Source organism: Ipomoea nil, unplaced genomic scaffold, assembly GCF_001879475.1.
Source record: "Ipomoea nil cultivar Tokyo-kokei standard unplaced genomic scaffold, Asagao_1.1 scaffold0804, whole genome shotgun sequence".
Classification (NCBI taxonomy): domain Eukaryota; kingdom Viridiplantae; phylum Streptophyta; class Magnoliopsida; order Solanales; family Convolvulaceae; genus Ipomoea; species Ipomoea nil.
This window is the reverse complement of record NW_017617232.1, coordinates 723,140-795,228: the sequence shown is the minus strand read 5'-3', so window position 1 is coordinate 795,228 and position 72,089 is coordinate 723,140. Positions and strand designations below refer to the sequence as shown.

The 72,089-nt window shown below is 34.1% G+C and overlaps 5 protein-coding genes and 1 long non-coding RNA gene across 9 annotated transcripts; 2 read left to right on the top strand and 4 right to left on the bottom strand.

The window, feature by feature from the left end:
- Positions 1-27,872: 27,872 nt before the first annotated feature.
- On the top strand, positions 27,873-36,370 carry LOC109177215 (probable magnesium transporter NIPA6). Of its 3 annotated transcripts, XM_019326529.1 has the most exons (11): positions 27,873-28,333; positions 30,339-30,395; positions 30,482-30,572; positions 30,669-30,829; positions 30,925-31,052; positions 32,523-32,660; positions 32,998-33,090; positions 33,180-33,297; positions 34,906-35,029; positions 35,789-35,852; positions 36,037-36,370. In XM_019326529.1, exons 1-10 carry the CDS (start codon positions 28,213-28,215, stop codon positions 35,802-35,804), a joined length of 1,047 nt encoding a protein of 348 aa, XP_019182074.1. In that variant the 5' UTR covers positions 27,873-28,212; the 3' UTR covers positions 35,805-35,852; positions 36,037-36,370. The 3 variants fall into 3 exon arrangements, with proteins under 3 accessions (XP_019182074.1, XP_019182073.1, XP_019182075.1); XM_019326528.1 differs by lacking the exons at positions 35,789-35,852; positions 36,037-36,370 and adding an exon at positions 35,136-35,448 and having other exon boundaries at positions 27,874-28,333; XM_019326530.1 differs by lacking the exons at positions 35,789-35,852; positions 36,037-36,370 and having other exon boundaries at positions 27,874-28,333; positions 34,906-35,448.
- A 7,659-nt stretch (positions 36,371-44,029) lies between these two features.
- On the top strand, positions 44,030-48,356 carry LOC109177308 (FAD-dependent urate hydroxylase-like). The gene is made up of 6 exons (XM_019326621.1): positions 44,030-44,139; positions 44,653-44,799; positions 45,098-45,148; positions 45,641-45,809; positions 46,409-46,640; positions 47,775-48,356. Exons 1-6 carry the CDS (start codon positions 44,057-44,059, stop codon positions 48,314-48,316), a joined length of 1,224 nt encoding a protein of 407 aa, XP_019182166.1. The 5' UTR covers positions 44,030-44,056; the 3' UTR covers positions 48,317-48,356.
- A 2,345-nt stretch (positions 48,357-50,701) lies between these two features.
- On the bottom strand, positions 50,702-51,615 carry LOC109177253. The gene is made up of 2 exons (XM_019326568.1): positions 51,538-51,615; positions 50,702-51,445 (listed from the first exon to the last, which is right to left on the bottom strand). The coding sequence occupies exons 1-2, from the start codon at positions 51,613-51,615 to the stop codon at positions 50,702-50,704; spliced, it is 822 nt and encodes a 273-aa protein (XP_019182113.1).
- A 1,455-nt stretch (positions 51,616-53,070) lies between these two features.
- LOC109177310 (3-hydroxybenzoate 6-hydroxylase-like) lies at positions 53,071-56,282 on the bottom strand. Of its 2 annotated transcripts, XM_019326623.1 has the most exons (6): positions 56,123-56,276; positions 55,293-55,439; positions 54,837-54,887; positions 54,105-54,273; positions 53,723-53,954; positions 53,071-53,608 (listed from the first exon to the last, which is right to left on the bottom strand). In XM_019326623.1, the coding sequence occupies exons 1-6, from the start codon at positions 56,212-56,214 to the stop codon at positions 53,085-53,087; spliced, it is 1,215 nt and encodes a 404-aa protein (XP_019182168.1). In that variant the 5' UTR covers positions 56,215-56,276; the 3' UTR covers positions 53,071-53,084. The 2 variants fall into 2 exon arrangements, with proteins under 2 accessions (XP_019182168.1, XP_019182169.1); XM_019326624.1 differs by lacking the exon at positions 55,293-55,439 and having other exon boundaries at positions 56,123-56,282.
- A 3,125-nt stretch (positions 56,283-59,407) lies between these two features.
- Positions 59,408-60,504, bottom strand: LOC109177318. Its single transcript, XR_002053565.1, has 2 exons — positions 60,473-60,504; positions 59,408-59,693 (listed from the first exon to the last, which is right to left on the bottom strand). It is a non-coding gene; the product is annotated as an uncharacterized LOC109177318 (long non-coding RNA).
- Positions 60,505-66,294: 5,790 nt separating this feature from the next.
- On the bottom strand, positions 66,295-68,735 carry LOC109177252 (zeaxanthin epoxidase, chloroplastic-like). The gene is made up of 4 exons (XM_019326567.1): positions 68,607-68,735; positions 67,728-67,875; positions 67,393-67,471; positions 66,295-67,109 (listed from the first exon to the last, which is right to left on the bottom strand). The coding sequence occupies exons 1-4, from the start codon at positions 68,696-68,698 to the stop codon at positions 66,586-66,588; spliced, it is 843 nt and encodes a 280-aa protein (XP_019182112.1). The 5' UTR covers positions 68,699-68,735; the 3' UTR covers positions 66,295-66,585.
- Between the last annotated feature and the right edge of the window lie 3,354 nt (positions 68,736-72,089).

The window sequence follows — 72,089 nt, the reverse complement described above, 5'->3', positions numbered from 1 at the left end:
CGATCTAGAGATGCCTAGCGCCTAGGCGGATGCCTAGACCGATTTTTACAACCCTGTTATTATTATTATTATTATTATTATTATTATTATTATTATTATTATTATTATTATTATTATTATTATTATCATTATTATTATTATTTAAGGATTAGTTAACAAGGGCAATGTTGGAATAAATCAAGGTAATCTAAGATTACCTAAGAAAATGAGGGTAATTACATTACATTGAAACATTACCGCCACATCAGCTTTCAAGTAATATAACATTACCTGGTAATCTCATAACTTGAATCAAACAAGGTAATATAACATTACCAGACTCAGATTACCTAGGTAATCTCATATCACCTTAACCAAACGCCTCTAAGAATAATAATGGGTGCAAGTATGACTCTACAATTCCACCTTTCAACTCAAGACTTACCCTACACGTTTCATATATTAAGAGATTGTTAAGACACCACCTATGAAGAAAATTTCATTCAGGCAAAGCAGTTGTCATCATCAGAATCATTTTTTTTTTTTTTCAATTCATGTATGGAGTACTAATATATAGTGTTGAAAAAATCGCTAGGCGTCTATTTTTTATTTTTTTTTTCAAAGACTTAATAATTATAAAATATTTTATACTTTAGTTAATATTAAAATATTAAATACTAACCGGCCTAAAAAACATTTATAATTGTAAATTGTATAAAAATTTAAAGAATGGTAAAATTAACTTTTTAATAAGCTGATAAATGTAAAAAGACTAAAAAGGACATCTTCATAAAATTTAAATTAGTTTGTTTACCTATTAAAATTTAACATTTTGTCTTTTAAAAAATTAACATTTTGAAATAAAACTATTAGCATAATCATGATCTAAGCATCTCAGAATGAAGTAGCAATATTGTTGCGAATCTCATAATAATAATAATAATAATAATAATAATAATAATAATAATAATAATAATAATAATAATCTACTATATATATATATATACTAATAAGAGCCCAAGAGAGTTAGGCCTATAATGGGTAGAAAAAATGGCGGTCACAGATTTTAATCAAATGAATGGCTCAGATTGATTAAAAGTTTGATCAGATTTAAATTTTACACTAAAATTTCCTAAAATACCCACACACCGTTACTAATTCCGTTAAAATTTTAAGAATAGCCGTTAGTTCACCGTTAACTTACTCATTGATTTCAATAAAAAAAAGTCTTAGGTTCGAACCTCATCCCAATCAAAGTTGGCATAATTAGTACTCTATTTTACTCTTATTAAATTATTATATAAATAATAATTTAGTAGTTACAACAAAAAATAATACATATGCATTTCTTTAATTTAGAATTATGTGTCCTCAATGCCTTTATTCAAAAAAAAAAATTATTCATTATCAATAAATTAAATAAGAGAAATAATTTTATTAGTTATATTGTCTTTATTTTTTCTTCAATATAAAAATTCTTTATATTCAAATTTATTAATTGATTATATTCGCTACATTGTCCTTACAATGTCTTTATTCAGTGAAAAAAAAATTATTAATTATCAATAAATTAATTAAAAGAAATATTTTCATTAGTTATATTGTCTTTATTTTTCTCAAATGTACAAATTTTTACATTCAAATTCATCAATTGATTATATTCACTACATTATCTATTATCTTTTTTGTGCACTACTTTTCTAATTAAATATCAAAGTTATAATACAAAATAATGCTATATATTTATTTACCAAGTATTTTATTAATACCATGAAAAAATTAAAAAAATATAATTAATAAAGCCAACCATATTAACTACTTGAGAGATTTTGTGACAAAGAGAGTATTCAAATTAAATCACACAACAAATTGAAGTGAGAACTACCTCGCAATGTCCTTTTTTACAATCAGCAGTTAGCGGTTAGCGTTAGCGGATTATACTAGCGGATTTGACCAGCGAATTTATTTAATTATTAACATTTGGTAGAAAAAATGACCGCCAAATTATTAAATCAAATGAACGGTTCATATTGTTCAGGTTTTAGTTTTTTTCTTTTAAGATTTTCTAATTTATCCTTAATTATATGATTATCCATTTAACTTTTCCGTTAATTCACCGTTAGTCTAATTCTAATATTAAAGTCTAATATAGAATTATAACTACACCATTAATCTAATTCTAATATTAAAGTCTTAATAGAACTTAACCACAAATCCTAATGTCGGAATCTCCTCAAACAATATTAGTATATATTTAATATTTTATGCCCTAATTTTTATTTGTTCTCCCTTATGTCCCGTATTTGGTTTCAACTATACCTATACAATTATTTTATTGACAATTATAATCAATCTTGACTATATTATCTTGCATTTGTAAACTTAGAATTACCTATTTAACTCGCACGGGCTTAGCTCAATGATTTAGTGGGTAGTATTTGGGAGAAGAGACCAAGGTTTGAACCTTGGCGGCGGCAGTGCGGGAATTATGTCCAAAATGGGCAGATTCCTTGTGCGTATCAGCATTTGGCCCTGTCTGCTGAACCATTGAGTCACCGTGATTTACAACTTCCCACAATGCTCTGTCGGGTCGGAGTGTGGGGGGCCCTTGGGGTTGGGGACTCAACCTTTGGGAGAAGAATTACCTATTTAAATACGCAAATTCAACCTTCAATTATCTATGAATGAACAATTTCAATATAATCCTGCCTTAATATACTTTAAAGTACTTATTTAACAAAAAAGCATTGGACATTATCCCAATCGCGCAATGCGCGTAAAAAACTAGTAATAATAATAATTGTGGTGAAAGTTGCGGATAAAGGAGAAGAGAAAATGGTTTTAATTGGGAAATATAAATTATATCCTTTCTTTAAAATAATAAGGATAAAAATGGAAAAAAAAAAAGTTAGGAGGCTAAGAACTTATTTTAGGAACATTATAAAACAGAGCTTATAGCTTATTAATAATTTAAAATAAACTATAAGCTTCTAAATAAGCTCTGCAAAACAAAGCCTAAATCACTACATGATTCAAAAAAGTGACATGCAATCCTAACGACGGGAAAACATCAATCCTCAAGTGAAAGCATTCAATAGAACCTATAAAACATTAATGCAACATTTGGAGGTTTAATTTAGAAGAGATTTTGATTTATCTTCTCCCAAGGAGTGGATTAGTTGTTAATACTATTCAGAAATATTAACATAAATTAAAAAATCTCGTAATTTTAGGAATATGACATTGCTTTGGACATTTATTTGTTGTGGTCAATGAGGTAGGGGATTCATTGGTTTTAACAAGTTGGTTTCAGCAAACATTCTTCTTGTTTCTCATATTTAAGTTTACTAGCTAGTACTGTCTAAAAAAAGATTGTAATCTTATCTCTGTTGATATTCAAACTTTGCCCGTTGATCCTAACATGAATAAATTAGATGATGGATTTCTATTTGGTAAATATAGTTTGTTACAAGAGTTTGCCAATAGTTGTTACCAATTAAAGTTCTTGTCCTTAATCATTTCCAAGCTAGGATTATTATTTAATTGTCAACTTTTTCTTTAAGTGTGTCAGACTTGTCTATGGGTCATGTCTTTGTAAGTTTGGACATCATCTACCAAATTTTATTACAAGTTTTTCATTAGACAATGTTTACCAATCCAACTATCTCTGTTGATCAAGAACTCTGTTGATTCTTATTGCTTCTACAATTAGTCGGCATAATTGTTATTTAGCATCTCTACTATTGATCTATTATTTGTAAGTTTGGCGATTAATTGAGTATGCTATTTGTTTTTCTTCTTGACTTAACAAAAATCTTGAGTCCTTGACCTTTACAAATTGTTCTAAGAGAAGAAAGGTATTAAAATGGCTATACAATTTACATAGCATGATCAAAATTTATTAAATTAAAAATGATTCTTAACAAATACTATACTGTCATGCATGTTGATTTGTGAAGTCAAATGATTTTAAATACGAATTTACATTCCACCATATTCTCTGTCATATATATATATATATATATATATATATATATATATATATAGGGTCAGGTTCCTGTGAGAACAGGTCTTCCCGTGCGGTCAATGCGACATACACCATTAGGTATGTATAAATGCAGCACACAGTGTACAAAAATACACCATTATGTGTTGTGTATATTTTTTTTTTGTGGTGCATTTTTTGACATTTCATTCTGATGTATTCTTGAACACTGATGCATTTATGCATACCTAATGGTGTATGCCGCATGGGAAGACTTGTTCTCACAGGAACCCAATATATATATATATATATACACACACACACGGATAACTTGTCCTAATTGAAATTATTTATGATTATTTTTTAATAATGTTTAGTGTAAAAATTTCATTTTTAGTTATCGAATATTATAGCATTGACATATTTAGTCATATTCTTTAATTTTACACTATTACATTGTTAACTTTGATTTGTTTGCTACATTTAGGGTGTGTTTGGTTCGTACATGGGAATCAGAATCGGAATGGATATCAAATACTTGGTAATGGTAATGAGTTTTAGTGAAAGTATTTTGCATGTTTGGTAGTAGGGTGGAATGAGAATGATTATCAATAATATTGTTTGGTTATGTATAATTCTATAATGGGAATAAAGATTTTAAAAATACAAGAAAATAAAATCAATACAATTGATTCTAATATAAAGACATCTAAAACACCAATATGAACAAACAAATAAAAACAAAAATCTAAAAGCACTAATCAAAGGAGATGAGAATGAATAAGGGAATGAAAGGGGATGAAACCTTTATTTTATTTGAGTATGGATTTTTCAATTAAGAAAGTATTTGAAACCCATAGTAGCTAGTGTTCTGAAAACCTATCAACCGAACAATATCAATAATCACTTTAGTACCCATACCTTAAAGCTAGACCTGTAAACCAAAAGCACCCTTAGTTATACATTTAAATTGTTGTCATTTCACAGTTTAATAAAGAAAGTAATTTTATTATTCAAGTATCTTGCACCAACACATAATTTCTCTCATCCCTTGCAAACTCTTTTAATTGAATAGTAATGATATTGAAAAGGAAAAACAACATTTTTGGCCCTTAAATTGTTTCAATTTTAAAATTTTGGTAATTGTTAATTAATTTAAATAAATGTAATCTTTTAATAATTGTCAATTATGTTACATTTTCAGTCATAATTATCAAACTTTTTTAGCAAACTATTTTATAAGGTTATTTTTTCATTTAGAATCGATATGATATCCATGATTAAAAGTTTCATTCTCACAATACTAACGTCATTTTAACAATGAATATTGATTCTAAATGATAAAAATAACCCCATACGTTAATAGAATTTGAATAATTATATAACATTAGGGACTGTCAACAACCATGTAGTATATGATGACATCTTGATTATCATTCCAAATAGATGGTCATATGTTCGAACTCTATTGATGAAGACTTTTATTATTTGAGATGAAAATATTTAAGAAAATATGAAACAAATACTAATTTAGGGACTAAATTAAAATAATTTCCAAAAGCACAAAGGTCAAACGTGTGTTTCCCAATTAAAAAAAAATTTGTATTATGTAATCTGTGTTATTATTCGTTCCTAAGTCCTAAACAACATTATAATTTATGAAGTAAAGATGGTTAAAGATTAAAATAGTCTCTTAATACTAATAATTCTATTATTAGAATTATTACACGTAGACTGAACTCTTAGCCTACTCAAATTGGGATAAGTAGTAGTTCTAAACCTGACCTATATATATAGATAGAAATGGCTAGCTTCGTTCTTAATTCCCTCATCTATCAAAGCCAAGTTACTTACCTGCTTTGATCACTTTCTACTTATACAATATAATATATAATATAATAATGTGGTGGAAAAAAGATCGCGTTCTTGGCATGGGATCCTACGGCACCGTCTCCCTGGCCGTTCCCGGTAGCTATTCTTCCGCATGGTTCCCGTCGCCGGAATGCGTCGCCGTCAAGAGCGCCGAAATAGAGCATTCCGATTCGCTCCGATACGAGGAACGGTTTTTATACTCCCTGCGAGGACACCCCAACTTCGTTCACTGCTACGGCACCGACATCAGCCTGGAAGACGACGACGAAGTGGTGTACAATCTCTTGCTGGAATACGCCGCCGGCGGCTCCCTGCAAAGCTTGATCGACTCGCGCCAAGAGGAGACGACGACGATGATGTCCGAAGGCGAGGTGGCGTTCTACGCCTACCAGCTCCTCGTGGGCCTCTCGGATTTGCACGCCATGGGGATCGTCCACTGCGACTTGAAACCCCTCAACGTTCTTGTTTTCCCCATGGAACAAAACGGGCTTAATCGTCTCAAGATTGCGGATTTCGGGCTGGCAATTCAGGATGGTAAGATAGAGGATAATGATAATGATGATGGGTTTAGCAAGAAATTCCGTGGCACTTTGCAGTACGGCTCGCCGGAATCTTTAACCGGAGTTCACCAGGCCCCTAGGGATGTTTGGGCGTTGGGGTGCATTACGGTGGAGATGATCACCGGAGAATCGGTTTGGGGAGAGTGGTGCAACAGAGCAGATTTGAGGGCCAAGATTGAGACCCAAGAGCCCAAGATTCCGGAAAATGTGTCTGTGTTTTGTAAAGATTTTCTCAACAAGTGTTTGAACAAAAACTCTAAGGAGAGATGGAGTGCTAAGAGGTTAATGACACACCCATTCTTCTTGAGGAACTTGGCTCCTGTCATATATAGGACCAAAGTGGAGTGTGATTATCAATTGCCGGAAAACCCTTTTGGATACGACGATCAATGGGTAAACAACAGGGATCTATTTTCAACTTTCAACAGAGATTCCTATTATGATTGCATGGATGATGAGAGGAATATGCTGAGGCAGTTCAGATCATATGATCATCAACTCCAAATAGATACAGCTTCTCAATTCAAAGTCGGTTCATTATAAAGTCAGTAAGCATTAAGCAAGATAGAAATTTGTATAATTATGTAAACATATATTGAGTGTATGTATAACTTCTTGGAAGCTAAGAACAGTGGATGAATGGAGTAAGACTATAGTTTAGTAGTGAAAATCAAATCTCTCGGGCGTGTATTCAATCATGACTTTTGTAGAGTTTTAAAATTTTAAAATGATAGATTTTAATAAACTTTGATTGATTTTCATAGAGTTGTTCAAAACTTTTTAAAACTTTATAAGACTCTATAAAGTCTATATAAAAAACATTAGATTTTTATACTTTTTATTATAAAAAGTCTACAAAAGTCATATTGAAATTCTAAATTGAATACATCCCTACAAACTTTCAATGATTTTAATTCTTATCATTTATAATTTTCTTACAAAACATTTATAATATATCATAAAATTTTCTTATTAGGTAGTTCTTCACCCACATCAACATTCTCAACATTATTATTTTTATCCATAGTATGTTGAGACTTATATGCTAATTACTTATATATATTATTAATAAACATAAAAAAAACTATTTCATTAGAAATTCATAACAATATTGAATAATAAAATTTATAATAAAAGAATTGATCAAATAAAATATTTAAAAATATAATTACAAGTTGCATAAAATAAAAAAAATAATAAAATCTAATATATATATATATATATATATATATATATATATATATATATATATATATAAATATATAAAATTATACTTGATATATTGCTAGGCATCACACAAAGAACTATTATTTGCAATAGCAATTTGAGACTGCGAACAACAACAAGGTGTTATTGTTTGCAACCCCAAATTGTTGTTGCGAACAGTAGTTCACTATTCGTAGTAACTTGTTGTTAAAAAAAGGAAAAATATATATTACGAATATAAACATAAAAAGAATAAAAATCAAATATATAAGTATTTATATGAATATTATGAAACATATACTAAAATTTGATGATGAAAAATTTGCTTTGTTCATGTATTTAGGGAGAATTAGAGAAAGTTAAGGATAAAAAATTAATAGAAAAATAAAAAATAATATAAACAAGCAATAATGAAGTAAAAAATAATATTATTTCAAATTTTTAGAGGAGGATTGTAAAGTTTAGGAGAGAGAGAAAAATTGGTAGAGTTTATGTATGAGGAAAATATAGAATAATGAAGAAAAAAATAATTTATATACGATAGTTCTATTCATTAAGCTTCCATGTTCCTACCCCATAGGCCCATATTCACATATTATGTATCAAGAATGGTTACTTCAAGAAGGATACCGAAAAGCCATGCAATCGTTATGCCATGGAACCGTGTTCACCATCCATGGTGAACACGGTCCCAACGGTAACGGAGCACCGTTATCTTTTTTTTTTTTCTTAATTAATCGCGTGACTTTTATTTTTTATTTTCACATTTCGCGGTTTCACTTTCTCTTCGCGCAAGTTTCTTCAACATTCATAAATTATGAATATGCAGGCATGGATTTATGAATGTGCAGTTATGAAATTATGAATTTTCTTTTATGAGATTATGAATTTTCTGTTATGAAATTATGAAATTTTTTGTTATGAGATTATGAATTTTCTGGTATGCGATTATAAATTTTCTGTTATGAAATCATAAATTTTCTGTTATGAAATTATGAATTTTTTGTTATGAGATTATGAATTTATAGAAAATTCATAATTACATAACTGTAAATTCATAATCTCATTGACAGGATAATAGGGTTGGCACCCGACCCGGATCATAAGTGGGCATCTGACCCGACGCCATATTTGACCCGGCACCACATGAAAATCCAACGGACAGAACTCCAACGAACAGAATTCCAACAGGTGTCACCTTTATTACCATTGAAGCCACCATTGATGAGATAGAATTAAAGGCTTAGCTCCCCATTTATGTCCCATGTACCGTTAACACCCTTGTATAAGTAGATGTTCCCCTCAGCTTGGGAGGACACGTTCAATATACTGTACTGAAACACAAAGCAAATACTATTGTCACTTATTAGTCTCATAACAATATTCCCGGTAACATATTTACCGTCATTGGTGCTTTCATTGAGAGCCTGAGTCCCACACTCAAGCAGGCGACGACACACACAACTCATTCCTCTTTCAACAGCAAGCTTGAAAGAATGGTGTCCCGCAGCTCCCACGGTGCCCGCAACGTGAACAATGGCAATGCCTCAGGTGACCTCCGGGACCAACTCACCAACAATCGCGGAGGGGACCTCCGAGAACAGCTCAACAACGGGAGGCTCGGTGACCTTCGAGACCAACTCAACAATGGAGGGGACCTTCGAGACCAACTCAACAATGGAGGGGCGAACCAAGCCGCGAACCTCAAGGCGACCATTCAGCAAGCAGTGACGGCGACGCTAAATCAGGTGGCGGTGGGACTGCAAGGCCAAGTGCCCCCGCTGCGGCCCCAGGAAATAGGGATAGAGACCCAAAGAAGTGGACCGGCCTGACGACAACCATGCCCTTCCCAAACTGCACCAGAACGATTGGGACAGAGGGCGCCCGTGCGGCAAAGATTAGGATCACGGGCCGAGGGGTCCTCTACCAGAGGCCCTCGCCAACACGAAAACAGAGAAGCCGAGAGATCACCCACAAAGGAGGTGGGCGAGTCTCAGGGGCCGACCCCACGCCTACGCGTTGATGAGTCGGCCCTACGTCGACACTTGGAGGAGCGACGCGCTGATGAGCGGGTTCCACACCGACACTTGGATGGACGGAACTCGAGGAACCAGCTCCGCGTCGACACTCAAATGGACGGCACGTCGATGAACTAGCTCCACGCCGACACATGGAGGAGCGGCAGCCGGCCCCGCGCCGGCACCCTGACGAGTCGGCCCTGGTCGAGAGGCTGCAGAGAAGAATCGAGGAGTTAGCAAGAAGGGTGGAGGCACGGGAGCAGTCGCCGGAACCTGAGGTACGGATGGCAGTACCATTCTCCCCAAGCATCATGGACGTACCTTTGCCGAGGGACTTTAGGTTGCCCGCCATCAAGGAGTACACGGGGGCCACTGACCCACGTGTCCACATGACGAGGTAGAAGGCTGCTATGGTAATGATCGGGGTAGGGGACGCCATCAACTTAAACAACAGTTATAATCCTTAATGGCCAAAATAACAATTAAATCCTTAAATCCTTAATGTCTTAAAAATAGGGCAAGACAATAATTATAGCACTTAATCACTCAAATTAGGTTCATAAACCTTAATGGCCTAAGTGAATTATAACATGAACGATAAATGGTTTAGTACTGAAATAGACCCAAAACTTAATCGTTCAATCGCTGTGCTTCACCGTGGGAGATTCCCGAAACTAGTTCGATGTGGCCGGTGAGTCGCGTTCGAAACCAATGCGTTGACCTCGTTTTTTTCCGGCCAAAACAAATCGGCGTCAGTCATTCCAATAAAATCATGATATACATTTAATTTCAAAACCAAAGGAAATTAAAAATAATCATGCTTAATGCTCATAATTAAACTTGCATCCAAATCAATTACAAATAATTAACGAATGTAATTGTAAAATAAGGCATATACGAACACTTAATGTATATGAAAAACAAATTAATGTTGATTGTAGACAACATAATCAACCAGGCAAGGATTATAAAGGCTCTGATACCAACTGTTAGACATAAATAATCTAACTATACTGAATAATAATACGAGATACCTGACCTCGTATAAGCGGAAGTGATAGTCGTGTTGATCTCCATCCACAATTGATGTTCTTGATGTGTTGCCTCTTGAACGGTAGACCGTTAGCCATATTTGTCTCATACTTGACTCAGAACCCTAGATGGCGTATTGGTGTCTACTAAGCAGTATGAGTACCGTAACTGAATGTGCTATATAATGAATATCCTGAAGCCCATCGATCCAGGTTTATATTAGACACAGAGTCTGGTTGAATAACAACTTCTAGTTATTCAATCCAACCAGACCACTAAATAAGCCTAGTCAACTTGCACCACTTAATTAAGGTCCTAATATATAATATATAATATATAATATTAGGGAAAATCTTATAGCCCAAACATAAGAGTTATAGATTTAGAAAACAAGCCTTAACGAAAAACTTAAGTTTATATTAGAAGCCTTTGTAAACTAATCGATAATGATAATCGGAAAACTTAATCTAGTAGAAAAGTAAAGTTAATAGATGAGATGATTTAACAAAAGAATTGATTGTGTAGAAGACTTATCTTGACACCGTTTCAAATTAAAAAAAAAAAAAAAAAAAAAAAAACGACTTATCTTGACATAATAGTTAATTCCACCAAAAGACTTTTCAAAACAAAAGTGATATGTCGACAAAAGAGATGATTTGACAAATGAGAAGTTCCACTACAAGAGTTAAACCATCATAAGAAGCTAGATGTGAGAATCAAAGGAAGGTTCAACGAACACTAAAGGAACCTTCAGAAAAAACAAATATGGAGATTTAGCTACACTAACTTCTATCAAACATCCTCCATGAAACTCAAGGAAAAAGTACAAGGAACACTAGTACAAAATAGAACATAGGAGACTGACATTTAGCTACTGTTGTTAAAAGAACAGTAGTGTATTCTTAATTAAAAAATTCACGGTGGCAATTTTGTAATAATTGATAGATAATCTGCTACTGTCTTTAGGATTAACGGATGCGGATTTTAAAATTAAAATAAGACTTTTAGATTCCGCCACTGTTTCTAGTTGAAACAGTAGCAGAATATAAAAATAAAATGCCACCGTCTATCCCTGAAACAGTGGCAGAAAGTATTTTGTTTTAAAAATAAATAGAATTCTTTTTTAATTTCGCCACAATTTCCCTTAAAAACGGTGACTAAATGTCCATCTAATAACTGCGCTTCAACCCTAAATCTTCAATTCGTTCAGCCCCAAATCTTCAGACGCACACATCGTCGATCGTCGCTTCAGCCCCAAATCTCACCGTCGATCGTCGCACATCGCACCGTCGATCACACACCTTCTCACCGTCGATCGCACACCGCACGACGTCTCCACCGCCATAACCGCCGACGCCACAGCTTTGTCTTCCCTTCCGATCTGCAGGTTCGTTCTTCTTCTTCTTCTTCTTCTTTTAATTTTTTTATTTTTTATTTTTTATTTTTTTTGTTTCAGGTCTCTTTGTCTCTTTTCCCTTCGTTCTATTGCTTTCTTCCATCACAGCCACCACCGCACCGCCGATCACCAACGCCGTCTCCACCGTCACAGCCGTCGAACGATGTCTCCACCGCCACTGCTTTGTCTCCCCTGCGACCCAACAGCTATGAGCCACCGTCACTGCCCTTGCGACCCAACAGCTACCGCCCAGCGACTACTGCAGGTTCGTTCCCTTGCTTTATTTTATTTTATTTTATTTTATTTTTATTTTTATTTCAGCTTCGTTTCTCTTGTTTTCTTCTGTAACAAGAACAGGAAAAACATTCTTTGTTAATAAAGGTTATTGTTAAAGGCGTTTTCATTATATGCTTTTTAACTTTGAAGCTTAGTAATTAGAATGGAATTTGAATATCACAAGTTTTGATTCAAGGCCAATTTCAATAGAGTTTTGGAAGGGATACTGTTGTTAACATGTTCTTGGTGTTAGACCAAATAAGTTCAGGCTATTTGAGGTGAAAATTATTAGAAATGATGGAGAGTTGATGATTTTGGTAGTGATGAGTAGCTATAGCTATTTGGATGATCTATTCTGATCTTATCCGATATATTTTTTTACATATGTGCGGAAAACGAAAACTAAATTTGAGATATTTTTCATCGCTTAGAGTTATTATAGACTTATTGTGAGTAATATTAGTATAATTATTGTGTTTATGTTTATAGTCTATAGTCGTTTATATGTGGTTAGAATAAGTCTTCTGTTTATAACCTGTTAGATAGGAACAGTTAGAGATAGACTCAGATATACTCTCCTGTAATCCTATCTTTCCTGATTGAATTGAATTTTGAATTCTCATCTGGTATCAGCCTAAACACGATCCTCCACCGCAAAACACCCAACCCCCTCCTTACCCCACCATGTCGTCGCACTCCTCCGAGAGAACCCCATCCGTTGCCGCCAGCGGTTCATCTCCGGCGACTGGAAATCCGTTGTCCGGGGCCCACCATTTTATTTCAATGAAATTAAACTCAAGAAATTTTCTGTTTTGGAGAACCCAGCTTCTCTCGTTTCTTAGAGGTCAGGACCTCATCGGTTTTGTGGACGGCACCACACCATGTCCGCCGGCGTTCCTATCTACGACTGCCTCCGGCGAGTCGGGCTTCGGCGAGACCACCGCTCCATCAACCCCCAACCCGGCGCACAAAGCCTGGGTGCTCCAGGACCAATCCATCTTGAGTCTTCTAATTTCCTCGATGTCAGATGAAGTTCTGCATCTCGTGGTTGGCCGGAATACCGCCGCCGACGTATGGAGATCCATTTGCACCGCCCTCGGTTCCAACACGCAGGCAAGGTGCTTAAGCTTACTTGGTCAGTTCCAGGAGCTCCGGCAAGGGGCGTCTACGCCCGGTGATTACCTCGGAAAGGCGGAGCTGTTGGTGGAAGCGCTTGCACAGGCCGGGCAGCCACTTTCCATGGCAAAGCAAAATTTGTACGTGATACGGGGCTTGCGTCCGGAGTACAGAGCGTACGCGGCTTCGCTGACGGCGCATGCACCGGTGTCTCTTCCGCACCTCGCGGATCATCTGCAAGCAGCAGATTTTATACTTGCTGATGATTTTGCAGATGGCGCCGGAACTGGTTCGCACTCGGCCTTCTACGTTGGCCGAGGCAGTGGCAGCAGAGGACGCCACGCTGGCGGTCACGGCAACACAGACGGAGGCCGGCAGAACAACTGGCGAGGTGGCCGTGGTGGCCGGAATCAGCGGGGTGGCGGCCGGAATCAACGTGGTCCCCGTTGCCAAATCTGTAGGGCGCAGGGTCATACCGCGGTTTATTGCTACAAACGGTATACAACGCAACCACCCGTGCAGGCACATGTCGCCGTTTCGGGCGAGACTCCGGTCACTACCGCACCATCCGCCGAGGCGTGGTACCCTGATACTGGGGCCACGGCTCACGCGACTCCGGAAGCTGGAATGTTAACATCCTCGGAGGAATATACCGGTCCGAACACGTTGAGAGTGGGAAATGGTACAAGCTTAGTAATTTCGCGGGTTGGCCATGCATCGATCCCCTCTGTGTCAAAACACCTGTTTCTATCTAATGTGTTACATGTCCCAAAATTAACTGTTCCCCTTTTATCTGTTCAAAAATTTGCTAAAGAAAATTCTGTGTTTTTTGAATTTCATGACAGTTGTTTCGTTGTGAAGGATTCCAAAACTAAGGCGGTGCTTCTTAAAGGCCCGACTTCTGGAGGTTTATACAAGTTGCCAATTTCCCGAAGTCATTTCGCGTTCGTCAGTTCCCGTGCAGCACCCACGATTTGGCACCGCAGGCTCGGTCACCCTCACAATCTGGTCCAGAATAAAATTCTGCAACATTGTTCAGTTACACAAAATAGTGTTAGTTTCGGGTCATGTACGGCTTTCCACCTCGGCAAGTCTTCACGTTTTCCATTAGATAGAATAAATGCTTCTAGCAATAACGTAGTTGATTTATCGTACACCACTTATCTCGTCTAGTGGCTTCCGATATTTTCTCCTCTTTGTAGATGACTTTTCACGTTATTGATGGTTTTATCCATTAAGGGTAAAATCAGACATCTATAAAACTTTCGATGTGTTTCGTGTTCTGGTAGAGCGACAATTCTCGCGCTCTATCAAGTCCATCCAATCGGATTTAGGGGGTGAATACCGCAAACTACACACCACGTTTCAGTCCCTTAGGATTAATCACCGTCAATCGTGCGCGTACACGCATGAGCAAAACGGAAGAGTTGAGCGCCGTAACAAACATATTGTCGAAACGGGCTTAGCTCTTCTAGCTCAAGGGTCAGTCCCACAACAATACTGGGATTACGCTTTCAAGACAGCAACATGTCTCATCAATTATCTCCCCACTTCCGTCCTAAAATTTGAAAGTCCTTATTTCGGTCTACATCAGAAAATACCACCCTATCAGTTCCTACGTGTCTTCGGGTGCTTGTGTTACCCCTATCTTAGGCCTTATAATCGGCATAAGATAGAGTTCCGTTCCACTCTTTGTGTCTTCCTGGGGTACCCTCTATCTTTTCGAGGTTACAGATGCATGGATCTAACCAGTGGAAAAACTTATATCTGCCGCCATGTGCGGTTTGATGAAACCATTTTTCCTTTTGTTACAGGTATAACTCCTCGTGTTGCTGAGGTCCAGCCTGTTCCGTGGGCATCTGGACCCATTGTGCCCGCTCATGTTCAGTCTATGGTGCATCCCAACAACCCAGTACCACAAGACTCTGACACCCGTCCTATAGCTCAAGAAGAGCCACCTTTGGCAATTGAACCCGCTGTCCCGACTACTCGGGGGCGGGGTCGGGGACAAGGCCGGGGGCGGGGTCAGGCCCAACCACAGGAACGGGCTCATGTCATGCGTCTCCGCTGTCAGACTCATGGTACTAGTGAAGATTTTCAGGCCCTCACAGCCATTGCAGCTGATCCAACTTGCTATTCCCAAGCTGTTGGCCATCCACAGTGGCGGGATGCTATGGATCAAGAATTTAATGCCCTGTTACATAACAACACCTGGAGTCTGGTCCCACCTAGTCCCACGATGAATATTATCGGGTGTAAATGGGTATTCCGTACCAAACGGACAGCTGGTGGGTCGGTTGAACGGTATAAGGCACGACTTGTGGCTAAGGGCTACAATCAGGTAGCCGGAGAAGATTTTTTCGACACTTTCAGTCCAGTTGTCAAGCCGACAACTGTTTGTCTTTTGCTTTCTTTGGCTATCACCAACAAATGGACGCTTTGACAGTTAGATGTGCATAATACCTTTCTGAATGGGCATCTAGCTGAGACTGTCTATATGAAACAGCCTCCAGGGTACGAAGACCCGGCTCATCCGGATCATGTCTACCACTTACAGAGGTCTCTCTATGGGCTTAAGCAAGCGACGCGAGCGTGGTTTAAGCGACTCCATGACTTTCTCCTTACTACTGGCTTTAGCGCTTCGAAGACTGATGTATCCCTTTTCTACTACAGTTTGGATGGGTGTCAAGTGTTTCTACTTGTATACGTGGATGATATTATTATGCTAGGGAGCAGTGCTACACTTATTAACACCCTATTAGGCCGCCTTGCGACTGCTTTCAAAATCCGGGATCTCGGGAAACCCAGTTTCTTCTTGGGGATCGAAACGGTTGACACTCCAGCGGGTGTCATTTTGTCTCAGCGTCGTTACATGAATGATATTCTGAACAGGGCTGGTATGGTAAACTGCAAACCCCTATCCACTCCTGCCTCAACAACTCAGCCGGTTACTCCGTTAGACCAGCCGTTTAATAATCCCACGCAGTATCGTCGGATTGTTGGGGCCTTACAGTATCTTACGATCACTCGGCCGGATTTATCATATGCCGTCAACCGGTTATGTCAGTTTATGCACACTCCGACTGTGGATCACTGGGGCATGGTCAAGCGTGTCTTACGGTATGTCAAAGGCACGATGGATTATGGATTGAGACTGACTCCCTCGCCGACTACTTCTATTTACGCATATTCTGACTCCGACTAGGCCGGCTGTCCCATAGATCAGAAGAGCACCAGTGGGTATGCAGTGTTTCTTGGTACAAATCTTGTATCGTGGCTTTCACGGAAACAGCGGACAGTTGCGCACTCCTCGACCGAAGCAGAGTATAAAGCCTTAGCTGATGTGGCAGCTGAGGTCACTTGGGTTGTTTCCCTTCTTCGAGAGTTAGGGTTTCACTCTGGGCAGTCCTCTACTTTATGGTGTGACAACTTGGGCGCGACATATCTTTGTGCTAATCCAGTCTTTCATGCCAGGACGAAGCATGTTGAGATTGACTACCATTTTGTTCGAGATAAGGTAGCCAGTGGTGACTTTGTGGTTAATTTTGTATCGACGAAGGACCAGCTTGCAGATATCTTCACCAAGCCACTTGCAGGGCCCAGATTTATTACTCTTCGAGACAAGCTTAACGTTGTGTCCTTAACACCGTCCGCTTGAGGGGGTGTGTGAGTAATATTAGTATTATTATTGTATTTATGTTTATAGTCTATAGTTGTTTATATGTGGTTAGAATAAGTCTTCTGTTTATAACCTGTTAGATAGGAACAGTTAGAAATAGACTCAGATATACTCTCCTGTAATCCTATCTTTCCTGATTGAATTGAATTTTGAATTCTCATCCTTATATCGTTAGTTTATAAAACTTGTTTAGCAATCTAGTCACCGAAGTGGGTGCTTAGTTGTAATGGAGAGTTTGTTTCATTATGTATAGAAGTAAAATTAAGCTAGATATGGTTGTTGTATTTTGCTTTAATTTATGCATAAAAATATTATGCAGGTGTATCTCTTGAGATATTATGGTTGTATGTAGACCTGTTATGGTCATGATTGAGAGGCTGATTTTTGTATTTTAATGTAACTAAAGTTTGTGCTCTTCATATGCTAATATGTCATCCCCCCTTCTTTAGTCACTTTCATCTAAAGCTTGCCCCCCGCCACGTTGCACACAACCACCATCTATTTTCTAAAGCATCTAGGCTTTGCTCTTATTGACACGAGATAATGAATGAAATACAATGAATATTTTGTAGTGATTATTGCAGGCATGTCTACTGGAGTAAAACATTTCCTTTATGTGGTCGTGACTATGATTCAGTCTTGGAAGCGGTTGAAAACATGGAGAAGAACATCCCTGGATTTTTCTATGCAGGTAAGATTTCTTTTTCTTTTTATTTAATTCTCTTATCCCTAATAGATGCTGCTTCTTTCAACTAGAAGGCATTAAAAACTAGCTCTCACTTGCAACCAGAACTGCTAAAATGACAAGGGTTCTCCTCATACAGAATAAATGTCTGTCTAGCCATATTAATCTAGCAAGTAGAAAACACCAAAGCTTTTCCATCAATGTTGATTTATTGGCTTAGAGCAATCAGCAATGCCCATTTTCAGGCATTGGCATTTGGCCTGGGATCGATATGTGCAGATCTCTCTCTTTACCTCTTTCAAAGCAAGAAACACTGTCAAGGCAGTCCCTTTTATAGGCCCAAATGGTCACCAATGGCATGCACCTAGTGCTGAGATAAAGTTAACTATATTTTTTCATTACATCTGGTTCTAATGCTTATCAACATCTGCATATTGTAAGTTCTAATTACCTGGCATTTGTTTGTGCTTAAGGAAGTTATAGTTTTGGTTTATTATTAAAGGTTGCTAGTTATACTTTTTTATGGATGTTGCCTTTCATTCGGTATTCTCTAATAACAGCCAGTAAGGATGATGGATGATTTCTTGAGGTTAACACAAGCTATATGAGATTGAGAGAAACTGCATAAGTGAACAAAGAAGAAAAGGGAGGAATATAGGGAGATATAGCTACAAGTAAGAGAGGAGTGAAGTAGCATATTGTCTTTACTTGGATATGGCATATTAAATTTTGTGTGTCTACTATTATGGCATATTAAATTTTGTCATTACTTTAGTTTACTGCATGTTGATTCACTTTTCATAATTTTACTAACAGTCAATACTTATCTCTTCTCCAATCTTGTCATCAGGTAGTTTTAGACAAAAACAAGGCAAGGATACAAACAGTTGTTAATAAAATTGATGCCATACATAGTGACTACAGGACAATGCAGCTTGAAATTTTGGCTGGAAACCACTCCCTTGTCACAAGAGTGATTGAAAACGGAGTTCATTTTCATGTTGATTTAGCAGCAGTGTGAGTCTAGCATTGAAGTACCAAGAATAAAATATGAAAGAAATCATCACGTACCATATCATATGATTCTTATTCTCTTTTTCTGCAGATATTGAAATTCTAGGTTGGCAACTGAAAGGCAGAGGCTTCTTAGTTCCATTACACATGATGATGTTGTTTGTAAGTTATTTTTTACCTTCTCTTTCCTAAGCCACATTGATTTCCATTCCTACATTCCTGCCCAGCCACATTTGCCTTATTGGTTATCTGTTTTAGCTTTTACATCTCAGTTAATGTAGTAATTTGTCAAAGTTGTGTGCAACTCCTATGTTGTCCTCATGTATGAATCCCCTCCAATATAAAGAGAAATAGAGAAGAAATTATGTGATTGATTCTATTAAACATAGAGACTCACACACAAAGAAGGAGCAAGTCTGCAATTGTGTTCTGCACTCTTACTATTTGTCAACCTTACAACTATGTTTCTATGGCTTATTAACTTCTTATATTGATTTCAAGGTATATAACATGGATGGAAGGAGGTTCATTGGCACTATTTTTTCTAGTCAAAAAACTCGGACCATCACACAAGTAGTAATGAATTTGCCAAATGATGCTGTGGATTTTCTAGGTATGTGTAGTTTAGTGAGCAAACATTCAAGGTGCTCACAACTTTACATAGTTGGTGCATCACAATAAAGCCATAAAGGCTTTAGCGTTTTGTTACCAGCAATATTTTTTTATCTGTTTCTACCCGTGTTGGCTGATGTATTTAGGGGACTATTCAGGGAGAACCATAAGTATAAGGATTCTACCTTACCAAGGATCCATGTGTATGGGTTTTCAAAAGTTCAAGATCCACTTTCACGAGGTATTTAGTAATCATGTATACTGGTACTAATTTTTCATATTGGTGATTTTTTGCTACTAAATACAGAATACAGAAATCCCATTCATGTCTATTATTTGCTTCAGCGAATTAGAATTGCATTGTCAGAAGTATCCTATGTATAGTTAAGTTATATTTTATTAATTAACATAAATTTGATTACTTAAATTTATTTGTAGGTCTTTAAAAGCGATAGTCCGTACTCCATCAATGACATAAATGAGATTCGAGAGCAATATAATGGGCAAAATACTTCTTTTCAGAGTTCGTGTAACTTTTGTTTTATTGATAAATAGTTTTGTTTTGATGATAGGATTGTGTTGTGCATGTTTTGATGATATTATTATATTAAAGTGTGAGGATATAAAGTAGTATTGTGTTTTGATGATAGTATTGTGTAAGTGCATTTTGTTAAAGTATTGATGATTGTTTTGTGTTAAAAGTATTGCATGTGTTCTATGATATTAATGTGTGGTGATATAAAGTATTAGTGTTGATAGATAAATTGTGTTGTGTAGTACTATTGATATAGACTTTAACTGTATCAGGGTACAAGAATTATAAAAAAAAAAAAGAATTTAAAAATAATTTAAATAATTAAAAAAATAATCCGCGACTGTTCTTCAACTAGAACAGTCGCGGGATATATATTTTAAAAAAACATCCGAGACTGTTTGTGTCTTAAAACAGTCGCGGATGACCACAGAATAAAGAAAATAAAAAAATGTAAAAATACATCTGCGACTGTTTGACATCAAGAATAGTCGTGAATTAATACCCAATCCGCAACTGTTCCACAACAGTCGCGGAATGTTCAAGGCTTTTTGTGACTATAGTATTCGCGACTGTGTACAACAGTAGCTAAATGTCAATTACGACAGTAGCAAATGATCAGATCTGTACTAGTGGAAGAAGATAATGTTAACTAAAAGGTGAAGAAAAATAACTCATATCTTTTGAAAATGTGTTGTTTGGCTTGAATAATGAATATAATAAGGTATATCTTGACATATGGAAAGAAAGTCAAAATGGGTGGTTGTAGTGTTTAGAAAGTCTCAAAATGTGATATTAAAAAAAAAAACTAGAGATAAGCAACACAGTTTGGAAATAGCTTTTGGACACTACTATTATCCACCATACAACATTGAAAAAGTGATAACAAGAAAATTCAAAGGGGTTTGAATTCAAAAGGAAGAATTCATCTCCTACTAGTTATAAATAGAAGATTCCTTCAACATAGAGTGTAGATGATTAAAAAAAACTAAGCATTCTAAGTATATTAAAGAAAGCTAAGCCTCAAAACAACATCTAGCTTTCTCTCTCTAAGCTTAAACTGATACACCTAGTATCCAAGTCTCCAAGAAGTCTATGTTCAACCATTTGAAGAAAGGCACCTTCAACTCAAATAGTTGGTTATACTATTATTGAGAGAAAAATCAATGGTTGGTGGTTAATTGTTGTAAAGAGACTACATGGCTATACCTTGCAAAGAAAGACAATGCTATGAGTAGCAAGAAGATTCCTGTGAAGAAGGCAAAAGTAAAGTAGCGAAGGAACTTTGTGGAAGAAGTTAATGAAAAGCTCCGCTTTCACTTTGTATATTTTGTGTGCAATTTATACATTATCAGTGAATTTCCTTTTTGAGATAAAGAGAAGATACATTAGGGGGACACACCACATGGCAAATCACTATGAAAACTCTCTCTCTCTCTCGACAGTCTTTACTTTATGCTTTTACATTCTATTATTTATATTTATATACGATCCAATCACACTTAAATGATTTCAAATGCAAACGAATCTCACTAAACAAAGGCACAAAAAAACTTTTGGTGTGCACTTTGTTCAAAAACCAAAAGTTTTATAAAGTCTATTCAATCCTTCACACTTCTAGACTTTTTCTTGCCTTTGACCAAAACACTTTTGTGCATAAAATTTCTTTTTTCTTTTTTAATCTATTAAGTTTATTCAATTCCTCCTTCGCGCATCTACCCTCTTGACTTTAACTTTCTTGAAACCAACATAAGGAATAACTTGTTTACTTAAGTATGGTGCTTGGTGATTGATATATATGCTTGGTTGAACTAGTTAAATAGGTGAATAAGTAAGCAAGTAGGTAGGTATATGATTGCATAAGCAAGTAGTCGAAGTATATATATATACCTCAAATAAGCTAGCTACTCTCTTGTTTCATCTTTTTTTTTTTTTTGAAAATACGTGAATGAAGTTAATGTTCTTTGTTGATCAACCTCTTCTTGATTTAGTTTAGAAGAACAATTTTCTCGAAGAAAAACATTGTAAGCTCGTTGTATCTTCTTTGATCTTGATCTTGTCACCGGGCCACTTGAAATCTTCAAAAGATCATCAACTTGCAAAGCTTTGGCCTCTTATTTTCATTTTGCAAACAAAACACCATGTAAATTAAAATACTACTACTATAATAATAGTATTTCAATTATTTTTCAAGGTGTAAACAAGAGAAACAAAAAATAAAATAAAAAAAGACCTATCTTATTGAATCAACTTCTATAACATCATTAACACGTAATGTTTAAAAACAAATTTAAGAATAGTTAGTTAATTATAATGATCCTTTTAATATAGTTTTGTGCCTCAATTTGCTAGATGATCTGCATAGTACGTAGTAGTAATTGTCTTCTTAAAAGCCATGATGCACGCCGGAAAATTTTCTCTAAATAATTTTTTACAATCTGATATGAGAATTGACAAATCAATTGAAGTACATAATCATAATATTGGAAGCTCTGATCTCAACTAAGATTTAATTAGTTTAAATATATTTCTGAGTAAATGCCAACCAAGGTCCTCTGAATTTGGTGGTTTTGACACCTTTAGTCCTAAACTTTCAAATCGACCACATGTGGTCCTTTGAGTTTCGAATTCGACCGGCCTATTCCTTCCATTAACTGTTATCGATCGTCTGCACCGTTAAAAGTAAGGGCAAAACAGTCTTTTTATTTCAACCCCGGTCAAAACAAATCATTTAATTTCCCTAAAAATAGTAGAACTATAGAGCTTTCTTTGCCAAGAACGAATCCACAATTGTGAAATCTTCGGATTGAAATTGCGGTTTTGGCTCGCCAAAGAATGGTGTTTGCGTAATTGAGAATTATTGGAGAAGAAGTTTGATGGGAGGAGATTAGGCCGGCTAATTTTAATTTTTGAGGGAAATGAATTGTTTTGGTTGGGGTTGAAATAAAAAGACTATTTTATCCTTACTTTTCACGGTGCAAGCGGCATATGTTAATGGAAGGACTACTGCATGTCGAATTCGAAACTCGGAAGACTACGCTTGGTCGATTTGAAAGTTTAGGACTAAAAATGGCGAAACCACCAAATTCGGAGGACCTTATCTGGCATTTACTCTTTTAAATCATCATATATAATGCGAAGACATTATTAATTAAATTATAATATTGTGATTACTATACGCTACTAATCCAAAACATGTGATTTCCAAATTCCAACTAAATATATAAAATATTGCAATACTATATATGTGGTTGTCCCTAAACATTTAAACAATATAAACTCCCATGTTGGTGCTCAAAACTTAATATGTTAATTATTTAAGCCAACTGTCTTACTTCATCCCCACAAAAAGCTGCAAATGACATTTCTTTTATATATATGAAAAATCACCATATCACATTTATTTTATATAACATTAAAGGACAAGGTTGTTATAATTTCTTCTTCATACTTTTTAACCTAACCAAACAAAGTGTTTCATGGGCAAGATGATTTTTTATTTTATTTTATTTTTGGTTGTTGTTGAGAAAATCTATATATATAGAAGATGAAAATGATAAGACTCAAGCCCAAATCTACTATATGAATCATAAGAGGATGTATAACTTCACAATCTTTTTTATGATAATAAATAAAAGATTAAAATATATTTTTATATTTTTACAATCACAACTAGTATTTATCCAATAATTTTTCAAAATTTGATCCAAAGAAAAATCCAGCAATTTGTAAACTAAAGAAACATTAACAAAACATCAATAGTATACGCATAGGAAAATTCTAACATGTATGTTAATCAACACCGATCTCATTCGTAATCAATACAATTATATATTGCATTAACTTATTATTGGTAATTATTATCAATAGTATTTGACACAATTATGTGTATTCTACCTAGTATTAGTGGAATGGTTTTCATTGATACAATGATACCCGATATAATACATGATTACACTGAATACTTTTAGAATGAATTTTAATAAAACCTAGTATAATATATAATTGTATTGAATACGATAATGAAATGGTACTCATCATCACCACGTACTATAAAAGTTTCATATATATATATATATATATATATATATATATATATATATATATATATATATATTAGTTAGATTGTGGCTCAAATGCAAACTTGCAACATATCTTATATTTGCAAGTTGGAGTCTGAAATTAAAATCAAGTTAAGTTTCTCTCTTTTTATAATTTTCTTAACTCATAAGAAAAAAGGGTTAACAATACTTAGTCCATTAAGATTAGGCACTTTGGGTTTATCACGTATGGATTCTAATAATACTCAATATAGTACTAATTGTGTTAAACGTAATTAGTATTATTGATACCGACTGATATCATAGAAATTATATATATATATTCGCGAATTATATTGTGGACTAGGGTATAACATACGTATCGTAAACTTTGGTTCAGATTATGTATATATGTATCTTTAATAATTAATAAATTATGTATTTGTAAATTGATTGAAAGTACATACTATGTTAATGTATATACATAATACGTTAATCGGAATAGGTATATAATATATTAATTCAAAGTAATAATATATTAAAGACATATAAATAATTTAAATATGATTCATAATGCGCATAATGTATCATGATTCATGATATAACGTAACTACTGATATATACATAATGGTCAGTTTGTAAATCAAATGCAAACTTGGAACATATCTTGTATTCCCATGTTGGAGTGTCAAAATGAAGTTAATATTTCACCCTTTTTAAAAAAAAAAAAAATTATTTTCCTTAACCCAAAACAAAAATAAGGTTAACAATACTTGTCCATTAAGGTTTGGCACTTCGGGTTTATCACATTAGAGTATATAATATAATAATATAATAAATACACACGGCTTTGACTAGCTTATATGTTTTTTTTTTTTTTTTTTTCAAATTTTGTATCATATTGAAATCTAAATGGCAAACACTACACAATAACTATATATCTTAGTCATAAAATAATTTAAAAATCCAACTAATATTTACATAATAAAATATGCATTTACAAAATTATATATGGATACTATATATTGATTATTTATATCAAATCATACATAACTATTTTTAATCTAAACTATGTACATTAAATTTGTACATTACTGGGACACGTACTCATATATTTTAACAAACTAGTTTTTATACCGTTTAGACAAAAAAAAAAAAAAAAAAAAATTAAACTAATGCTCAATGTTATAAAGTATTATTGTATTAAAATAATTTTACAAAAGTTAATAAATAAAGAACACAAATGACCAAATCTATATTATATCAAAGTAATTAATTACTAACGTAATATTTGTTTTAGGAAAAATATACAAATAGGCCATTGAATTATTTGGGGGACAATCAATCGTTATATCGTGCACCAGGGCACACAATGTATTGTGTGCCCCGTCCTGCCCAAAACAAGGTCGTTTTGTTAAGTTGTATGGGAAGTTGACGGACGGAATTGATGTGTATTCTATTATACAATTATGTACATTTTATTATACAATTATGTACATTCAAAACAAGGGATTTTTTTTAAGAGTTAAGAGTTTATGTGTATTATGTTAAGAGTTTACGTGTATTATGTATTATGTTAGATTGTGTGTATTATTTTCAAAAAAGATTATGTGTATTATGTACAGTCTATTATGTTTATTATACAATTATGTACATTATATTATACAATTATGCACATTCAAAACATGAGTTTTTTTTTTTTTTTTTTTTTTTTTTTAGAAGTTAACAGCAGACACGTGAAACAGAATTTCTAAAAAAAAATAGATACAAAATGACACAATGCATTGTGCGCCCTGGTGCACGCTATAATTTTCCGCAATTAAGCCATCGAACTTGAATAAGCTCCAAATTGATCCATGAACCTGAAAAAAAAGTACAATTAATATTTTTAGCAGGTTAACAACAAATTTTTGCTGATTAGGATTCCATGTGTATTTTTTTTTTTTTTTGAAAATAAAGAGCTAATTCCACGCCCTCGCACAAAACTTCTTTTCCTTTTTCAGAACTCAAAGGCTTCGTTACCTATTTTCAAGAAAAGAACACTGACACAAATTCTTCTTTTCCCTTTTCTAAAAACATAAGCGTTGACAATGGTGAGGGTCTTCTGGATTAGATTTGGAGTTGGCGTTGTTATTACGGCAAGAGGTGCTGATGCAAGGTAGCGGCCGGAGGTGGTGGAAGTTGTGAAACTAAAAAACAAAATACAAAGGAAGTATGAGACCGTCGGCCATAGGCCTGCAGCCACACTACGAAAGAACAACGAGAAGCAAGGTTCGAGAGGGCAGAGAGGTAGAGAGGTTTCGAAGGAGAGAGCAGTTTACATAAGTTTTGTTTTGTTTTTTTTTTTTTTTTTAATGCCATGTGTATTTTTTATTTTATTTTTTAGAGTCAAATGCTTAGTAGAATAATAATAATAATAATAATAATAATAATAATAATAATAATAATAATAATAATAATAATAATAATAAAATAAAAAATAAAAAATACACATGGCATTCTATTCAGCAAAAACTTGTTGTTAACTTGTTAAAAATGCTAATTGCATTTTTTTCCTAAATTCATGGATCAATTTGGAGCTTATTCGAATTCTGTGACTTAATTGCTACCCCAAATAACTCAATGACCTATTTGTACCTTTTCCCTTTGCTTCATATTAAGAATATCATATCATGTTTATATTGGAAAGAAAAGCAATCCTCATATTTTTGTGTGTGTTTTTTTTTTTTTTGTTACATATATATTTTTTAAATCAATTTTATTATTATTATTTTTAAAACTGTCTTATTATTGTACAATTAATATATTAAATTATACAAGTTAACAATTCACATTATTACACAAACACATTTTTTATTTTGGTTATACCCTTACCTTCATTGACACTTATTATATTTATATTATATTATATTATATTATTATTATTATTATTATTATTATTATTATTATTATTATTATTATTATTATTATTAGACAAAATGGTCAAAAAGATCTATAAATTTTACTCAAAAAGTCAATTAAACCATAAACATGTTATTTTAAAATATTGAAGCACAAAAATCGATTGATGACATGTAATTACAGGTCACTAGGGTTCCCTCTGACCCTCCGACAAACTTCTTACCAAATTTCAGCATCAAACATCAGCGGTCGACAAGCGAACGGTCACCCGTCGAGTTTGGAGAAGGAGACCATACTAGTCACCTTCTCTGGTGAAGGAGAGGCGACTAGTTTGGTCGATTCTCTAACGAAGGAGAAGGAGACCAAACTGGTTGCCTCCTCTAATGAAGGAGAAGGCGACCAGTTGGTCTGCCTTCTCCAAATGCGACCAGTAATCGTTTGGTTGCCAGTGTTTGATGTCGGAATTTGGTCGGAGGCTAGTCGCAGGATCCCCGAAACCCTAGTGACCTGTAATTATAGGTCACTAATTGATTTCTAAGTTTCAATGTTTTAAAATAACATATTTATGGATTTAGTTACAACTTTTGAAAGTTTGATAACCTAATTAATTTTTTAAAATAAAGTTTAGAAGTTTATTTGACATTTATTATTATTATTATTATTAATTAGATGATCATAATTTTATCGGACTAATCATAAGTTAATAGATTTACCTTTAAAACTACCATAGAGGTAAATTCTGAGCAGCATGCTCTTTATTATTAGAAAAATGTTATATGTACTCCTTTTTTGTACTCTCAACTTATACTCTCACACACAAAATATCGATGTAAACACTTGTATTGGGATTCACATAAAAAATTAACTTATCAGAATCCACCACTTCAAGTATTAAAATTTAAAAAGTAAAATTAAGGAGTTCATGTATTAGAACTCTTATTATTATTATACTCCGTATTATTATAGCCAGTGCTGGCGAAGTGGGGATCTCCCTCGCTGAGATGAGAAAATCAAACATATAAATACACATCTGCCACGAGCTTTGAACTGGCAGCTCTACACCCATCTGCCTCGTGCGTCCTCTTTCACCACATTCATCTTCAAAACAAACAATTTTTTTTGTAAAATATTCTGAAAAACGCAGTTGGCCCCTTTCTTTTTGTTTTTTATTTATACTTTTCTTGCTCAGATTTTCTATTTTTCTTGAGAAAATCGAGTAGCGCTAGGGTTCTGAATCCACATTCTTGGCATTTCAGATGAGAATTAAATCCTCGATTGGTTGTAGAAGAACCTTAGAAACGTCTCTATCATGATCACTGATAATTTGATAGGGTTCGGATTGGCCATGGCATCCAGTGCCTTCATTGGATCCAGCTTCATCATCAAGAAGAAGGGACTCCAGAGAGCCGGCGCCTGCGGAACTCGAGCTAGTACGTGCAATTTATCGACGCAAATGCGTCTTCATTTCCGAATTGTTTGTGTATTTTTTGTATTTAGCATTGTAATTTTGCGCGATAGTATGAGATTTGTGTTAGCCTTTGCTGGAATAAAGGATGAACTAGGATTTGTTGAGTCAATATGGAATTCATAATTTGTATCTTTCTTAAGAGCTCAATTCTGTTATGTATTTAGTGAATTGGTCTGTTAATTCGTAGCATTGTGATTTTTTACATATTAACCTAAGTGATTGTTTGACCACTTGGAGTATCTTCAAAAAGAGACATTTCTTTTTATAAAAGCTTCAACTTTGAAGCATATTGAAGAATAGATTTTGCCTCTTGTCTAGTTTGAAGTACCTAAAGCCTTTTCCCCCCTCATTTATTGTTTTTCCAACTTAGCTTCAAATAAGCTGGGCAAAAAGTTCTAGTATTTTTAGAGTGTTTATTCAAAATTGGGACACTGTGCATAATGTGAGTAAAGTATTCAATCATAGAATTGTAGTAAGGTCTGCAACTCTGCATTAGGAACAGTTACACTGACTGTTGGCACCCTGGATTTTATAGATCATTGATATCTACATGAAACCCTGAGGTTTAAAATTTTAGAATGTTATGGTTCTTCATCATTTCTAGAGTAAAATGTTTTTCATTCCTGCATCTATTAATACATGCATATGTCCAGTGCATATTTTACAAGTTTTCAACATGGATGCTTTTCATTTTTCTTTTCTTTTTGTTGTAATTAAATGTGCCGTCTAGATGCATTAGGTAAAGATTTCTCAAATGTTTAAGAAAATTGATTTGGAATGGGGTGATGAGCTTGTGTTGGCTGCCAAGGATAATATTACTTGTTCTATTTTTAATTGCTAAAACGTTACTCTTTTTTATTTTTTTTCATGTGCGAAATAATCTGTTGGGAGAAATGTAGTTTCAAGGAGATCTCAATAGTTTTGACTTCCTTGACTGGCTGTATATGTATATGTATATGGGTTTATTGAAGCTACATGTTTTGATGTCAACCATAAGGGAACTAATTTATTTGAAAATTTCATTTTTTGTTTGATTTCTAAATTTTAACATAAAGTTCTCAAAGTTAATTAATTTTATAAAATGAAATACTGTAGTTTTTAAATACTCATCATATGAAAACTAACACTTCCCTTACTACAAATTTATTTAAGTCTATGCTGCACTAATGGTCCTTTCTAAAACTAATGTCTTCATTTTTTTCCCTTTTTATTCTATTGCTTTTCAACTATGAAGTACTCCCCAACCCTCTTTTTTAATAATCAAAATGAAGTGGATTTTGAGTGGTAAATAGGGTTGGATTACGAAATATTGTAATCCTAGTTTATGTTAATCATAGTTTGAAACAGGGTGTCATTATTTGTAACTGCTGTTCAATTAGTTTCATTCTCCCTTACTAAAGGATACAGTATGATGTCAGGTCAAACATTTAATTGTTGTTGTTATTATTATTATTCTATAAGAATTATTTTTTCTTTTTCTATGTTATTTGTCACTTCTATTGAGACATCAGTCTTCATGTTGTTATTTTCATAAACATACTATAAGGGAGAACTTTGAGAAGTTAACTTTGTGGAATCACAACTCATGAGTCATGAGGGAGTTGAATGCGTAGAACATTAATATTTTTGCTTTATCCTACTGATATATGGACAGTTAACTATCTGCATATAACTAGGACATGTAATTTAGTTTAAAGGTTCATATGTACTTTGCATGAGTCTTAGAAATTGCATTGACACAAATAACACATAAACTTATAGCATACCCAGTTTTCCTTATAATACGAAGACTTAATATCAAAAACCATAGTTTATTGAAGAAATGAGCTATTTAAATAGAATAATCTAGGCAGAATCTATATTCAAGTTATTGGTGTATACACATTAATTTGCATATTCTTTATATTGCAGTCTTTTTGTGCTATTTATTTTATTTTCTTTTGGTGGCTATTTATTCATCGTTGCAGGTTCAGGAGGGTATGGTTATCTATGTGAGCCACTCTGGTGGATTGGCATGGTCACCAGTAAGTTTGTTTCTGCAAGTTGATTGTGTGTTTCTGAGAGTGGAATGTATATTAAAGCCACCTTAAATACCTTCAAACTTTTGCAGTGATTGTTGGAGAATTTGCCAACTTCATAGCTTATATTTATGCGCCCGCTGTGCTTGTGACACCGCTGGGAGCTTTGAGTATAATAGTTAGGTAATTATGTATTTCACTTTTTCACCTTTTTACTATATGGATAATGCCCATATGTACTTCAAGTAAATAATTAGGTGCCCTTTTCATCTTTCTCAGTGCTGTTCTAGCTCATTTCTTACTGAAGGAAAAATTGCGGAAATTGGGAGTAATAGGATGCATTTTATGTGTAGTTGGTTCTACAGTCATTGTTCTTCATGCTCCTGGAGAACATAGCATTAGTTCTGTGGACGAAATTTGGGGTTTAGCAATCCAGCCAGGTACACTGGTTTTTATTTTCTGCCATCCTCTTATGTCAGTAATATAAATTACATACTCCGTATTTCTTAATAACGTCTCACTTTCTTTTGTGCAGCTTTTCTTTTGTACATTGCAGCAGCAATAGCAATAGCATTGGTACTGGTGTTGTATTGTGAGCCACGCTATGGACAGACAAATATTATGGTTTATATTGGAATTTGTTCCATAATTGGATCATTGACGGTTAGTGTTTATATAATCTTGAAAAGATCTTTTAGTATGATAATGATACTACTTTTAAACAGTTGCAAGATATTATACTCTTCAGGGTTTTGTAGACTTCTCCCAAAATCTGCAGTTGCGTTTTCACTTTTGGTCCCTTGACTCTTTTAGATTGACAAAATTCAGTTCAAATGTCTGAAATGTACCAAACATCACTCTCCTTCATATGAGGGCATTTGGGACTAAACTTTATTGATAGTTGAGGATCAAAAGTGGAAACGTCACCATAGTTAAGAGACTAAAAGTTGGTATTAATTCTTAAGGAAACCATAATTTTAATAGCAAAATGTGGAGGATACTGTGCAACTGATGAGAGACTGCAGGAGTGTTGGTGCTAATTTTCTTGTTAGTCACCTTTTCTTGAGAATGGTTCTTGTTATTATTCTGCATACAGAGCTTGAGTCTGATGTTTGTGGCTAGATTTAATTTTTTATTGGCATCTTGATAATGCATGATGTACATACTTTAAATTAGGATAATTATAACTAAAAGATGTAACAAGAGGCTGGATGACCTATGCTGCAAAGCTATTTCATCAATAGCCTTTTTATGGGGTTTTATTGTTTTTTCTACCTTAATGATTATGAAAGGCTAATTCGCTAATGTTTTATAAATAATTAAGTATTTCTCATAATTGCATATTTGAATATTTGATCCTCCTATAGGATTGTCTAAAATGTGTTATAAGGGCTTTTTCATGTGTGAAGATGGTTCACTGCCCTTGTATTTAGTTATTAGTCATACTAAAAAAAAAAAAAGAGGGAGTCTGGGAGAAGAAGTTGTTTATTTAATAATAGAGCTGCACATGGAAGGCCTGGTGCAATAGAGAAAGTCATCATGTTCTGTTCCAAACTCCAAAGCATATATAAATGCTCTCCATTATTTTGTTAGTCTTCAAAGTTAAGCAACTAGATATCTACATCTGGATGTCAACTAGTTTACATTGATCATATTCTACATTTCTACCATGTTAGTAATGGTTTGACTTTTAATCACTTTTCAAGTAAAAGCTTACCTCTTTAATTCTATTAATTTTTAAATGAATTTTAAAGTTTGTCCCTAGTGTATGAACTAGATTTACTTTTTCATTTCTGTAGATGATGGGAAGTATATGGCAATCCCCTCTTATCCTTTTGGTTTATAATGTTACAAGTAATTTTTTTAAAACTTATCCATTTTATGAAGATGAAGGCATTATTCATGACAGTGCTTTTGAGAGGTACAGGAGTGGCCTAAAATGAAATGAGGGCTTCCAATTTGAACTGAACTAAATGGTGATGTTGCTTATGAAGGGAAATTGATTTAGATTATATGCTTAGTATTACAATCTCTCTGGGTTGATATAAATTTAACTTAGTGCTATTTATAGAAAAACAATAATTAAAAAAAGAAAAGAAAAGAAAAGAAAATTGAATTATTGCTCTATTTCAGGTAATGAGCATTAAAGCAATTGGCATTGCTATAAAGCTTACGCTGGAGGGTTCAAGTCAAGTTGCACACCTCCAAACGTGGGTTTTTGTAACAGTTTCAGTTACATGTATAGTTATTCAGCTCAATTACTTAAATAAGGTCAGTTTGTTGATCCTCTAATTTTATTTTTTATTTTTTATTTTTTATTTTTTATTTTTTGTTTTTCTCTTCCCTTTTCACCATATAATAATGATATCGGAAAGATTTGAGGTGATAACAGCGATAAAAATTAATAATCGATGTCAGTCTGTTATAAAAAAAACCTAGTACTGTTTTATTTTCAGAATACTCAGTTTGGATTGTGGATCCTCCATCCTATGCTGGGTGTCTTGGGGGGGGGGGGGGGGGGGGATTTAAGCTTTAGATTGTTAGTTAAATGTACTTGAAACTTTAACTGTTTTCAGAATTGATGACCGTGTTTTTTTATCTTCTTCAGGCTCTGGACACATTTAACACAGCTGTTGTTTCTCCAATCTATTATGCAATGTTCACAACTCTCACAATTGTAGCCAGTGCCATAATGTTTAAGGTACATTTTGAACATTGATACCTGGACTCCGGGAACCTAGAACCTATAAAAGTCTCCTTAATTACTGCTGTCATTTACTTCTTTTTCAGGACTGGTCTGGTCAAAGTGCTAGTGATATTGTGTCAGTTCTTTGTGGGTTTTTAACTGTTCTTTCTGGTACAATGGTTCTTCACAGCACTAGAGATCCAGACCCCTCTCCTGGTTCAGGTATATAGATATTCACCTATATGTTACATATCTTGTATTGTTGTTCTAAAAGAGGGGAAATATGAAAATAAATAACAAGAATACGATCCTCTTTCAACATGGTTGCGTATTTTTTCTGATTTAGTGAATAGTGAATCATATAAGAAGTTTATTCGTAAATCCTGAAATTGAAGCAGAAATTATCAGTGGTCAAGAACTGCTTAGATGTGGCATGGCAGAACATATATCTTTCTCTTTTGTACATTCTGATATAAAGGCTGGCCTGCAATAATGGCTCTTCAAAATTAGGGGATTTGTTAAAATGAAAACTCCGGGAAGGGGGTGTGGGGGGGTTTCTCTTAGAGACCAAGTATATGTGTAAAAATTGGGCATGTGTGATTTGGATTCCACTTTGTGCCCACATGCTTTTCTATTATATATTTTCTTAGTAACTAATTTTAATATTGCTGATCATTGATTCCCCAAGTTATTGCACACTGTAAAACAAATAAGTGGATGTTATTAGTATCCATGAATCGTCCTATAAACCCATAATGTTATACAGGTCAAATAAGGGTGCTCATGTTTTATTCACTATCCATATTTTCTGAAATATGAGTGGTTACAGGTACTTCAAAAAAGTGACACCCTTGGGCCTTAATTGTAGGTGTTTACTATTATTGTTTTTGTTTTATAGTGTTGAAATTAAGGGATTGAAAGGCCTGGTGGGAACAAAATCTGTGAGAAACCAAAGAAAGAGAGAATAGAAAAAATATATGATTTTATTGATAATAATAGATTGTATCTTTTGTGTTTTTGTATATTGATATTGAATTGTATAAAGATTCTATATTTTTAAGAACTTAGGGTTAAATCAATCCTACTAGTAATAGGAAACAAAGCCCATCCCTTCTAAGAATAGGACTAAGGTTTCCTATTATTCAACACTCACCCTCAAGCTAGAACATCTGGAAGTTTCAAGCTTGAATTAAAAAGCCGAACACTACTTAGCTCAAAATTACAAATGAAGATTAAATGCAGCTTGGGGATAACAATGCCGGGTGGCTTTGGAAGACACAACACTATGCACAACCCTTAGGAATGAAGATAAAGCTCCAAGGATGGAACCAAACACGAACAACCTCAAAACAGCATGGCAACACAAACACTCTAGGATTAACACCAAAAAATCTTCAAGCAGTAGAGGCAAAACTAGGCAAGAGCTGCTCAGAGACACATATGACCCATAGTGATAGAGAGACAAATAGTCTAGGACACATGCTTTGATACCATGTTCAAATTGACGCATTGAAAGGCTTGGCTGGTGGTGAATAGCCACCATCTACTAGTTGGGTAGAAGCAAAATATGTGAGAAACCAAGAAAGAGAGAATAGATAAAATATATGATTCTATTTTGTATTTTGAATTGTATATAGATCCTATAAGAACATCGGGTTAAAGCCGTTAAACCAATCCTACTAGGAATAGGAAACCCAGCCCACTCGAATTATGACATAGGCGCCTGTACTTCTCATGGTCAAGTTAAATATGCTGCTGTTAGTGCAACTGAACTTTTAGGGAATCATCATTCAGCAATTAATGATTTGTTATTACTTTGATTGCTTGCAGATTTGTACACTCAACTTTCTCCTCAGATTTCATGGCTAGTTCATGCCAATGGTGAGATATGGAAGCAGAAAGATGATGATTTGCATCACGAATTTGTTGCAATAATTCAGCAGGATCATTTTAAGTAAGGAAAATAATCTGGATAATTGGTCAGAGCATCGTATATGACTAATTTTTTTTCCCGCTTACATGGACATCTATATTAGCTTCAGTTCCATTAAATTTTGCAGCTTGAAGAAAGTTGAGTATGTTTAGATCATCTTCCTGTGGTATTAGCAGATCGAGGATCTTTTCCTTTCTTCTAGATGTGCATGATATTTCTTGTTTGTAGCCCATTCTAAATCTATTTATTCTCTAAAGTTTATAGAGATTGATTGATTCTGCTAGCCTAGAGTGTAATTATATGTTTAATTTGTCATGTATTTTAGTAACACTTTCTCTTATAGGCTTGTATTGTTTGTAAATCTAAGGCTGTGGTTTGTAAATCTAAGAATGGTGGCTACCTTATTTATATTGAGTGAAACAAACCCACTTTTCTATTTGTTTTTGGAGCATTACTTAAGATCCACTTTCTAGATGATAAGCAATTTTGACTTCTCCTTTGTTAAGTATTAATTGAACTGTGTTAGAATAGGAACATAAATGTTATGTAATATGTATATAAATGGTTTGAGTCATTATAATATATATATGGGATATCGGGTTCGTGTATGGTCAATTGGTCATATTTTTTAAGATTTGCTGGATTATTTATTTACAAATATTTATGGAGGGATGAACGAGTAATTTTGTGTGCATTTAGAATCCTGATATTATAGCATTCAAAAAAAAAAGAAAAAAGAATCCTGATATTATTATTTGTGAATGTTATGCATTATTTTAGGAAGGGAGTCCCCTGACGCAGTTTAAGTCATACAATGGATCTGAAACTTTCCGAGTTGACAACGGTACAAGTTTGGCAATTTCTCACGTTGGTTCTACATTTATACCTTCTTCTAATTGTCTCTTGTCCTTAAATAGTGTTCTTTCATGTTCCTCAACTAATCACGCCACTCCTCTTTATCCGATCAGCCTTTTGCTACTAACAATAATATATTCTTTGAGTTTCACCATTCCTTTTTTCTTGTGAAGGATTAGATCACCAAGGAGGTCATCGTCAAGAGTATTAGCTCGGGGGGTCTATACAGATTCCGTCCTAGTGTCTTGTTGTTCCTCTTTCAGCTAATACATCCTCTCAAGTTTGGCATGATCGTTTGTGTTATAGATCTTATTTTGCAAAAGTGTCATGTGGTTGGTTCCTCCAAGTCTTCAGATTCCTTATGCACTTCATGTCATCTTGGAAAATCATCTCGATTCTCTTTGCCATGTGTTTCTTCTTATAGTCATAAAACTTTAGATCATATTCATATTGATTTACGGAGTCTTTCTCACTTTATCTCACTAGAGGGGTTGCGTTATTTTGTTATATTTGTAGATGATTACTCTGAAAGTCCCGATTTATCCTAAGAGGGGAGGGAATTAGGCTATAAAATTATTGTGTCGATTTATCTTAAGTGATTAAATTCATTAATTATATTTGATGAAATTCTAGGTGATCAAATAGTTTTTTTTTTTAAAAAAATAAAAATAAATAAGAATCATGTATAAGCAATTGATCAACACATTAAATTTATAAATAATCAAGTCAAGTTAAATATGAATAAGACAACATCAAAGCATAGAACAATGAAATTTAGAAGCTCGCTCGCATGGGTAGCTCAACTGGTCATAGAGGTGAAACTTTGGAAGAATGATCAGGGATTGAGTCTCACCAGTGGCAGTGAGGGGGGCTCCCTCAAAGTGAGGGGGGCTCCTTGTGCGCAGTGAGCACCGGTCTAGCCTCTGTGATTAATGTTCAGTTGAGTCACCATGATTTACAACCTCCCACCGCTCTGTCGGGTCGGGATGTGGGGCGCCCTTAGGGTTGGGGTTCAGCCTTTTGGAAGAATGAAATTTAGAAGCTTCGTATAACTAGGTGGCCTTTTCATTTATACATTTTCCATTTAGTCCTAAGTGTGGGTAATTGATAATAAAAAATGCAACGAATAAAAAGATAAAAGAAAGAAGTATACTAATTTTAGAGTGGTTAGGTAGAGCCTATTATGCTACCTAAGGGCACCTCCCTTAGGATTTATCACTCTACTCTTTTGGCTGCTTTGACACCTTGGTGGGCACCACAACGTTGCACTAACCCCCCATAGTGATAGCACTTCTACGAACATCGACCTTTCGTAGCTTAGGATGAGACAAGACACCGATCCCTTGTCCCATGGGTCCCTTGCACACCATCATCCCCGATGGAACTTCTACGACTTCCATCCCTTTGTAGCACAAGGTACAACAAATTCACCCTTTCTGTTGGCAAGGTGCCACTATAAACCATAGCTACCCTTCGTGTTGGGCAAAATCACCTCTTACACACCCAAGTGTTTACACCATAACAAAGATGGCAAATTACATACACTTTTTACTTTGTCTCTCGATTAGACTAGTAGTGTATACAAATTAATCACTAGAAGATTGAGAATATGTATATAACACTTGAAACTCAATTAAGACTCAAACTTAGACTTAGAAAGATTTTAGGATGGTAAAGAGTGTAAGAACTTATTTTTAAGCGTGTACAGGAAGCTTTGAAATATTAGTGAAGGATTAAAAGCATATAACTTATTGCACAAATGGAAGAAAGTCTTTGTTGGATATGAAAAAGATGAAGAATATGGTTTTCTTAATTCAAACATTCAAATATATATGCTAAAAATGAAGATTGGAAGATTGGAAGATTTGAAATTTGGAGGAGATGGTCTTTCAATTTATTCTGCCATGAGAGAGGAGAGATATATATACGGCAGGGAGTACTACAACTATAAATGACTAGTTTTCCAAACTAATGGTTATTGGAAGGGTTGTGTCGAGCCTAAATGAGACCCTTCTTCTTTTTGAGGGTTCTACAACGGTTCTCCAGATCCCTATGCATAACCCCTTGCCTTCTTGAGGGTTCTATAATGGATTCTTCAGAACCCTTTGAAGAGCCCACTAGATTTAGTTTAGCAGGTCTTGAAAAAGATTGAAGAGCCCTATACATAACCCATGAAAGGAAATGCTTGGAAATAAAATAATTTTTTTTACCAAAAATTAAAAATATTTTGACTTAACAAATATATTTTAAAAAGGATTTTGAAACAATTTGGCCCAAAAAATATTTTGAAACACTTATATTAAAACAAGGAAATATCATTTTGAGACATTTGATTGAAAACTCATTTTGACAAATAAATAAAAACTTTTTTGATAGAATACTAGAAGGAAGTTTAGAAGAAGGATATCAAATTTTGGGAAAAGAATCAAATACACCTTTAAACTTTACATGAAAATGTAATTAAGTCTTTTAACTTTAAAAAGGTGCAATTAAACACTTCAACTTGTCAAAATTAGTCAAATAAATCATATTTATCGGTAACCAATAAGTTACCGGTAAAGTATCAGATGTTGACCACTATTAACAGCCGTTGAGAGAGGGTGACCGGCGCCTTCTCCACCTGGAAAAGGCGGCCATCTATAAGTAACTTATTGGAGAAGGCAAAGGCGATCTGGTCGCCTTCTCAAGTAAGAGAAGGCGCCATTCCGGCTGCTTTCTCCAACTGGAGAAGGTGAACGGCACCTTCTCTAGTTGGAAAAGGCGGCGGTTTGGTCGCCTTTCCAGTTGGAGAAGGCAGCGTTCTGGTCGCCTTCTATAGAAGGCGGCGGTCTGGTCACCTTCTCCAGTTGAAAAAGGCGTCATTCCGATTGCATTTTCCAACTAGAGAAGGTGTTTGGCGCCTTCTCTAGTTGGAGAAGGTTGCGGTTTGTTCGCCTTCTCCAGTTGGAGAAGGCACCATTTCGGCTGGCTTCTCCAACTAGAGAAGGTGATCGACGCCTTCTACCGTTGAGCCTTCTCCAATTGAAGAAGGCGACGTTTTGGTCGCATTCTCTAGTTGGAGAAGGTGGCGATCTGGTCGCCTTCTCCAGTTGGAGAAGGCGCCATTCCGGTCTCATTCTCTAGTTGGAGAAGACGCCGTCTGGTCGCCTTCTTCAGTTGAGAAGGCGTCATTCATGTCGTCTTCTCCACCGGAGAAGGTGATCGACCTTCTTCAATTGTAATTGCGGCCGGAGACCGTTCGCCGGCCGCTGGGAATGGTTTGTCGGCTGCTGGAATGATCGTCGGAAAGACCAGTTATCCCAGTGGATAATCGGGATAATCGGTTATTGGGTTTGGATGCACCAAAATGATAAGTTTAAATGTTTAATTGAACTTTTTAAAGTTGCACTTTTGTATAAAAGTCATGGATCTATTTGACCCTTTTCCTTCAAACTTTTGAGCTTACAAAAAGAATAACAATAGTTTTAACCTTGTATAAATAAATCCTAGCTCTTTAGATTTTCTTCCTCCCAACTCAAAATCTTGAGAGATTGCTATATAATCTTCAAATATAGAACTCTTGAATGATTGATCATCGAGAGTGAAATTCTTCAATTTAATTTCTACAATTAGAAAAATACTTGCCAACTAATTAGATTAATTAATTTGTTATCACCAAAAGCAAGACTATAATTAAGACGCAAGACCAACTAACATACTTTATCTTCACAAAGTTCAAAGCCCTTGTTGAAAGACAATTTTGGGGTGGTGAATACCATGAGTTAGATACTTTCTTCTCTACTTTAGGGATAGTTTACAGACAATCTTTTCCACATATATACCCACACTCAAAATGGTGGAGTAGAACAACCTTACCATCACATTCTTGAGATGGGCTTGCCATTGCTTGCTTGTAGTTCCCTTCACCCAAATACTGACCTTAATGCTGTTTGATAATCATCCATATTACTCCATTTAAGAACCTTTGGTTTTCTCTACTTTCCCTTCCTACGATTGTATGACTACCACAAAATGGGATTTCGGTCTCACTACTGGAAATTCTGAAATTTCCGACCATCTGAAAGTGATCTTAAATCAAGTTGAAAGCCTTGTTTCCGACCACTTTTGGTATCCGGAAAAACCTTTGCTGCTATTTCCGACAACTTTTTGCTTTCAATTTGATTTAATATCACTTTCAGGTGGACGAAAATTTCATAATTTCCAGTAGTGTCTGTCTCCTGTGTCTTCTAAGGCTAATCTCCCTCCTTGGGTGGGTATATATGTTTGAATCTAACAACTAAAAAGTTGTCATAGCCCAATATGTGCGTTTTGATGAGATATGATTTTCTTTGTCTAAACAGCCTACGTAGGTCACTAATGCAGATTCTAATGTTTTACCACGACCTTAGGTTGAGTGTTCATTGAGGCCAAAACCTCTTGTACTATTGCAGAAACAGCCATAGCTTCTGCCTACTACTTCAAAACATGTTTCATAAACACTATCGGATATGCTCTAATTCTTTTGCCAATGCCCGTAGCACCTGAGCTTGTGTCAGATCCACTTCCTCTGCATGCTAATTTCACTACACTAGAATCTGTTTCATAGGCTCCTCTTGCCAATCCAAACCTCGCCGTATTCGGGGACAAGACAAATGTCATATATCTTTGGTTGCTAGCACCTCTATAGAGTCCTGTACGAGTGACCCTACTTGTTATACAAAAGCAATCAAGCTCCCCGAATGGCTGCAATGGACCAAGAATTCAATGTTCTGGTTCATAATCAAACTTGATCCTTGGTTACTCTAGCTCAACCTCAAAACATCATTGGTTGCAAGTGTTTTTTTTTTCCATGTTAAATGGACGACAAATCGGATTATCGAGTGCCATAAGGCACGACTTGTGACCAAATGATTTAATCAAGTTGAAGGTGATGACTACTATACACTAACAGTTTCATCCCTATTGTGAATCCCACTACTATTTGGCTAATGATTAGCCTTAGCTTATTGTATCTCATGGCTAGTCAAATCAACATTTGAATGTTCATAATGTCTTCTTGAATGTCAATCTTGATGAGGTTGTTTAAATGAAACAATCCTCTGGCTATGCTGATAAATTGTTTCCTATTTATGAATGCAAGTTGCAGCATTCCTTATATGGCCTAAAGCTAGCACATCGTGCTTGGTTCAAACGCTTGCGTGATTATATCCTTGCCATTAGTTTTCAAGCATCCAAGGCATATTTCTCTTTGTTCATCTATTCGCCCAATGATGAATTTATATATTTGCTTGTGTATGTTGATGATATTTTAATCATTGGTAGTAATTATATATTTATATGCTCTTAAATTCTATTATCTTCAAGCCTGCATACACCTTCAAGATTTGAAGTCTTGGTGACTTAAATTATTTTTAGACATTGAGGTCTTACATGACCATGTACACTTGATTCTATCTTAGAAGAAGTACATGAATTACATTCTGCAGTGTGCGGGTATACATGATTGCAAAACCACAAAAACACTACTTACTGTAGCTTCAACGTATGTTTAAGCCACTGGTACCTTGTTTGATGATCCTACCCACTATCGTCAAATGATAGGCGCCTTGCAAAGTCTTACACCTTTTTTTTTTTTTTTTTTTTTTTTTTTTTTTTTTTGCAGAATCTTACTTTGATTGATATTAGTTTTGTAGTTAATAAACTATGTGAACATATGCATGCTCCTACTAAAGATAATTGACTTTTAATGAAGAGATTGCTTTGATATGTTAAAGGTACTCTTAATTGTGGTTTTCGTTTTAGTAAATTTGCCTCCATGGATATTCATGTGTATATTGATATTGACTGGGTCGGGTGTCATGATGATTGTAAATCAATGAGTGGCTACATTAGTTTTCTTGGCTCCAATCTCGTCCCATGGGCTTGTAGGAAGCAAAAGACGATTGCTAGGTCGTCAACTGAAGCAAAGTGCAAAGCTCTAGCTGATGGTGCAATTGAGTTAACGTGTGATTAATATCTCTTCTAAATGAACTAATTGTTCCTTTTGAAATACAAAGAAGATTATATCAGTCAACTTCTGTTGCTCTACAAAGTTAATCACAAAGGTGTCATTAATAAGATCGAAAGTAAAAGTGTTAAAAGAGTGTGATGTTCACTTTTCTAAACAAGAAAAAACAAAGATCAAAATATTATCATCCGCTCGTGCATGCCATCATCAACATTTATATAATTGATGGTTATGTAAGTTACAAGTGATCTCTACTTACCAACTTTTACTTTGAATTTAAGCATGGCCATGGATATAAATATTATTAGCACTATCCATAAGTTAAATATCATATCATATCAAATGAAATTTTAGAAATGGGATTTAAAAGCTGATTGAAAATTTAAATTTAGCACTGAATTGAAATTGTATCAACAAAGAACAAAACACAAAGGGCAGCTTTGTGATTGTCATATGCAACATAATATTTAGTGGTAGAGTCAGGATTTTAATTGAGTAAAGACAAAATTACAGCATTTCAAAACAAAATAAGAATTTTTTACTCTGCATTCACAAACAGGACAACATATAAAATTAATTAAAATTACAAATGAATATGATAAACGTTTAATAAATATAAGACATGGAAGTTTATCACTAAATATATATTTTATAATTAATTAAATTATTATAAATATAATATTTCAAAAAAAAAAACTTTAATAAGCATTGCTTGGGCAAAATTCCAATTAATTAAAACATTCAAAATATGACTAAAAACATTTACTTTTTACCTAACACTAAGTAATCATTTAACATATTTCATAACAATTTGATCAATTTTAAAACTTATCACTATACATGACACACATTATAAATCACAAATTAACTTACATTATAAACCTCATAATCTAATACTCCATATCAATCACACAATAATGGCCATTATAAATTTATCAAATGCATTATTCACCATACACAATTAATTAATTAATTAATTAATTATGAACAAATCTTACAAATGAATTTTTGCAAATCTCATAGAATATTATTAAAATTAGAAGCTATGATTTAATAATAAAAAAAGATTGCAAATCTCATAGAATATTATTCAAATTAGAAGCTATATTTTAATAATAAAAAAAGATTTTGAGATATATTTAAAAGATTTAAAAATATATAAAATATTAGTATTAGTCTGGCTCCATTTATTGAGACAAGAACACACTCCTGACATTTTCTGCTAGTGGATTACTTGATGGCATATATTTATGTTGCCTAAATTACATAATGGAGCTTATTAATTAGTCTGGCCCCATTTACTGCTAGATCAGAGGCACATGCATTTTGATTTATTATTATTATTATTATTATTATTATTATTATTATTATTATTATTATTATTATTATTTTTGTCATTGAAATATAGATGTATACTTTTCACGTGTTAACTGTTAAGTTGTAATTAGTTTATTTATTTATTTATTAATTAGTCTGGCCCGATTTACTGCTAGATCAGAGCACATGCATTTTTTTTTATTTTTTTTTTTTGTCATTGAAATATACATGTACATACACTTTTCACGTGTTAAGTTGTAATTAGTTTATTTAATTATTTATCATCTATAACCGGACTAATCATCACATTTGAGGCTATTTCTGATTATTAAATACAACCCAAGTATCTATCATAAGTGGAGTACACTCATCAACAAAAAATTCCTATGGATTACAATTGCACCAGATATTATTATTATTATTATTATTATTATTGTTATTGTTATTGTTATTGTTATTGTTAAAAATGCTACAATATTGTACGTAAAAATGTTGTACTAAAAATATAAATATGTGTGTCTTCAATTGTTTATTTAACTTATAAAAATTACAAATACAGTAATATTACTACACACTTTCCGTTTTTAAAAATATAACTTTTATGTGCGACGTTATAAAATTTTTCTATTATCAATATCTCATGAAAATTCCATTCGCATATTGACTTGGGGAGAGAAAATGAGTCAATAATTCAATTTATTTTCTATAAGGAGCAATAATTAAGCCTGAGATGCATTTAATAACCTATATATTGACAATTATTATTAATTTGTATATATATTATATATGAATGATTGATACATGCATATTGCATAGTATAAATATCCATAATTTGTATTATATTCTACATTCCTTCACGGAGAGAGTGAGAGAGAAAGAGAAAGAGAGAGATGGAGTCAACAGATTCAAAGCATGAGATAGTAATAGTCGGCGGCGGCATTTGCGGCCTTGCCACCGCCCTTGCCCTCCACAGGTACATACCCTATTGCTCATCTGCCATTCTTCAAAATACATATAAAGCTCTTCACATAATCATGTATACAAAGCTCATCTGCCAAGATCTTGTGGTCCAATGGCACCAGGTTAGACTCCTATATAAAAAGTTGTGGATTCGAACTTCAGTAAAGGCAGTATCGATTCTTTATACTTCCGTAGGTTGATAAAGTAGTTATAAACAAATATTACATTGTAATACAGCGCATTCAATATATATATATATATATATATATATATATATATATATATATATATATATATGACATAGTAATAAAACCAAGAAAAAACTTGATCTATTGAGGTTAAATTAGTTGCTCTTACTAACGTGACGTGACAACCAATTACTATTGTTTTTAAGGAGGTTGAAGTTTTTCCTTTTCTTTTCTTGCTTTGATTAGCCAGTTGATAAGGGTACATTAGGTAAAAACAAAAAGAATTTCTAAGATCGGACTTTACATTATATTTCCTTATTAAATTATTATACATGTAGGAAAGGATTGAAAAGTATAGTGTTAGAAAGATCGAAGATACTGCGATCAGAAGGCGGAGGGATTGGGGTCTTACCAAATGGTTGGAGGGCATTGGATCAACTTGGTATCGGGTCCCACCTTAGAACTGTGGCTCTTCCACTCCAACGGTAAGGAGTTGCAATTCTTTAATTTTGAGGAATTGTAAATCCCACTTCTCCTAATTACAATTTCATGATATGTCGAAAGAAAATTTGGGTTGTGAGGATTAAATTACCCCTCCTTAATAATTTTACATTCTCTCTTGGGAATTGCAATTTTGTAAATAATTTTATCTATTATTACTTATTCCATTTTAATTCAATGTAAACCAACCATTAGAACATAAATTCCTAATAATATCATAACAATTATATTATTTTTATCGTATTATTAATACATTTATTGAAATTTTTTTTGTGTGTTCAGGGGACGAGATATATTTCTTGGCGAAGATAAAGAACAAAAGATAGAATACGTGTAAGTTTTTTTTTTTTTTTTTTTTTTTTTTTTTTTTTTTTTTTTTTTTATGCTACTTACTCTAATTACAATGTAGTATCTGATCTGTTCATACTTTCTCACCTACTGAAACACAAAGAACCAATAAACGTCTTGCACTATTATGATACATTTATTTATAGTTTAATAGTCGATACCTATTGGCAAATTAAATAACAATATAACTTGGGATCCATTAGCATAATTAATTATGAACTCGTTTGATTCAATAATCGTGAAAATTGTTGTTATAATACTTTAAAAACTAATTTTAAAAAAATGAATGTAACTAAACTCCTTCCAAGCACTCATGCTCAAATGACACCTCTGAAACTCTTTTTAAGGGAAAGTCATAGGATCAAATTCGATGATAGGGGTATTGACTCTTTGAATTGCAGCAGATAGAGAAAGTATAGAATAAATACTAATTTATAATAGAGTCAACAGTACTAAAAAAAAAAAATCTTTTATTAGGAGTGGTGACGTTCGTTGCATGGCAAGGAATGATCTTATAAGAAGTTTAGCTGATGCCTTGCCGGCAGGGACTATACGGTTTGGATGTGAGGTTTCTTCCGTTGACTATGACTCTGTTACTAAATTCACACGTCTTCTACTTTCTAATGGGAGCTACATTGAAGCTGAGGTATTGTTTAAATCTTGTCTCAATTTTTTATTTTATTTTATTTTATTTTGAGATTTATGTTGACTTTTTATGAAACATGATTCTTATGGCAACACATCACAAGTTTAATTTTTGTCAACACTTCTTCTGTCGCATGATTTATTAAGCATGAGTAATGTTTACTTAATACATACCTTTAAATAATGACTATGGATTTCTCCTGTCATTAAACAAAAAAAAAAAAAAAAACTCACTAAATAATTTGTATAAAATTTCTAAAATCTAGGCCTTATTATAGGCCCCTATTGCAAAAGAAAGTTTTCACCATCTTGTTAAAGTATAAGTCTTGTGTGAGATCGTCTCACATAAGGTGTGTAATACTCTTTAATCAAAATATAATACTTTTCAATGGACCTGTAAAAAAACACTACATATTAATTAAAATTTATTATGTGTCTCACGTAAAACAGTCTCACATAAAACCTATGCATAAAAAATAGTTCTCAATTTAATCCTATAATATCTTAGAGTTTATGAAGATGCGATGAAATTAATTGGTATCGATTTGTATATAAATTGAGTACTTATTATCGCTTTGTAACTAACGAATTAAATGATAGATTCTAATTGGATGTGACGGAGGAAGGTCAATAGTTGCGGAGTTGTTGGGGTTAAAGCCTGCAAAGGAGTTTGGAGTTGTTGCAACAAGGGGCTTGACTACCTATCCAAATGCTCACTCATTGCCCATAGAATTTCACCGCCATTTTAAAGGAGATGTTAGAGTTGGGATACTTCCCATTTCTCATGACTTGGTCCATTGGTTTGTAACCTTTCCCACACGCCAATTAACAGGTAAATCTTTTTTTTTTTTCTTGGTGACGAGGGAAACCAGCAGCTTGCACTATTTCAAGGTGTACGCGGGATAAATCCATAACTAATTGGCTCAAACTAAGAAAATCAACAGGTCGCTCTTGTTGAGAGTCGGACTTGTAACATTGTGTTTATCAAGTCAACAATTTAACTAACACCGCTAGGTAAATCTTAATTATTTTAACTTCACTTCAAACACATTATTTTTCAATCACTACATATATATAGTTTGCTCTACAATATTGATCAACACTGATGTCATATTATACCTGATAGTTATTAACATTGGTATCAAAGATACTATAGTTTAGTAGTATCAAAGATGAATTAATTTCACTTTTGATCCCACGACTTTTGAGGTTCTATCACTTTTGGTGCACAACTTAAATTTTTTTAATTTTGGTGCCTAACTTTGTATTTTTATCAGTTTTGGTCCTTTTCGGCCAAATTAATGGCGAATGTTGTTGGATTTTATATTTTTAGGGGTAAAATCGTCATCCCAAGGAAACATCAATATCTAAACAAAATCAATGTAAAATCATATCTATAGGTGTTTGATCGATGAGAATAATGGGGAAGACGGACATAAACTAGACACAGATCTATGATATTTATAGCGTCGACGATTGACAAATCCTTCTTTTCCTCTTAATATGATTCTTCTTTTGTTTAATTAGATATTGAATATCTTTCCTTGGGATGACAATTTTGCCCTTAAAATATAAAATCCTTCAACATTTCGCCGTCAATTTAGTCGAAAGAACCAAAACTGATAAAAATAACAAAGTTAGACACCAAAATTAAAAAATTTTAAAGTTGTGCACCAGAAATAATAACACCTCAAATGTAGTGGGACCAAAAGTTAAATTAATTCTATCAAAGATTTATTTTATGAGTGGACAATTATATATATACTATCACCTTATGTTAATAATATTGGAAAAAATGCATTTTTAGTCCCTCAATGGTTGCAGTATATTACAATGGTAAAAGTAGAGGACTAAAACCGCTAACAAGAAACAATTGATGAGCTAAAAATGCATTTTTTTTTTCCAATAATATTTTGTACATGCATTCAAAGCTTCTAAGCATGCAATTGTGAAATTAAATGGGCAGGAGAAAAGTTCCCACGTGATGAGAATGCAATTAAGCAAATGGTGATAGAGAACATAGAGAAGCTCCAAGATTTACCGGCAAAGGTGAAAGAGGTAATACACTTGTCGGAGCCGGAGTCTCTTTCCTTTTCGCACTTGAAATACCGCCCGCCGGGGGAATTGCTCCTCGGGAGGCTACGCAAAGGGACGGTGACGGTCGCCGGCGACGCCATGCACGTGATGGGCCCTTTCCTCGGCCAAGGCGGCTGCTCCTCCCTAGAAGACGCTGTGGTGCTCGCCCGATGCCTCGGATCGGCGGCGGCGGTGAAGAATAACGTTGATGGGATCGAAAAGGAGGAAAGAAGTGCGAGAATCGAGGAAGCTCTGGAGAAGTACGTGAAGGAGAGGAGAATGCGGGTGGCGCAGCTGTCCATGCATACTTATCTCATTGGCGCCTCCATGGCGGCCACATCGAAGCTCGCAAAGATGGCTTTTGGTGGCGCCATGGCTCTTTTCTTTAGGAACGGGGCCGCTCAAAATGAATATGATTGTGGTCAACTTTGACCGGTACCAGAAATGATTGAGTTGATCCGTCTCACCCTTACGGGAAGTTAAGAAGAAATGGATTGTAATTTTGTTATGTTATTTGTTATTGTTATTTGTCACTTTTTAAACATGATTTTAATAGATTAAATTGTTGACATATTTTTTATTATTCATCTCTAAACAGACTTCTTATTATTTAAATTTCTTTCTTTGGTATAATCCAAATTTCTAATTGGAGGCTCATGCACCTGTCAGAATCGTGAAAGTTAGGAAAATTTAAATGTCTCAATAAAGTTATACAAAAAGCAAAACAATGTAAATAAGCAATAGACCACCTCTTCAGAGAAATCATAATCTTGTCTGTCATAAACATGTGTTGGGAAATCTGTATCTTTCAATATTCCCACAGTAGTTCTGTCACAAAACTTAAGCATATACATGTGATTAGTAGTTTTAATTTGTTTTTATACTCATTATAAACCACCACAAATTTATGAATTTGATAAACTTTGCCTTTTTAAAATTTGTTGAGCCACTTTTCAATATACATTCGAAGAATATGCATATGTATAAAAGTTCCCTGAAATTGTAAAAAAATCATATGCATCAACTCAAATTTTAGAAATACAAAATATTATACTAAAAAAAAAAAAAAACCTCTACATCATGTACTACACACTCTATAGAGTTTATGGTTTTAGAACCTCTTGTCTCTGGAAGACGAACGACACGGAGTATTCTAAACCTGATGTTATTCCACTGGAGTCTAGGATGAAGTTGATCATGACAACCAACAATCTCGCTGTGAAGTTTAGCCGCCATTGAGAATCGGTGTACATAGGAGAGTACAAAGGCAGAAATACGTTGCAAGCTTACAGCTTTAGGTTTAGCATAATGATGGATTTAAATAGCAAATTATTATGTTATTATCATAATTAATTATTAAGTTTTTATTTTATGTTATTACGTCGTTTATTCTTCTTTACCATAATATAGTGTTATTTATTCTTAGGGTTTAGAATAAACTTTTATTCTATGTTAATATTACTGATCAAATTAACCATAATTAATTATACCATGCCCTGCTACTTTAATATTACCAATTTCAATGCATCATTTTCTTACCAAATAAAAATTATCATTACTTTGACCAATAAAATAAGTTTGGGCGGGAAAACACTATTGGAGAGGATTTTACTTATATATATATGGAGAGGATTTTACTTATATATATATATATATATATATATATATATATATATATATATATATATATATATATATATATATATATATATATATATATATATATATATATATATATAAAGGGTCCGGATTAGGTGAGAACCTAATCTTAGGTGATGACGTGAGGACTAATCTAGACCATTAAATCAGAATGATGTATGGCTGAGATTAAAAGGAGCAAATCACACGGATTAAGAAAACAAATTCCTTTAAAATATTAAAATATATAAATTTAGGGTAAATCAGTCTTATTAAAAGATGTGCATTCCTATACAAAATGTTGTGCATTTTTATATTGAGTGTTGTGCACCGATAACTTTATTGTTGTGCATTTAAATCCCGCCAAAAAATCCTAGTGGATATCCCAATGCCCTACGATGCACTGAACTATGTGTTATAATGCATAACTCTCTAGCCTATGGTGCACAACTTACAACACTAGGTTGCACAATCAGCACACACGTATGCACAACCGTACTACCCAAACATTTATACATATACACGACCATCCAAATATAGACAATATTATACTCAAAAGAACGAGCAAAAAAAAAAAATATTATATTGATTAGTTTGCATGGGCGAACACTCAATCAATGATGAATAAATCGCGGTTCCAAATTACAACGGTGATGATCCAAGAACTATTTTAGCCTCTACACTAACACCTAGCAAACGGAAGGTTAACGGAAGGACCAATGCCGGAACAAATTTGATAGTTAAGGGTCTTTTTTTGTCCAAATTAAAAGACGAGGATTAATTTTGGAAAATCACAATTGTCGAAGGACCATTGCTGGAATTAACTCATATATATATATATATATATATATATATATATATATATATATATATATATATATATATATATATATATATAGATTTGTCACTTCTTAATCTATTCTTAATTTACTCATATTCTGCAATATGTTTTTAATTTGCGAATTAAGATCATCCTCTTACGAATTTTTTTGAAAGCAACAAGAACGTTGTATATTAAATATAAGCAAAAATAGAGTGGCGGGATAGAATCCCAATACAAAGCAGTAGTCTGGCCAAAAGTCGTAGATGCTAACATGTGAGCTATCAAATTGTCTGCTCTAGGAATGAACTTAACTAAACAGCAATCGACAGAAGAAATAAATTAAGGATTTGCAACTATCAATTAATAGCAAAGCCGACATAAGAACTGACGGGGCCAGCGACCGAGGACAAATAATGTTGAAGACTCAAACAGTCTGTATGTAACTCAATCAAATTCTCTCCACGATCTCTTAACCAAGACAAGGCTTCCTTACATGCGAAAGCATCAGATATTAACGGAGAGAAGCAATCCGGGAGGTTGGCATTGAAAGCCACGACATAACTTCCGCTTTCATCGAACAACACTGCACCCACCGTAGCTTTGTTCGCTGAAGACTGGAATCGAGCGTCGAAACGACATCTCCGCAATGGGGCAGCAACGAGGTTGAAGGCAGCAGCACTGCTCGTGGTCGGCTCGGCAGCTTCGGTCGAGGACGGGGGGCTGCTGTCTGGGTGAGCTTGGCGCCACGCGTGCAATGCGGCAGTAGCGGTAGCTACTAGCTTTAGCGGTGTCGGTAGACATGCTTCCCAAACCGCACCATTTCTCGCCCTCCAAATGTGATAAAGAATAGCAGTTGTGAACATCATCCCATTAGTGTCTAGAATATTCGTAACTTCTTCAAACCAAGTATGAAAAACATTTGTCACAATATTGGGGATTGGAAGGTTGGATTCACACCAAATGGTTCTAGCAAAATCACACAATACCAAAATTTTCATAGTGTCCCCTTGATTGATCCCACACATGGCACAAATAGGATCAACCTCCACCCTCTTTATAAGCAAGTTCTTAGTAGTAGGAAGAATATCACTCAAGGCTCTCTATAAAACATTTTTCCACTTAGGGGGATTTTCAGCTTCCACAAAGATAGCCATTTATTAAAGGCATTCTCGTTACCAACAAAATTCCATACATTGGTTCTGTAGTCATTCTTAACCAAGTAGCAACCCTTGGGGTCCCCATGCCAATACCAGGAATCATCATAAGCCATCGAAATGGGGATTTTCAATATACGAGGCACATCAACGGGAAGTAAAATATCAGTTAGTAAAGAATAATCCCACGAACCCGTAGTATGATCAATTCAACCTACCACACAAGCGTTAGCCAACTGAGGGGGAATCTCAGTGTGTATCATTGGGTCCTGATCATCTTGTAGCCAGGGGTGCTTCCAAATTGATGTAGTCTCCCCATTCCCAATTCTACGCCTCACTCCACTGCAAACTAAACCCTGTGCTGTCATAACACTACGCCAACAAAAACTGGGGTTATTCCCTAAACATGCTTCAGAAAAAGAACCCTTAGGATAGTACCTGGCCTTGTAAACACGGGCTACTAGCGAATTAGGCTTAGTAAGAAATCGCCATCCCTGTTTACCCAACATTGCCAAATTAAAGGCAAGTAGGTCCTTAAAACCCAGTCCCCCATATTTCTTTGGAATACATAATCTATCCCAGGCTTTCCATTGAATGCCACGATCATTCCCGGACCCACCAGTAACGGTTCATAGTACGCTCAATAGCTGTGCAAACAGACATAGGTAGTCATTTAAAACGTAGGCATAAACTGGGCTACACTTTTCAACAAAATTTCCTTACTAGCCTGCGATAAGAGCTTCTTGTTCCACGAGCCAATCCTCTGTCTGATTTTATATTATAACAAATGTATTATGTGCATCGCACATGTGTAAATACTAGTAATTTAATAACAAGAAAAAGTGTAAAATAGTAATTCACCATGGAATTATAATTCCACAAAGTGCAAAATTACAATTTCTAGGATACCCTAGGAATTGCAATTCCATGGTTGGAATCTAACTCCGTTACTATTTAATTCTAACATTCATGACTTCATCATTATTACCATACACTTATATCTACCATATATTTTTCATATTATTTAATTATCATTTTATTAAAATCATTATATAATTAATTTATCTGTTGATTATATTTTAATTAAATTTCTATAAATGTTAAATCGATCACATGTGTGTTTATATAATACATATATTATTTGCATATATAACTTGAACTATAATTTTAATTATTTATATTTATCAATGTGTTAATATTGTGCATGAATTTTTACACATCGTGCGTACAAAATGCTAGTTTATATATAAGGGTAAAAATTATTATTGATATGAGAAAGTGGGAAGTACAAAACTGTAATGCTACGATACACAATCTAATAACTAATAAAACATGCTTGAAACACAACATAACACAACTAGTTAATCAACTCAAAATATGGGAACCAACCCACCTTTCAGGATTGATGTACAATCCTTTAACAAGACACCTACCTAACTTTTATCAAAACATAATACATGTCATGATATTAATTTTATAATATTATATGTAGTACATCTAGCCCATCCATTAAGATATAAGCATTAAACGCGCACGAGCTTAACTTATTGATTTAATAGGCTATATTCGGGACAAGATATCCCCATTAGAGCTTACCACAATCAAAATGAACATGGGATACTCTATCCCTAAGCAGAATAGCTAAGGTAAAGCCAGCAACCATCTTTATGAGTGGGGATTTGCTCCCCACAATGATACCAATGAGATAAGTGATAGTGGAAAATCCCAAAACCCGCATTCTCCTTTCCTTCACATATTGATCCAACCCAGCTTCGATTTTTGCAATCTTTTCCTTCTTGTTGTTGCCTTCAATCCCACTCATTGCCATGCCGAGGCATCTCCCCAGCACCACCGCGTCTTCTAGCCCGGAGGCGCCGCCCTGCCCTATGAAAGGGCCCATTATGTGCATTGCGTCCCCCGCAACAGTAACCGTTCCTTTACGCATGGTCCCAAGGAGCAAGTCCCATGGTGCACGATACCTCAAGTGCGCGGCGGACATAGAATCCAGGTTCGACAATTCTATTGTTTCGTGTATGTTTGAAGGGAAGTCTTTTATTAACTCTAGAGCCATCTGTTTGATGTGTTTTGGATCATTTGGGAACTTATCTCCTATCAATCACATTAGATTTTAATCAGAAAAGTGAGACCTGGGATTAATTGTCTATCCAGATTCATTAATGGTCGAGGATTTTAATAACAAGTTAGTTAAGAATTAATTTATACCTGATAATAAGTGCGTTGGAAGGTTCACAAACCAATGGATCAAATGTTGAGTAATTGGAAGCATTCCAACCCCAATTTTTCCTTTTCTAATTCTGCGAAATTCATGTGGCATTGAATGAGCATTTGGGTAGGTTGTTAGGCCCCTAATTACACCAACATCAAATGCCCTTGACGCCTTCAACCCTAGCAACTCTGCCACTTTTGACCTCCCTCCTTCACACCCTATCACAATCTGCCATTTATAAACTTATTAAGCTTTAAATTATAACCAACAAATTTAATTTAAAACATGAACTAAAAAAAATCATAATTTAATGACCTACTTTGACACCAATTGACAAAATCAAATGTTTATCATCGTACTAAAACTATAGCTAAATACCTCTGCATCAATGTAGCTCCCACAAGTGAGCAGAAGGCGTGGCGTTTCAGTAACAGAGTCAAGGTCAATGGAGACAACCTCAGAACCAAGGCGTATAGTCCCAATCGGTAATTCGTCAGCCAACGTTGTGATAAGATCACTCCTTTGCAAGCAACGTGACTCTCCAATCCTATCCATAATCACCACCACATACATACTTAATTTAGTATATAGAGATTGATAAGTGGACTTACAGTAATAATAATAAAAAAAGATATACATATTGATTTTTTTAGGAGGAAAAATAAATAAAAACTATATATAACTTATTTTTCCCTAAATGACTCAAAATATATGTTAATATGTTATGTTAGTAAAAAGTAAAAAAGTTAGAGTATGCATAGTGGATTCTTTTAATAATTTAATACAATATAATAGAAATCAAATTAGTATAATTTTCAAACAATACTTTATAACAACTTATTATGATTAAATTAATTTATTATAAATATTACATTATGATTAAATAAATAACATTGAATGCAAACATGTATATATATTTATTCTTGATCATACATTGAAGATTTTTTTATATTAAAGATATAATATTACATATTCCGTTATTTTTTTCCCCTTTTAAACACCTTAGTGACACTGATTGTTTGAAATTTTTATGTTTACAAATTTAAATAATTCATTCCACTTCCAATTAGAAAACATGAGAATTAAAATATGAATGAATATCAAACTTACACATGTTCTATCTTTCGTTCTTTATTTTCGTCAATCAAGATATCACGTCCCCTGCATTAATAAGAAATAATGTATTAACATAACATTATTTAAAAAAAAAAACGTGAAACAATATCATAAAATTCACACGTATATTTATAGCACAAGTATATAAATTAAAGTAGAAAGAATAGGTTGTATGGTGAACTTATTATCAAAAGTTGATATATACTCCGTATATGATAGCGACAAGACAAGCACCACAAAATTAAATTATTTGGATGGAGTCAAGGGCAGGCAGGTAGTGGGAGTAATTGTTGTATGGACGTACAACGCTACAAACACATTATTATTAATTATGCAATAAATGATTTGACCATATAATAATATATATTCCATATATATATATATATATATATATATATATATATATATATATATCACAAGTTGTTAATCAATAATATAATGACTACTCACCCCTGCAGAAGAACAGCCATGCTTCTTAGCCGGGACCCAACACCAAGTTGATCAAGTGCTCGCCATGCGTTAGGCAACAGCCCAATTCCTCCCCCTTGTGCTCGAAGTGTTTCCGATCTTTCTAACACTATACTTTTCAATCCTTTCCTGTATGATACATCGCAAATACAAGTTCCAATATCAAACAATATGTACAAGACCTTTAAAAAGCTAGAAATAAAGGGTATGATAAATCCTAATTATATATGTACAAATTATTTTATATAGTTGTTAAGATATATGTTGGAGGGAGGCCGGTGAATTAAAGGTCAAGTTCAGTATCCTATCTCTAGAAAAATGTGATGTTAGTCTATTAGGAAATAAAGTTGGAGTTATAGTTTTTGGTGTAGTGATAAGTGCTTGACCTAACAAGTGGTATCATAGTCAGGTCACGGGTTCCCGTCCCAGCAAGAGCAGTTTAGACTGGGTGGTGTTGGGGGGAATTGTTGGGCGGAGGCCGGTAAATGGTCCAAGTCCAGCACCCTAAGCTCTCGAAAATGTGTAGCAGTACAAAGAAATAAAGTTGTACTTTCGCTACAAGCTATAACTTTTGACAAGATGGTAATTAAGCGTTTGATCTTAACAAGTAGTATAAAATTCTAGTCACAGATTGAGTCTTAATAAGAGCAAAAACTGACAGGTACTAGGAGGGGGAATTGTTGGACGGAGGCCAGTGGAGAGTCTATAAGGAAATAATACTAATATTTTAATAACAAAATTTTCATATTTATGGTATTTGTGAGCTTAATAATACAAATATATATAGGTAGGTTGTAAACTTGTAATGGTACCTGTGAAGAGCAAGGGCTGTGGCAAGTCCACAAATGCCACCACCGATTATCACTATCTCATGCTTTTCAGCTGCCGGCGCTGCAAATTCCATCTCTCTCTCTAATCTCCCTGTGTTCTATATTAGTCAAAGTGTTGAATATGGTGGTCTAGGAGTGGCGAGTACATATATTTATACTAGTACTAGTGGGACCATTTTGAGTAGACTTTTCCAACTAAAATAGTAGACTCGTTGATTATTTTGGAGCAAACAAAGCGCTAAGTTGTTTTGGTTCAAGGGTGGTGATCACAACACCAAATTTTTCCACAATGTTGTGAAGCAGAGCCGAAGGAACAACGAGATTCTAAAACTCCGTAACCAGGCTGGCAATTAGGTCGAACAAGGACCAGAACTTGATTCTATGGTAAGAGACTACTTCACAAACATCTTTTCTAGTACTGCTGGGAGTAGCTCTCCTGTCCTAGATTGTATAAATGCTTATGTTACTAATTCCCAAAATATTTTGTTGATGCAAAAATTTTCTTCATCTGAGATTAGGAAGGCTCTGTTTAGCATGCATCCAGACAAGAGTCCGGGATTTGATGGATTTAATTCGGGCTTTTTCCAATCATTTTGGGATATACTGGAGATAGCTTAGTAAATTTTTGCAACGAATTCCTATCCATTGGCAAGCTTCCAAAGGATATCAACACTACTCAAATTGTGTTGATACCGAAAAAGTCCACACCGAAAACTATGGCAGACCTTAGGCCTATTGCCCTGTGTTCCGTTGCCTACAAGATTCTAGCTAAATCTCTGGCAAATAGGCTGAAAGTATTGTTGAATGATCTAGTTTCTGAGATCAGGGGGCTTTCGTTCCTGGGAAATTGATCATAGACAATATAATGCTTGCATTTGAAATGCAACATCATATGAAGAAAAAACACAAGGCAAGAAAGGTTTGTCAACCCTTAAGCTTGACATAAGCAAGGCTTATGATAGATTGAAATTGACTCTGCTGCGTAATATTATGATCAAGATGGGCTTTTGTACCAAGTGGGTTGATCTTATTATGGAATGTGTATCATTCGTAGAGAGGGAACATACAACACATTGTTCAGTAATAACTTCTTGCCAGAATTAAGCAATAACTCTACTTTTCCTCTACCACTTACCTCAGAAATGCTGGAGTTGCCCATGAAGACTTGTTCTCCTCCAGTGACGGGCTCGAACGCCTTGAAAAAGGACTTGTTGTTGCATAAGTGACGAGATGCCCCCGTGTCCACGACCCACTCGTTTGGGTCTCCGACCATGTTAATCTCAGTAATCACCACTGCTACGGCCTCGTCATCCTCCGTGGTTTCTACCACATTTGCTTGATTTTTGGATCCGTCATTCTCTGAATTTTTATTTGTGGACCCTTTGCGATGATAGCACTGTGCAGCTTGGTGTCCCCGTTTCCCACAAACATAACACTCATCGCCCTTGCCCTTTTTCTGAATTTTCCCATTTTTGATGCGATTGTTGTTATTTTTCGCATTCCTTTTTTTATTTTTATTTTGATCACCTTTTTAATGCCTATCATCTTTTCCTGTAGTCTCAACAATGTTAGCCTTTGAATTAAAAGAAAAGGATTCAGATTTTTGTACCGTGCGATTTTCCTCTTCAATGTTGATGCTACTGATAAGTTCTTGAAGGGTGTAGTTGCGTCGCTCGTGTTTCATTTTACTTTTGAAGTCTACCCACGACTCGGGCAACTTATCAACGAGTGCATCGCACAGGAATGCATCGTTGACTTTAGCACCTTCAGTTCGCATATCAGAAACAACCCTCTGGCTATGAAACAACCCTCAAACAAATGATGGTTGTAAATCTATGAGAAGCGAAAAACGCAGAGTATGCCTATATATTTAGGAAAAAAGAAAAATACGAAATAAATTATAATACGAAGGCGAAAGTAGAAAAATATCAAAAAAAACTAATAAAAATTATATGTCAGCAATATTATTACCGGTAACCTGTAGGAAACCTGTAAAAAATTCTAGACGAAAAAAAAAATATGATTTATGGCTCTAAATATCACTTATTAAAGTTCATGGTGCGGTACGAATAATCAGGAATGGTTTATGGTGCGGGATGATACTTTAACCTATTTATTAATTAGTCTGGCCTGATTTACTGCTAGATCAGAGGCACATGCATTATTATTATTATTATTGTTGTTGTTTTTTTTTTTTTTTTTTTGCCATTGAAATATACATGTACATACACTTTTCACGTGTTATATAAGTTGTAATTAGTTTATTTAATTATTTATCATCTATAACCGGACTAATCATCACATTTGAGGCTATTTCTGATTATTAAATACAACCCAAGTATCTATCATAAGTGGAGTACACTCATCAACAAAAAATTCCTATGGATTACAATTGCACCAGATAGATTATTATTATTATTATTATTATTATTATTATTATTATTATTATTATTATTATTATTATTATTATTATTATTGTTATTGTTATTGTTATTGTTATTGTTATTGTTATTGTTATTGTTATTGTTATTGTTATTATTATTATTTAAAAAAATGCTACAATATTGTACGTAAAAATGTTGTGCTAAAAAAAATAAATATGCGCCTTCAATTGTTTATTTAATTTATAAAAATTACAAATACATTAATACTACTACACACTTTTCGCTTTTAAAAATATGACTTTATGTGCGACGACATAATTTTTTTTAATTATCAATATCTCATGAAAACATCCATTCGCGTATTGGCTTGGGGAGAGAAAATGAGCCAATAATTCAATTATCTAATCTAACTTCTAATCTAACTTCTAACTCTATAATAAAGCAAGAAGTTTTGTCAATCATTTTTTCCCGCCCAATGAAAACGATACCGTTTAAGAGAAATGTCGATTTACGCTATAATTAATGATGTTCATATTCAATTACAGCCACTGATTAAATTTAGCCTAATTCATTAATAATTTTTTATATTAAGTTTGTTAGTTCTTTATATTACCTATGCATGTAAACATTGAGAACCACAATAATAAATTTAGAAAACAGAATCGTTGCATACTTTAATTACAAATCTGAAGTATTTGAAATCTAATTGAACACAACCTTTATGAAAGGTCTTTTGGTTTGAAAAATGTAATCATGCCTTTTTATTGTTCCAAAGCTTGCCTCTTCGTTATTCTACAAGAGCCCAGAATAATTCAACCTCTATATAAAGCACTCAAATCAGGTAAAATCTCAGCCTGTTGTGATTGCTTTAAACTTCATTTACTTTTTTTTTTGCATTCGGCCTGTTGGGGAATCATTCACGAGGAAGAAGACAGTTGCTACAAGAATAAGGTGAACCTTTGTATCCTCTTTCAACTTTCTTTTGAAAACAAATAGAATCCTAGAAATATAATGTATACCATAGTTTTTTGCAGTAGGCGCTACTCAAATGGCTCCACTGTACGTTTTAGGAAAACAACTATTTAGTACCTGAAGGCTGAAACTTTGATGCAATCAAGAGCCAAGAATGCTTCTTTCATGACATGGAGGTAATTTTTTTGTATTTGTACCTGCAATATAATACACAGTGGGTTGTTGTTAAAATATAAAGCTTTGAAATCTTTTATTGCGTAGGATTCCTACATTCATGGTAATGTACCCTTTACTAAACTGCTAAAGGGAAGGTGTATGCAATAAGAGATTTTGTGGTTATCATACACTATACTGCCCCTCTGTGAATGATGAACATGATCATCTCTATAGGATGATTGAGGAAGAAGAACAAGATGAGGGGTCTGAGATACATTGCTAGAGTTAAGACAGAAGTTAACAGTAAGTGAAGCTAATGTTTACTTATGATTTGTAGTTTATTCTATTCATAGATGAATCTACTCTTTTTGTGAAAACTGGTGATGTCAAGATATCTTCATCTTATGATGCCACACAGTTGAGGTCAAGATATCTTCATCTTATGATATATTCTTACAACTTAAGTGTGTTTTTCCTTCTCTCTATGTAGTCTTTGTGCTGAGCAGACTCCATTAAGGAGTATCAACTCCTTTTCAAGCTTGACTTATAGTCAAACAGAAATAGATCTTATCTGTGGCAGAATGGTTGTAAGTACCATCTCTGATCTATATGAGTGGAAAGAGGCAACTAGCTAGAGGACATAAATTGTTTCACTAATTTATTTTTTTAGCTGCTTTGTAAAAGAATCTATTTCTATCAGTAATGACATGGAAGGGTATCCTGACTGGTCATATGTCTCTTGCAAGTCAAAAGTATGCAATAAAAAGCTTTCTAGCAGCAGAATTGAAAGCAGTATATCAAAGGGTAAAATTGATTTCACCTTGGAATCATTTAAGCATGAGGAAGAAGAAATGGGATTCTATTGCAAAATCAATATAAAGGTATTGATTTTAAAAAATGAGTTAGAATGTAAAAAAAAAAAGTAAATAGACTTTATATATGAGTGTAATTGTAGCTATGTGATGGATTTACTTAACCATTGCTAAGGATAAAACTATATAACTATTAGAATTCCAATAAGAAATTAAATATTAAATGCTGGCTTCAATTCAAACACAGACTATAAATTGACTACAACTGTGATAATACAAAACTACTGTCATGTGGCTGTTTCACAGAAATATGGGCAAACAATTATCATTTCACTCCCTAATAGAATGCCTTATTGCTTTCTATAGTGCAGGTACCAAAAAATAGATATCAATGAGATATCTGATGGCATTGTACCACTAACACTGTTTAGTGGTATTCCTTTTTTTTTTTTTTTTTTTTTTTTTTTTTTTTTTTTTTTTTTTTCAGGTTTGAAGAAACTCATTGAAGGGTTAAGCTCAACTTCAGGCTTAAACTTCCACAAGTTGAAGCTACTGGCTATAAACACTCAACCCTAATATTCCTAACTTCTGGAACAACATATGGATGTGTAAACCAAATGCAGTAGATAGTGGCTATAGTGTAGAAAATCAGCTATGTAACCTTAGAACTGTACTTTTAGGCATTTATTGTAATATGTCTAGCAATAAAATTATTTAATAGTTGAAATATATTTGACTAAGGTTATTTTAAGCACATTGCAAATAGTGATGCATGGCCCTAACTTGCATATCACAAATTTATTGGTACATAAAAAGCCTAGGACCTATAACAACAGTAAGAAGCAACATACCTCACAGTATTGGTGATCTTTCTTCAGTATAATTGTATTTTAACTCCTTCAAACTCTTTTTCAACCATACCTACATTGCAATTTGCCAAGTCAAAAAGTCTAATATAGTAATGCAATTAAATACCAACATATTAACTACAAAGAAATACATGCAAATACCTTACTGTGCACATCAGCTTACATAATAATTATGAACTTCAACATAATGCTACCTATCAAAACCCCAGATTTCAGACACCTTTCAAGAACTTGAGGACTTTGATGAGTCACCGTACTAGATCTGTAAATGAAAACAAGTATAGTTAGTTAGATTTGAAAAATCGACCGAAAACATGGAAGAACAAACCTAGATTGTGTAAAAAAGGACCCATATATTAATATTAAATAACTATCTACTCAAATAAACATACATTACTTATAGTTACATACCTTAAATGCAATTGTTTTCATTATGAAGGCATTGGATATGAGCCACAATTGAATAGCATTATGCCATTATGAACTCTGTGAAAAATGTATAAATCAAAACTATGAAGGGTCACCAAGTCTCTAATATTATATATTACACCGTGACAAAACAATAAAAAGTGCCATTTAAAGTTTATAAACCAGTGGGATAGTAGGATCGTTCCAGATCCAATAATAGATGGTAGGAACTTAGATGCAAAAGATCGACAAGAAAGTAATATTTTACATCAACTTAAATGTTGGAATACACGAGATAAATAAGAAGATAAATCATCCTACTCCATCTCAGTAGGCAGTACGCATCTTGAGATTCACCCATGACAACTTGAAAACTCATTATGTGGATCAATTAGCTAAACAGCTTGAAACATAGAAGCATGTATATAAACAGCTATGATGTCAAGAATCAATTAATATGAACACAGATACTCAGTAATACAATTTCAGGCTGTGGATCACATATCGGTGAAAGTCTGCTAGGAGCAATTCTATGTTTTGGCTTACAAAAGTTGTTTTTGTATCCAATCGTAGTTTAAAACGGCGATAACAACAAATATACCTTAAAATTCATAGAGAAAAATCTTCTGCATGAGCTATCCATTAGGTCAAAGATATGAGTAAGGGGAGTTCAAGGATGACTTTGGAGCAATTTTGGACAAGTTCGGGACCCAGAGGACTCGACGCGTCGAAAATTTCCAGAATGTTTTATGATCGAGTCCAGCAGGTCTCGACGCGTCGAGCGAAACACGAAGTCGCCAGCTTAATTACAAAAGGGTGTTGGCTTCAGCATCTTCAACTTCCAATTCAATTTCAATTTCCCAATTCAATTTCAATTTCCAAAGCTTTATTTAAGTTTCCAAAATCAAAAATTAGAAAATATTCCAATTAAGTGGGACGGCAATTTCTTATTTAATTTAGGAATATTTCAATTCCGTTTCAGCTTTATACCTACTATAAAATCCCACCTTCCTCAACCCTAATGAAATAGGGAGAGGGAGAGATTTTTAGAGTTCTTTGTAGACAAGAAAGAGAGAAATCAAGAGCCTCAAGTTGTCTTTGGAAGCAAGGAGGAAGCCAAGGAGATTTGGGAGAATCGCTTGGTCAATTCTTGTACTCTTTTGATGATTTGTAATTCTTTATTTATATTTGCTATGTATAATTTAGCCATGCTTGGCTAAATTCCTTAGGGATTTTTGGGTGAATTTGTTTATGAACCTATGTGCCTAGTTCGTTAATTTCTTAATATATTTATGTTTGGTTTTATGATTTGTGTTGCAATCTTGTTTTTAACCTGTTGTTGTTGGTAATTAAAGGCCTAAATTACTAGCTTCATAGTCATATTTGTGTCACCAATGGGAATTGGGGCATAAATTAGGACACACACGATTGCACCTAATGGTTGGACCTTGGGAAAGGGGAACCTATTAGGGGAAGTTTATTCTAGATTGTTGCTCATCGGGAGATGGTAGTAATTATGAATAATTGAATGCTGATCTTCGATCTTATCGGGTGTTTAAGCCACGGGAGTGGAAATTCACTAGGAATAGAGATTACGGGAGTAATTCGATTCCACTTTGCATTCCTACACAGATCTTAATTCCAAACAAAATATTACAAACGTTAATTGGCACTAGGTGATTAAACATTGTGATCCCAAGAATCCTGTTTTGCTCTATTGTCTACAAAACCTTATTACTTATTTTATTCTGCTTGTTATTTTATGCAACCAACCAACCTTCAAGTTTCGACCAGACTAGTTCTAATGAGTAAGCGAGTAACTAGTGATTAGTACCCCATCTCCCTGTGGTTCGACTACCTGAATACTCCGGGTATCATTTGTTTGCCCAAAAATACCACAATCAAATTGGCGCCGTTGCCGGGGAGGTGGCGTTACGTACTGACATTAGTGAAAGTCTTACTTTAGGAGTCTAGTCCATTTATTTATTTTATTTTATTTTATTTGCTAACCCATAACAAGTTCCTTGTTCTTGAGTGTGATTTTGCTTTGAATCTAAGAACTTGACTTTGTATGCGTACACGATCTTTTGGGAAAGAAGGATTATTACCTTTGAATCTTGAGATTGAGAAAAGAGCCAAGTTTCTTAGAAAACAAACTAGGATGGCACAGGTACAAGAAAACCAAGTTGAAGGGAGATCAATGTCTGACTACCTTGCTCCGGATGTTGAGGAGCATGGTAGCATCAATATTCCAAATGTGGAGGCCAATAACTTTGCGATCAATCCGGCCATACTCAGCATGGCTGCGACGGATCGATTTGGAGGGATGCCCACGGAAGATCCCAATGCTCACACCACCAAGTTCCTACGACTTTGTGGCACTTTCAAGATGAATGGAGTCACTCAAGATGCTGTCAGACTGAGGCTTTTCCCCTTTACACTGAAGGACAGGGCTGAAGATTGGTTATCCTCACATCCAGATAACCATTTTGGCACTTGAGAAAAATTACATGGAGAATTTTTGAAGAAGTTCTATCCTATCTCCAAAACTCAAAGGATGAGAAGGGCAATTCAAAACTTTAAGCAACTGGCAACTGAGTCCCTCACTGAGTCTTGGGAGAGATTTAAGGAATTGAAGAGGCAATGTCCACACCATGGATTTCAAAGTTGGGATTTGATGATGTCTTTCTATGAAGGATTGCTTGATAATTCTAGGATTTTGGTGGATGCTTCTTCGGGTGGTTCGTTCACGATTCTAGAGCCAACACAAGCTGAGGAACTATTGGAGAAAATTGCTATGAATGGATCTACTTGGTACACGGAGAAGTCTCCACAAAAGCTTGTAGGAGGAATTCATGATGCGGGGCAATTAACCGATTTGTCAACAAAGTTGGATAATGTGGTTTCCATGGTTCAAAAACTTGCCCAAATCACCATCTAAAACCACAATGCGAGTCATGTTTCTAACCCTCCTACTCTTGGTCGAGTTTTGATGTGTGAACTTTGTGGTGGCGGACATAAGTCAGGGGATTGTCTCGAGGAGTTAAATTCCCAAACCTCTATGGAGCAAGTTAATATGGTGGGATATAATAGGCCTCATCAACAATCTTTCCAACCTCAAGGGACCTACCATCCTAATAATTCAAGGAACCATCCCGGTTTTTCATGGAGCAACCCAATGGGAGCTGCCAACCCTCAACACTTTGTTAATAGAGGTCCTCTGGGTTTTCAAGGTACTCAAGTTCAATCTAAATTTTCCGTTTCAGAGGCCCCACCACAATCGAATACGGAAGTATTGTTGGAAAAATTGATAAAAGGTCAGTTAGAGATTACAGAAATGATGGATAAGATGGATGCTCGCCAAAATATGGTTGAAAAGCAATTAGCAAATCAACCTTCTATATCAAGTACTAAAGTCACAGGGAAGTTGCCAGCTATGCCTGAAAATCCAAGGGAGCATGTAAATGCAATTGTTACAAGGAGTGGCAAAGTACTTGAAGAGCCACCTCTTCTAATCACAGCATCAATTCCTAAAAAGATAGTTGAGGAGAAGATTGAAGAGATAATTGATGGTATAGAAGATGAGCCAATTGTTGTGCAAAATAATCCACGAGTTCAAAAAGAAGTAGAGAAGCCCGTGAGAAGGTATGTACCCCCATTGCCTTTTCCTCAAAAATTTGAAACAACAAATGAAAGTAGGTGGAAAAAGTTTTTGGAGATTGTTGAGAGTTTGAAAGTTTCAGTTCCCTTACTTGATTTGCTTTCACAAGTTCCCTCTTATGGAAAATTTTTGAAAGAAATTCTAGCTAAGAAAAAGAAATATGGGGAACGAGAGATGGTAGCTGTGGCACAAGAGTATCGAGCGTTGACCCCGGGAATTGGGAGGAATATACCTAAGCATAGAGATCCGGGAAAGTTCACAATTCCTTGTGTGATTGGAGGCCGACCTTTAAAGGGATCCCTTTACGATTTAAGAGCCAGTGTGAGTGTTATGCCTCTTACTCTTTGTCAAGGGTTAGGGTTGGGAGAACCAAAACCAATCCAATTCACTTTAGAAATGACGGATAGATCCATCGTAAAGCCTATTGGAATTCTTGAAGATGTCCCAGTTCGTGTGGACAAGTATTTTGTGCCTTGTGGGGCGTTGGCGTTGTCATCGCCTTGTTGTCGTAGTGGAAGTGGGCGATTGAAACGACGAAGTAGCAGCCTCCACCGTTGATGACGATGTGGGGACAACTGGATGGTGAGAAGCTCGCTGGTCACTAGGTGATTGCCCTCATCATTACCAGGAATTAGGGGGAAACATATTGTAATTTTATGAAAAAGATAAATTGAAAATTTAAATTACATTGGTTAGTAGGCATGGATAGAATATATGAGAATTAAAAGGGATGAAGTGAAAAAAAGACTAAAATACCCTTATATAATAATATAATAATAATATAATAATAATAAGGGTAAATTAGTAATTCACCATAGAATTACAATTCAATGGTAGGAAGGAATCGCAATTCCATTATTATTGATATGAGAAAGCGGGCAGTACAAAACTATAATGCTACAATACACAATCTAATAACCAATAAAACATGCTTGAAACACAACATAACACAACTAGTTAATCAACTCAAAATATAGAAACTAAGCCACCTCCCAGGATTGATGTAGAATCCTTTAACAAGACACCTACCCAGAATTTGATCGAAACTTAATACATGTCATGGTATTAATTTTATAAAATTATAATGTAGTACTCCTAACCCATCCATTAAAATATACACATTACGCCCACACGAACTTAACTTACTAATTTAGTATATAGTATTTGAGGCAAGATATACCTATTAGAGTCGACCACAATCAAAATGAATATGGGCTGCTCTGTCCCTAAACAGAATAGCCAAGGCAAAGCCAGCAACCATCTTTACTAGTGGGGATGTGCTCCCCACAATGATACCAATGAGATAAGTGAGAGTGGACAATCCCAAAACTCGCATTCTCCTTTCTTTCACATATTGATCCAATCCGGCTTCAATTTTTGCAATCTTTTCCTTCTTGCTGTTGCCTTCAATCCCACTCATTGCCATGCTGAGGCATCTCCCCAGCACCACCGCATCTTCTAGCCCGGAGGCGCCACCCTGCCCTACAAAAGGGCCCATCACATGCATTGCGTCCCCCGCAACAGTAACCGTCCCTTTACGCATGGTCCCAAGGACCAAGTCCCAGGGTGCACGATACCTCAAGTGCGTGGCAGACAGAGAATCTAAGTCCGACAATTCTATTATTTCTTGTATGTTTGAAGGGAAGTCCTTTATTAACTCTAAGGTCATCTGTTTGATGTATTTTGGATCATGTGGGAACTTATCACCTGTCAATCATATTATGTTATAATCAGAAAAGTGAGGTTTGATATGATTAGTCTGTCTGAATTTATCAATTGGTTTAGTGTTTTAATAAAAGTAACACAAGTCAATTTTATAATTATTAATTTTTTTTTGATTTCTCAAGATAAAAGGTGTGAATGTATCTATATTTTCTTACAGAGGGGATGTGTTCTCACATATATGAACCCTGCCCTATATATATATTTTTGATGGAATAAAATTGAAATTAACGTGTGAAAGTAACAAATTAGTGAAGAATTAATTTACCTGATAATAAGTGCGTTGGAAGGGCCACAAACCAATGGATCAAGTGTTGAGTAATTGGAAGCATTCCAACCCCAATATCCTTTTAATTCTACTACAGTTTAATTCGACAACCATAATTCACGTAGCAGTATAGACCACACTATAACAATTGGGCACTGGCGCACTGCAGGTAGTGGGAGTAATTGTTGTATATATGGACGTACAACGCTACATACACATTATTATAAATTATGCAATAAATGATTTGACCATATAATATATATATATATATATATATATATATATATATATATATATATATATATCGCAAGTTGTTAATCAATAATAATCACTCACCCCTGCAGAAGAACAGCCATGCTTCTTAGCCGGGACCCAACACCAAGTTGATCAAGTGCTCGCCATGCGTTGGGCAACAGCCCAATTCCTCCTCCATATGCTCGAAGTGTTTCGGATCTTTCTAACACTATACTTTTCAATCCTTTCCTGTATATATCATACAACCCAAATACAAGTTCCAATATGAAACAAAATGTGCATGCAAGACCTTTGAAAAGAAATTAAGGGTATGATAATCCTAATTATGTACAAATTATTTTGTATAGTTGTTATGATATATGTAGGATGGAGGTCAATGTGAAAGGTCAAGTCCAGCATCTTATCTATCGAAAATGTTATGTCGGTCTATAAGAAAATAAGGTTGCGAGTTATAGTTTTTGTTGTAATGATAAGCGCTTGATCTAACAAGTGCTATCAGAGTTAGGTCACAGATTCGAGTACCAGTAAGAGTAGTTTAGACTGGCTAGTGTTGGAGATGGATTGTTGGGCGGAGGGTGGTAAGGGCCAAGTCCAACACCATATATGTGGCTAAGTGGATTGTTGGGTTTGGAGGCCAGTAAAGAGTAAGTCCAGCACCTTGGTTCTAAAAAATGTGTAGCAGTATAATGAAATAAAATCGCACCTTCACTATAAACTATAACTTTTGACAAAATGATAATTAAACATTTGACCTGACAAGTAGTACCAAATCCAGATCACGGATTTGAGTCCGAATAAGATAAAAACAATTGACAAGTGTTAGGAGCGAGAATTGTTGGGGGCGGAGGAAGGGTCTTTAATAATACAAATATATATATATATATATATATATATATATATATATATATATATATATATATATATATATATATATATATATAGGTAGGTTGTAATGGTACCTGTGAGGAGCAAGGGCTGTGGCAAGTCCACAAATGCCACCGCCGATTATCACTATCTCATGCTTTTCACTTGCCGCCGATGCAAATTCCATCTCTCTCTCACTCTCTCTGTGTTCTATATTAGTCAAAGTGTTGATCGAGTATGGTGGTTTAGGAGTGGCGAGTACATATATATATGCGAGTTCAGGTGCGGCGGTGCGGCATCACCAATAGTTCAACAAATATACACTATTAACGTTAGGAAAATACACAACAAAAAAATAGAGGAAAATTAGGTACCCATCACCAAACACACACCATTAGGTGTGAGTAAAAACACCATACAGTGTTGGGAAATACCCCATTGGAGTGGTGAGTTATATGGTGTAATTTTTTTGGGTCTATTGTGTATTTTGTGATGTTTTATTGCATTTCATTGTGGTGTGTTTTTCATACACTGTTGGTGCATATTGTTAACACTGTTGGTGTATTCTGGAATTTCGCCGCACCGCCGCACGGGAAGACCCCGCCGCATTTGAACTTTATTCATATATATATATATATATATATATATATATATATATATATATATATATATATATATATATATATATATATATATAATTTTTTGACTCGATTTCAGAAAAAGAAAAAAAAAAAAGAGAGTAAATAAAAAGCGAGGTGAAGTGATACAAAAATAACTCTGTTCGGTTTTTTAGTCGATCTATAAGAGGAGAGCATATGAAAAACGTAACCGATTCTTTCCTTTCTTTGGGCCCCTAAACGTCTGCTGGGAGTTTCGGGTTTAATACCGATATTTTTGCAACAAATCCAATAAATCTAAGTGTAGTGCTTGGTGTATTGATCTTTTTTGGAAAGGAAGTATGTGCGAGTTGTTTATTTCAAGAATAGGCTGGACCAACCAGCTGTATCCTTTAGTTTTCCTTAGAACTAGGAGAGAGGGGTGCATGATCTCGCGAATTACTTCTGAATCAATTAAGAAATTCACTGTAAGAACCATAGCATTTCGTGATTTATTGGTAAATCTACTTCGATTCTCTCTCAACCAATAATGCGAGACTATTAACATGGTTAAAGCAAATCGTTTGAAGTCATGATATATATATATATATATATATATATATATATATATATATATATATATATATATATATATATATATATATATATATATATATACCTATACTATATATAAAAATAAAATCATGAAATTTTAACTTCCCGTCCAATTCCTAAAAAATCTCTCTTCCTAATAAAATATATTGATTTCTACTTTCACATTCGTACAATAATTCTGCGTTAAAATTCTATTCTAATATAATAAAATAGTGTAATACAATCTATACTTCTATACTATATATAAAAACAAAATCCTGAAATTTTAACTTCCCCCCAATTCCTAAAAAATCTCTCTTCCTATAAAATATATTGATTTCTACTTTCCCATTCGTACAATAATTCTGCGTTAAAATTCTATTCTAATATTATAAAATAGTGTAATACAATCTATACTATATATAAATATAAAATCCTGAAATTTTAACTTCCGGCCCAATTCCTAAAATATCTCTCTTCATAATAAAATATATTGATTTCTACTTTCACATTCGTACAATAATTCTGCGTCAAAATTCTATTCTAATATTACAAAATAGTGTAATACAATCTATACTATATATAAAAACAAAATCCTGAAATTTTAACTTCCCGCCCAATTCCTAAAAAATCTCTCTTCCTAATAAAATATATTGATTTCTACTTTCACATTCGTACAATAATTCTGCGTTAAAATTCTATTCTAATATTATAAAATAGTGTAATACAATCTATATACTATATATACAAACAAAATCCTGAAATTTTAACTTTCCGCTCCATTCCTAAAAAATCTCTCTTCCTATAAAATATATTGATTTCTACTTTGCCATTCGTACAATAATTTTGCGTTAAAATTCTATTCTAATATTATAAAATAGTGTAATACAATCTATACTATATATAAATACAAAATCCTGAAATTTTAACTTCCCGCCCAATTCCTAAAAAATCTCTCTTCCAAATAAAATATAGTGATTTCTACTTTCCCATTCGTACAATAATTCTGCGTTAAAATTCTTTTCTAATATTATAAAATAGTTTAATACAATCTAATACTATATATAAAAACAAAATCCTGAAATTTTAACTTCCCGCCCCATTCCTAAAAAATCTCTCTTCCTAATAAAATACATTGATTTCTACTTTCCCATTCGTACAATAATTCTGCGTCAAAATTCTATTCTAATATTATAAAATAGTGTAATACAATCTATTCTATATATATAAACAAAATCCTGAAATTTTAACTTCCCGCCCAATTCCTAAAAAATCTCTCTTCCTAATAAAATATATTGATTTCTACTTTCCTATTCGTACAATAATTCTGCGTTAAAATTCTATTCTAATATTATAAAATAGTGTAATACAATCTATTCTATATATAAAAACAAAATCCTGAAATTTTAACTTCCCGCCCAATTCCTAAAAAATCTCTCTTCCTAATAAAATATATTGATTTCTACTTTCCTATTCGTACAATAATTCTGCGTTAAAATTCTATTCTAATATTATAAAATAGTGTAATACAATCTATACTATATATAAAAACAAAATCCTGAAATTTTAACTTCCCGTCCAATTCCTAAAAAATCTCTCTTCCTAATAAAATATATTGATTTCTACTTTGCTATTCGTACAATAATTCTGCGTTAAAATTCTATTCTAATATTATAAAATAGTGTAATACAATCTATTACTATATATAATAACAAAATCCTGAAATTTTAACTTTCCGCCCAATTCCTAAAAAATCTATCTTCCTAATAAAATATATTGATTTCTACTTTCCCATTCGTACAATAATTATGCGTTAAAATTCTATTCTAATATTATAAAATAGTGTAATACAATCTATTACTATATATAATAACAAAATCCTGAAATTTTAACTTCCCGCCGAATTCCTAAAAAATCTCTCTTCCTAATAAAATATATTGATTTCTACTTTCTCATTCGTACAATAATTATGCGTTAAAATTCTATTCTAATATTATAAAATAGTGTAATACAATCTATACTATATATAAAAACAAAATCCTGAAATTTTAACTTCCCGCCCAATTCCTAAAAAATCTCTCTTCCTAATAAAATATATTGATTTCTACTTTCTCATTCGTACAATAATTCTGCGTTAAAAATCTATCCTAATATTATAAAATAGTGTAATATAATCTATACTATATATAAAAACAAAATCCTGAAATCGGCCTCCTTAGCGGGCCACCTTGCCGGCTAAACCGGCCTTTAATTTTTTATATATTTTTTTAAGTTGTAAAGTGTCAAAATTTCGACAAGGCATAACTTTTTACTCCGTTGTCCGTTTTGGACAAATGTTTTTTTGAAATCGCGTATTTTTTTGAGATCTATCCACCGCAAACTGTCGTA

Excerpts from the sequence above, each read along its gene's own strand:
- LOC109177215 (XM_019326528.1), top strand. The coding sequence starts at position 28,213 with ATGATCACTGATAATTTGATAGGGTTCGGATTGGCCATGGCATCCAGT. Across the intron at positions 28,334-30,338 it reads CGCCTGCGGAACTCGAGCTA|GTTCAGGAGGGTATGGTTAT; the intron begins GTACGTGCAATT and ends TCATCGTTGCAG. Across the intron at positions 31,053-32,522 it reads CCATAATTGGATCATTGACG|GTAATGAGCATTAAAGCAAT; the intron begins GTTAGTGTTTAT and ends GCTCTATTTCAG.
- LOC109177308 (XM_019326621.1), top strand. The coding sequence starts at position 44,057 with ATGGAGTCAACAGATTCAAAGCATGAGATAGTAATAGTCGGCGGCGGC. Across the intron at positions 45,149-45,640 it reads GAACAAAAGATAGAATACGT|GAGTGGTGACGTTCGTTGCA; the intron begins GTAAGTTTTTTT and ends ATCTTTTATTAG. Across the intron at positions 45,810-46,408 it reads GGAGCTACATTGAAGCTGAG|ATTCTAATTGGATGTGACGG; the intron begins GTATTGTTTAAA and ends ATTAAATGATAG.
- LOC109177253 (XM_019326568.1), bottom strand. The coding sequence starts at position 51,615 with ATGGCTTATGATGATTCCTGGTATTGGCATGGGGACCCCAAGGGTTGC. Across the intron at positions 51,446-51,537 it reads AGAATGACTACAGAACCAAT|AGAGCCTTGAGTGATATTCT; the intron begins GTATGGAATTTT and ends AATGTTTTATAG.
- LOC109177310 (XM_019326623.1), bottom strand. The coding sequence starts at position 56,214 with ATGGAATTTGCAGCGCCGGCAGCTGAAAAGCATGAGATAGTGATAATC. Across the intron at positions 54,888-55,292 it reads ATGGCTGTTCTTCTGCAGGG|GGGACGTGATATCTTGATTG; the intron begins GTGAGTAGTCAT and ends TTATTAATGCAG. Across the intron at positions 53,955-54,104 it reads GGAGCTACATTGATGCAGAG|ATTGTGATAGGGTGTGAAGG; the intron begins GTATTTAGCTAT and ends TATAAATGGCAG.
- LOC109177252 (XM_019326567.1), bottom strand. The coding sequence starts at position 68,698 with ATGGAATTTGCATCGGCGGCAAGTGAAAAGCATGAGATAGTGATAATC. Across the intron at positions 67,876-68,606 it reads ACAGCCCTTGCTCCTCACAG|GAAAGGATTGAAAAGTATAG; the intron begins GTACCATTACAA and ends TGATATATACAG. Across the intron at positions 67,472-67,727 it reads TGGCTGTTCTTCTGCAGGGG|GATATTGGGGTTGGAATGCT; the intron begins TGAGTGATTATT and ends TAGAATTAAAAG.